This window comes from Rhodamnia argentea, chromosome 3, assembly GCF_020921035.1.
Source record: "Rhodamnia argentea isolate NSW1041297 chromosome 3, ASM2092103v1, whole genome shotgun sequence".
Classification (NCBI taxonomy): domain Eukaryota; kingdom Viridiplantae; phylum Streptophyta; class Magnoliopsida; order Myrtales; family Myrtaceae; genus Rhodamnia; species Rhodamnia argentea.
The window spans coordinates 25321104-25392003 of NC_063152.1; the positions used below are offsets into that span (position 1 = coordinate 25321104).

Here is a 70900-nt window from a genome sequence, read left to right on the forward strand (position 1 = left end):
GCAACAAACAGCCAAATGTCCGAATAATCCTTTGCCGGATCATTCCGGTAAAGTTAATGCTTTGTATTCGGGCTGGGAATCGACAGGTTGGTGCTAGTAAGGATGAAGGAGTCTTCGATATCGCCGGTTGTTTTGATGATGTAACCATTGCTTGCTATATCCGAAGACGGAGCGCATAAGGAGGAACCTTACCGGCGCCTAAACCTTCCAAATCATTCATTAATGCCATATGTGATGATCCACTGGAGGGTTTAGATTCGGTAGTAACATCTTTATGTTTATGCAATCCCCCTACGTGGGAAATTTTCTGTTTCCTTTAGGTTTTGGATCGCATTTGGATTTCTATTCTGTCTTGCACTCTTGGATTTTCTTTCCTAGAAGATGTAATTTCATATCAATAAAATTGCACCATTTTTCGAATCTTGTTGAAGTATCCCAAACCAACCCGATGACGATAACCAACGACCAACAAGTTTGTCATCATGGTAAGAACTGAGGGTTGGGCTTCTTCAAGAATTCATGTCCCACGGTTTTGAAAAAATAAAAATAAAAAAAAAGTTCTTAAAAAAAAATCGTACCGCAATTAAGCCCTGTTTGTCCTTTTGATTTTGTTACTTTATGTTTCAAGGGGAGGGGAACTTAGTGGATTCAGAAGTATACGACCTAGATGAGTCCAATCCAGATTATGAGGAAATTCGTCGGGATTTCGAACGACATGAGGAGATCAAGCCCTTGACCGGTGAACAAACTGTCTCGGTCGACCTAGGCGATGCGGAAAACCCTAAAGATGTTAAGATCGGGGCAAACCTTTCCAAAGAGATGACCGAGCGCTTGACTAAGCTCCTGAAGGATTACGAGGACATTTTCGCCTGGTCCTATGCGGATATGCCCGGTCTTGACCGTTCCATTGTCGAACATTGTTTGCCGACAGATCTTTCGGCTAAGCCGGTGGTGCAAAAGTCAAGGAGGGCCGGACTAGAATCGGTCCAGAAGATCAAAGAGGAAGTCATGAAGTTCAATGCCGATTGAAGCTCAGCCCAGATGGTTACAAAACCGGAGAGATAACATCACAAACATACAATCCGATCCAGATGAATCGATCTTTTCAAATTCAAAATTTACAAGGAATACGTACAAGGGTAAAGCGGTATCGTTTCAACTCGTTTAGAACATGAGAACGTACATTGATGCTTTCCCTTTTGATTTTTACAAGGTTTTGCCTTTCCGGATAGGGAAGTATCCCTTCTCCCTAAAATTAATGAAATGAGAAATTCCCCGGAGCCTTTGACAATCTCATGTCTCGAACCCGGATAATGAAGTTTTGCAACTTATTTGCATGAGCGAGGGCAACTCACGATCCACGCCCTAAGAAGTTTCTTATGTGCTTGCGAATTTCATCCACCAAGATAAAAAGTTGCTGCATTTTACATGCTCAAAAACACTTATACATTGCATAGTTTGCGCATGACTGTTCCTCATGTTTAATTTACCAACTCTGAATAAGGAACATGAACCGCATAAGATACATCGAATGTATGGAATGGGGCAAGGCAGGATGATGAAAGGCAATCTTTTCCCAAACACGTCCCATTTTTTCAGGCGAGATGAACGGTGGCCAAATTCCGCATTCCCCGAGGTAAAGAGTTTTCTCGCAAAAGGTACGATAACCGAAGTGACGGAGGCGTTCATTTCTCTATCCTAAACACTACAAGTTATCCATTGATTACCCCTTTTGAGCGGTGGTTTCATTTCTTTACCCCTGTCAAGAACCACCCTACATCGGGGTCCAGGCGAGTTAATTCTAACAAAGCAACACGAGGTAAATGGTTAGAAATTTTCTTGCTCGGACTAACATTAATCTGCGGGTGTTTCTTTGCATTTATACTCGAATTTTAATTCAAGTGCCTTAGGATGATGAAGAGCATTCACTTCTCTATCCTATACACTTCATTCTTTGCATAGCCCACTTGAGCCTGCAAATTCATTTCTTAAACCCATGTTGGTGATCATTTGCTCATTCCAAAGGCGAAGATAGCATTTTCCCAAGGATTAGAATTGGAGATGGTCGAGTCAACAGAGAATTCCCGAATGATCATTATGCTTGTTGTAATTCCCGGTTCAAAGTCATGGGATTGTAAAAAAAAGGAGAGGCAAACTCAGCTTAAAGGAGAAGGGCTCGCTCTCGAAAAAAAAAACAAAAAAAAGAAAAATAAAGAGATGCTGAAGAGCTCTCAAAGAAAAAGGAAAAGAAATCTCTTCTCGAAAAAAAAGAAGAAAAAAAAGAAGAAAAAAAAGAAAAATGAGAGTCGGGAGTAAGAAAAGCAAAGGCCGATCTCATATGAAAATTTCAAGCATAGGAAAAGCAAAGTGCCTACCAAAAGTAAGGCCAATGCACATTCATTTGTAAAGTACTTCTGAATTTTGAATGTACATTTTTGCATGTTAAGTTGTAAATTCCATGTACATGTTTGCATTGTGTCTCTTGCAAATCCTTGACAGACACTTGTTGTGAAGAAGACTCCCCAAGAAATCAGTTTGCAAAGTGCAATTTTCAGTAGAAATCTACCATCCCTCATTCAATGATGGTATTCTTTCTGAAGACATTTCCGGAAGACCAAGATCGGTGACTAGTCAACGATGATCACCAACGTCAAGCCCCTTCTCATTTAATTTCTGAGCCAAAACGAGCATTTTCGTTCCTCGGTCCCCAATCCTAGCCTACGTTATAACCCTCCAAAGTCTCTTCCGATTAGGACACTTGAGTTAACGTAGAGTTAAATGATTTTAAGCATCACTCGAAGAAGTTCGAGCAAGTATTATTTCTCTCTCATTTTTGCAGGATTCTTGAGTTGTAAATCCCGGAGCAGATGATGAAGAAATTCATTTCATGAACCTTGACTCAATTAGAGTCCCCTTTGTAAACCTTTGACCTAGCCCTCATTACGGTCCTAATCAAGACCTCCGGATCGGCTCGGTCGTATCAATTGCGAGATTACTTGGATCCTTATCGAATGCGATGATGGAAAGATTGAGTGATTTCTCTTGAATCCCTGCAGACAGGATAAATAGCTTTTCTCGAGAGTGAGAGAAAGCCCTTTCTGACCGAAGTCCCCCATTCAGCTCACATTCGAGGTATTCGTAATGTGAGAACCTCCCTGGACAAAATTGGTAATGCAAACTTGACAGAATGGTTATGCATGAACCATAGTATGAGTGATTGCATTATACTCATTGTTGAATATGTTTGTGTGTGTTACCTCCGACATTCTATGATAGGTAATACATTCCCGATGTTCGAGTTCCCTCCCAAGGTCTCGAAATTCATCCAAGGATTATTGAATGAGCAAGTTTTGCTGGCAAATGCCTACCAGTGTACGATACAAAGAATCCGCTTCGTTCCTTGATTAATCGTTTGGAGAACCCGGGTAAGTTTTTCGAACCCCTTTTCAAATTAACAACTCTTCTCATGATAGTTGTTATGATTCAATTCAGTGCAATATGCCCCTTTTGTACTTATCGATTCCATTCGATGGTGCTCCTATCAAATATTGTTCAATTCGGGCAATATGCCTCTTCCGTCAAGTCGTGTAGACATATGCACCGGCGATCTTGACATCTTATCAAATCATAACGACGTAGCTCTTATGGTTTCAATCTCGGGACGTGAAGACATATGCACCGGCGATCTTGACATCTTATCAAATCATAACGACGTAGCTCTTATGGTTTCAATCTCGAGACGTGAAGACATATGCACCGGCGATCTTGACATCTTATCAAATCATAACGACGTAGCTCTTATGGTTTCAATCTCGGGACGTGAAGACATATGCACTCGCGATCTTGACATCTCTTCAAATCATAACGACGTAGCTCTTGTGATTTCAGGTGATCGAATCACGAAGACGTATGCACCGGTGATCTTGACCTTTAGTCGGCTCATAATGACATAGCTCTTATGATTTTCGGCTCCTTTATCAAATCATGAAGACATAAGCACCCATATTTTTGATCCAAACCAAATCATAACGACGTAGCTCTTATGATTTTGGTTCCCCTTTATCGAATCGTGAAGACATATGCACCGGCGATTTCGACATTTAATCAACTCACAACGACGTAGCTCTTGTAAACTTGATCCCACTTCTTTCGACTCACAACGACGTAGCTCTTGTGATCTCAAACGACACACATATCTTGCTATTGTCTTGCATTAGGGAGAAGTCTCCGATAACGGATAGGCCAAATACCTTAAAATCCTTGCATCCGCAAAAAGAAGCTTGGAAATTAAGAGAACCATTAGCTTACGAGAAATTTGGTAAAACAGGTATTCTTGTATGCGATCCATGTGCAGGTTTCTCTAACATGAAAAAGGGAAATTATGACACGTGTTATTTACAGTCTTGCATATCATGCATCACTTCATTACATAAAAAATGGGATTAAAACTCCCGCCAAAAAGTTCATCCATAATTTGCACTGTCAAAATTTAGGATTCAATTTTGTCTTTGAGCGGAACCTCTACGAGCCTCCACTCAAAGAGGGGCAGTTGTTGACGCCTAAATTTTGATTAATCTATTTTTTGCATAAAAATTATAAAAAATCATCTCACATATTTATTTTTAGCGTACATTGCATTGGCATATAATCGGGCAAGCGTAACACTTAATTTAGCATGCGTCTAGACTAGGCACGGGATGGAAAAATACACCGAGAAGATTTGAAACTTCAAGGACTCGTATTGCAAATACTTAAAATTTCGGGGATCGTATTGCAAATACTTGGAACTTCGTGGACTCGTATTGCAAATACCAAAAGAAGATGAAGAAGGGAAGATGATGAAGGGAAGATAATGAAAAGAAGATGAAGAAGGGAAGATGATGAAGGGAAGATAATGAAGGGAAGATGAAAATGGAAGGTGAAGAAATGAAGATGAAGAAGGGAAGATGAAAATGGAAGGTGAAGAAATGAAGATGAAGAAGAGAAGATGAAGATGGAAGGTGAAGAAATGAAGGTGAAGAATGAAGGATGAAGAACTTTGCCTATAAAAGAGAGAGCTCTTGAGAAGAGTTGGGAGGAGGAGAATTTTTGTGATAGAGATTTTAGAGAGCTCTTGAGAGGAGTTTTAGAGAGTTTTTGGGAGTGGAAGAGAATTGAGAGAGTTTTGAGAGAGTTTTTGAGAGGAATTTTTAGAGAGGAAAAAGAGAGTTCTTGAGAAAAATCGAAGAGAAAATTCGAGAGTGAAGAAAGGAGTTTTAGTCGAGCATCATCTTCGACGAGTCACATATTTCGCCTCTCGCCACCCAACAACGCCATTGCTTGCCATTTTCAACGACAGCCGCGTTCTTCCGGGTCCGAGATCTTGAAGGGAACTATAACGTGTATGTGAGTAAGATTTTGTGTAATAGAAGGTAATCCTTTCCATCTCGATCTACAAAAATGTAATCGTTTGGTTTGAATATTTGTTTGTCTATTTTAGACATGTCACGTGTTCCAAAGTTTAACATTATTACATGTTAATTTATTTCTGTAAATACTCGTGCTTGGCTGCGTTTTTCTTTCTTTCTAAATCATCCATGGTGTATATCGCACAAAGTTCAATGTTTTACATTCTCATAAAAAGAAGATAAAAAACCAAAAAATTGCATCTTTGAATTTCAAGTAAAATCCATCAAAATTGCCAAATCAAATATTTTTCATGAAAATGGTACCGAAAGGGCGTTAGAGAAATCCGACGTAACCAAATCCCCGTATTCAAAATCTCCGGTTCGCGGAAATAAGATAGTTTTCTCCCGCTATTTTATTTAGGTTTCTAATCAACCTACCGAAAATGATTAGTGGCGACTCCAAATTCAAATCACATTGCATGTTAATTATTTGAACCTTAAGTTGCGATTTGGTATGGACTTGGGAGAGTCCGAGTTAGGTTGGTTAATTAATTAACCTGATAATCCATTAGCCTGGAATTTAACTCGTTTATTTTTTGAAGGTCGCGACACGTATATGTTGGAGCATATCATAACCGTGCAATCCCAGCAAACAAATTCGAAACCAACCTCGCAGAGACATAACATGTCAATTAGTGGTCTGAAGACGGAATTCATGTGAACCAAGAAAGAACAAAACAAATTATCAAGGAACCAAAGCCAAGGAGAAAAGAATTGATTGCAAAAGCTCAATTTAGAAAATATCTCGTGCGATCGTTTGATGAGAAAAGGGGAAGAAATAAACCCGGGAGTCAACGACTATCCATAGCCTCTACCCCGACACCAGAGAAGAGTTTAACCCGATGCTTTATTTTAGTTGATCCCGATTCGACATCAAAGTACATTGATACTTCTCCAATAACCGAATACTTTTGTTTGTAAATGCTGCATGTTCGACGGAATCAAGATAAGGGGAAACTCCCGGATGTCGCCGGTCTTTCTTTAATAGAATAAGTTGGGATGTAACTGATCTTTCATTTTGATTCGCAAACTTTTCATCCACCGCAGGAGGCGCGGACTGTCCCGATGACTTTCGAGGGCATGCGTGAAAAATGGGGAGACAAATGAAGAAACCCGTCTTTGTCGTTCCCTTGGGATCGAGATCACTGAATAGAAAGTCAAGACTTGCGCTCGTAAATCAAACCAGAACGATCCAATCTTGACGGGCACGATACACCTCCCCGCATGGAAAAGTTCGTCGTGAAAATAGTCAAATACGTTTCGTTGTCGATGTGTCCATTCTCGGTAACTTTAATTCCGCGAAACTAATCACCCTTTAATGTCCTTCGTAGGGGCGACCGTCAGGTTCACATCACGGGACAGATCGAAAGTCTTGGGACTCCAGTTATCCGTCTCGTTGAACTGTGATCGACCATTCTTCGTAATCTGGCTAAGCAGCTGCTACACCGATCACGAATTGTCGCGTAAAGGGCAGGAACTATACTTGCTCTATTAGAAGCTGAATGATGTCATCTTCCATGACGCGACCTGACGAAAGGATGTCCCCTTTGTCACTCAATAGGATGGGTAACGCAAAGAGAGCACAACAATATACTGATTTTCAACATCTGGGGACTCATATTAAGTCTTCCAATTCGGTGTCATAACGATTACATGTTGTCATTTAAAATATTTTGACTACGTTCGTCCAAACAGCTCTCTTTGAAGGTCCATACTTGCCAGCTATTTACCTAATAAGACTCTCTCGATCGAGAGCGGTTGTGTTTATTATCGAACAATCAAACCTTTCTCATCGCTATTAATTATCGTTATTACTAGTATAACTAGTAGTGGTATTGATATTATCTTCTTCTTCTTTTCGTAATTTCGAAGATAACTAGCAGCATAAATTTAGATGTGAATGGCGGGGTTTTGATCGGATCGGGAGGTCGATCTTCTAGCTATGAAACGCGACCCTAATCACCGCACAAAGTCGGTCAAAGAAATCATCCTCCGATGAGTTGTTGTTCTTAAATGCATTTTTAAGGTCATTTTCCGATGCTCTATTTCTGGAAGCCAACGTTTAGCACACGCCCGTGGACTGAAGAAATGCATAAATGAGTGGACTTTGGGGGGGGAACTTCTGAGAAGTGCAGAAGCCTCCCCGGTCAAAAACGTCGGCGGACACGCGAGAAACAAGTGTCCCACGTCTAGAATGACTTTGGAAAAATTGGTCGTTCGTAGATTTATGGAAGATTTAATATATGATAAATATTCGTGCTCGAGATTGAGGTCGTGCACTAATCTGAATTGATCACTTCGAGCATAGGTTTAAATGATTTTATTGATTGATGATCGATTATGGTCGATCTCGAACCTATCGGTAGTGCCGAGCAAGCTCGAACCTGGAAAAAGGCAAGTGAGATTTCACCTTGATCAAGTATCAATCCTTGCACAACAATCAGATATATATACGAAGACATTAGAGTTGAAGTTTCAAGCTCGAGGTCGAGATCATGCGCCGATTTGAATCGGTCGATTCGAGCTTAGGTTTGAAATTGAATTTACTCATTGATAACCGATTTGCTTCAAGCTCAAATTTATCGATAGTGCCGAGAAAGCTCGAACCTGGAAAAGAGTCGGCCGGGATTGAGCTCGATCAAGTATCGGTCCTTGTATGACCAAAAAAAAAAAAGTATCGGTCCTTGCACAATTCAGCCATAGTTAGGCCCGACCCGAGTAGTAAAGTAGAGGGCCTAGAGGCTATGACCCTTTGGGCCAAACTCGTACCATGACATTAGACTCTTGACCATAGAATTTGGAGCGTTCGGTATATGTTGGGCTCTCTTAAGAGTTGGCTTTATACTATTCTATGGACAAAGCCTCTGAGGGTAATGGGCCTAGTTCACACGCCTTTTCATTATCTTAACTTTTTTTTTCCCCCAAGGCTAATTCCTCAAATTAACTTTTTTATCGTAAAAAATCTCGAACCAGTACACTCATGCCATGTTTACCCTAAATCGGTATACTCGTGCCACAAAAATCCCAATCCGATACGCCCGTATCGTATTTATTCAACATTGCGGTACCCTAAAATGGTAAACTCATTCCGCATTAGTCCTAAATTGAGGTAAATCTGGTATTTTTTTTTTTTTGGGTAAATGTGGTACAAACAGCCTAGTTTGGGACCTTGATGTAAAAATTAATTTGGAGCAAATGTAGGACGGGTGTACTTGCTCGAGAGTTTTTGTGACACAAAAATTAATTTGGGTAAAATGCTGCACATGTGTACCGATATGAGATTTTTGGTTATATTAACCTTTTTTTTTAATTATAAAGCTTAATTATCTAGCTCTTCATTTTCTTCTCTTTTTTTTTCCTTTTTGTAGATGGGGACACCACCGTGTAACAAAATGCCACATCCCTTACTCTAATCAATTTACGGATTTCTCCACCTCTCTCGCTTTGCAAGAACATAAAAAGCTTAGTTAAGTAAATTGAATTTACTGGGCAAACATAATTTAATCTACCTAATAATCTCTTAAAAGACATACAAGTCGAATGAAACAATTAATGAATCCCGTGCATATAATGGAGCATCGCATCCCTACCGTGCGATTCAACGAACAAAATTTAAAGGTACGATGGCCGGGCGGATACGAGCAAGGTAGGTCGATAAAGTGAGGCCGACCATATTCATATCCACCATGTCCCGTATATGGGTATGAAAAGTTGCACCGGCCCCATTTTGAGTGTTCATTTTGATATACCTACTCCACCACTGCCAAAATATATAAATCTATATAATAAAAAGCAACTCGTTTAGTTTTTGAAAAAAAAATCATGTGTATTTGTTTCATGAAAAACGTAAATCTTAAAATATATTTTTTGAAAAAGAATTACTTATATCACTTACAAAAAATTTTATCTTAAGCCGTCTCGACCGGGAAGGATATTGAAAAGATGATTGAATTTATGTGTACTTTGGAATGGCAACATATAAATCATATCGATATTATTTTTACCAATAAAAATATGGCACGTATTTTCTGGTTGTCCGACTCGTCACTCGGACAGCCAAAACATTCCGAGGATAAAATCATACGGATGAGACTAATTTTAAAGAGTCCATCTGAAAAAAACTGATTATTTTGAACAATTTAAAGGAAAAATAGACAAATGATTTTCAATTTCAATCAAAATTATAAGATGCACGCGACATTAGTTTCGTTTTCTAAAGAGCGAAGATCACTTTGGCCAACAAAAAAAAAACGGACAGAGGGCTCTCCAGAAGAATCCCGTCCGGCGGAAGCCAAACGCCGTTCGTTTGCTCTCGCTTGACGACTCGCCGGTGAAGCCCAGTTCGTCCGAACGAGCAAACAGTCTCCTCCTCCTCCTCCTCCTCCTTCTAAGCAGTCGCCGCCGCCGCAGTCGAGATGGTGAACTTTTCTCGGGATAATTTCGTCGAACACTTGCCTTGCGTTCATTCCTTCCTCCACACTTATACCTATCTTTGTTTCCTCGCAGTCTGTCACTCTGCACACGAATCTCGGTGACATCAAGTGCGAGATCTTCTGCGACGAGGTCCCCAAAGCTTCCGAGGTCAGTGTCTTTCATTCCCTGTTGTCGTCTCCGTGTTTCTTTTCGTTATGCAAAGGAGTAGATGGTTCCCGGTGAAAACTCCGATGGAGGGCTAAATGGTGGTTTATGTGCTCTTTTTGGAGTTCATCAGGCGCTGTGTGTGTGGATGTTTCGAATTTTCGGTCACCCGTACCGGTCGAGCATGCAAGTTTTAGGCTTGCTGGGAAATATATGATGATGGTTTCGATATAAGCAAGTAGAGCTTGACTTTAAGATTAAAATTTGCTATGTTCTATTGGAGATATTGGGACGTGAGCTGAGGTTATTGTGTGCAAGGAAGCTTGGATGATGGTCTGGATGGGAGGAGTTTGATTTTGTTGTGGTGCTTTTTCGTGATTGCTGACATTTTTTCTTTCAATATTTTAAATTTCTCCTTTTTTTCTATTTTATTGCCTGAGAGTGAGTTAAAAAGTCTGAAATTTGTCATTCAAATCTTTGAGCAGTTTCTGTGTAACTATTCTTTTGAAGGCTTCTGCTCATTCTCATGATTTTCCAGCATTTTATAGAATAAATGGATTGGACTTCAGTCTGTTGTTGCATAGACAAAAGGTGGTCTCAGTTCTTCCGCTCTGTTGTTGCATTTACTGATATTGAGTTGTATAAGTGTGCAACAAACATGTATTGAAATCTATAGATACATAGCTCTCATGTCTTTTGGGATTTGCACATTCTGTTTCTAAGCAGGCTAAAAAGTGAGGTGGTGCGTAACTTGATGGTATGTATAATAAAAAAAGTTCAGCCACACTGAACCATGTTCCTCTGTCTTTTCATCATCTGCATATTTTATTTGGCTCCAGACTCTGATCTTACAAAGTAGTTATATTTGAAACATGGACTGTGGTTCTGCTAATTCAGTACTGGTTGTACATATGGGACATAACGAGGGTCACAACCTTATGATATCCACATTAATGATGTTTTTATAATGTCTACTTCTCAAATCTAAAAGCTTCAGCCTGAAGGTGCACATTTTTTTCCCCATCTATAAATCTGTTCCCACCAAATTTGGATACTGCAGTTGATTAGTGTTGCAATGTGAATTTCTTGTTAATGCCTATCATCTTAATTCTCCCTATCTGGCTAAAGCTGAGAGAATAATACTGATCTAAAGAGAAAAATGGCAAGAATGCTTAATAATTGTACTTTTGCCTCTTAACTCTTGGCTTTTGATTTATTGACTGAGATTGACACATGCTATAGCCATTATTATCTCGAAAAAAATAATTCAGCTAATTATATTCCAGAGTTGAGGAAACAAATAATCAAGGTGAAGTTTACATCTTTGAGATGATAGGTTGATTCAGGGTTTCTGAGGGAGGAAAAGTTATGTTCAAATCTACTGTATTGACTATTGAGCAGTATTACTACATGAATACTCAGTGCCTTCTAGTTTCTTTGTCTCAGTTTGCACTTTCAATATTCTGTTAAGAAAAAGGAAGTGCTTGCTTGCAGAACTTTTTGGCACTGTGTGCCAGCGGTTATTATGACGGCACCATATTTCACCGAAATATCAAGGGCTTTATGATTCAAGGTGGTGACCCAACTGGAACAGGCAAAGGTGGAACAAGTATCTGGGGCAAAAAATTTAATGATGAAATAAGAGAGTCTCTCAAGGTACATTTATGTCTGTAATCTTTTACTGGAAGCATTCATACAACGGCCTTTGCATTGCCTCTTTTCTTCTGTTACCGTTCATTTTGAGGAATTATGGTCTACCGATCTGGAGATTAAGTTGCCTCTCATTCATCTTGGAATAGGTTATTCCTCCAGTTAGAGAGTGAATGGACTGTTTTGTTCAATTTGAAAGTAGCAGTAGTGCCTTGGATCTTAATGACCAAACTTTTTTTTTTCTTTTGGATTGGTCCTTAGGCAACCACCTATTGTTTAGTGAAACTGTCCTCTGCAGTGAAATCATGCTCCCTCCCCTCTACATTGCTAGTCAAGAAACATCTTGATTATAAACAATCATCAAATAATGTGTAATGTGAAAGTAAAACCAATTTCCATATTTTCCTCATGAGTTTGACTCTATGAATGAAGAAACCCTGAACAAGGCCTTTTATCCCTGTATGATTAACTGACAATTATTATTTTTGTCTTAGGTTTATCTACTTATCCCTCATCGTTCTAATTCAATTAAAGTCTTCTTTTTTTCCAGCACAATGCAAGGGGAATACTCTCAATGGCTAATAGCGGGCCTAACACCAATGGAAGTCAATTTTTCATCACTTACGCAAAGCAGCCACATCTAAATGGACTATACACCATCTTTGGCAGAGTGATTCACGGGTTTGAGGTCCTAGATATCATGGAAAAGGTATATGGGCTGCTTGACAGTATTATTTATTGTTGAATCCCTGGAAGATGATTTAATGCAAGTACTAAGCACGGTTTTGCAAATAAGGTGTTTTTCTGGCGCCCCGGGTATGGTATGTCGGGCTAAAACGTTTTCATCTCCACTACTTATTAAAGAGAAACCGTCATGCCGTTTTCGTCCTAAAAGAATTTTTTTCCGGACTGTTTTTATCCATGCTTCCTCCGGCAGGGACGCTGAAGTGTGTTTCTTTTATTTTGGTTTGGCAGACTCAAACAGGGCCAGGGGACAGACCTCTTGCTGAGATCAGACTCAATCGCGTCACAATTCATGCAAATCCTCTTGCTGGATAGCCCTTGCTGACGGGTTCTTTAATCTTTGCTCCTATTTTTGTTTACTAGGATGAGTCTAGGACTATAACAGTTTCGCTTCAGCTTAGGGATATCTGTATGCTTGATTGATAAATGTTGAAGATGGTACTGGTAATACTCAGGTACATTTGATCTACTTCCAAACCATGTATTGGAGAATTCCAAATACAAAAGATCTAAAGATGCTTGCTGATATGCACCGACGGCTCATCTGTATATGAACTCTCGTTTGTCTCGGTGTTCGGTCATTGCTGAGTAATTTGGAATCTTATCCGCCCTAATCAAAAATTGGATATCACAAGGCTTTTGGAGTTTTCTCAAATGGGATAATCCTTGGCACATTTGAAATTCACTTTAATGTAACGATGAATGTGAGCTGGGCTAACATATGCGAGACATGCTCGTGTTCGCGATGCGTGTGGATTTCTCATTTGTGAACCAGGATTGATAGAAGTCATGTCACGCGGGACTTGAAATTTTAAAAACAAAGACCCTGAGAAAAGAGCCTATGTAGAGTCGAAAAAATTATCTCTTTTTACAATAAACATCAAATATGAGAAGATATTACTCGATCATATTCAAAATGAGTGCTTGTGAATACCAAAACACCTAATTTGTAAGTACCTTCACTTTATTTGACCAAAAACAAAGTGCCTTGACTTTTTTTCATATCGATTCAGAAAGTGATGTGTATGACAGCCTCTTATTGAACTTAGAATATTTTGGGTATGTTCAAATGTTCATTTATGTTTTTATGTATTAGTTTGTTTGTTTCGTGAAAAATAAAAAATTTTAATTTTTGTAAATGATCGCTTATATCATTTGACATAATTAATTAATAAGAATCGTATTTATTGTCGATGATAATTTATGTTTGAATTTGGTAAAAATATTTTAATTTTTAAGTGATACAAAAAATAATTTTTTAAATGTTTTCGAAATTCAATTTCTTTTTCGCCGATAACCAAGCATTTGCTCTTTCGCCAAAATTTCTCGGCACCCCGTTAGTTCTGTTGGTGCGTCACCCGCGCTCTTTCCACTTCCTTCGCTTCCTCAGTCGAACTCCCTGTCTGGCGGGGCGAATCAATTAGGGTTTCTCCGCGCCACCTCGATTCCAATGGCGATCGAAGAAGAGAAGCAACCGGAGGCGTCGCCATTGGCTGTGAAGACGACGGCGAGCCCTGGGGAGAATGTGTCGCAGAGCAACTCCTGCGATCCTCCTCCTCCGAAGCGCGGCGAGGAGGAGCCGAGCAAGCCGCAGAGCCCGTCGGAGTTCATGGTGGAAGTCGCCGCCAAATTGGCCTCGCAGCCTCTGAACAACAACGACCCTCAAGTCTGGGGCGTGCTTACTGCCATTTCAAATAACGCGCGCAAAAGAAACCAGGTATGTTGTTTCATTGTCCCGTTCTGGATAATTGTGAGGTCGATCGACTGAATTCTGTCTGTGGGTGGTTAAAAGGTAGTACATTGCTTTCAGATATGGGGAATCATTACGGCTTTTGCTCGTAATTCGAGTTTGCAGTGGAAGTGAGTCCTTGTTTCTGTTCAAGTTTTGAATTTGATCAACCCAATGCTTGAGTTTCCAGGAAGTGAATTGCTTTGTGCGTTCCTTAGTAGTGGAAAATGAAAATAACTGAAACTGAGTAAGAAATATCTTAGAAATAACTTGGCTGACTGTTCATCGTCCAGGTTTCTGGTTTTTCAGGAGTGAAGTTTGTCAATTAATTAGTGTGACTGTAGTGAGATTTTTTGTCTAGATGTGCCCACATTTCGCTTCCTGGAGCCTTTGAGATTTCTTGTTGCAGTTATTTGTGTTGGCACGTCCCATGATTGAATGTTCTGAAGCAAGACGATGGTTTTGAGTTGTTTTATTGCTTGGCTATGATGTTATTTGACATAGAGAAGCAGATGGAGTTTATGAGAAACATATTAGTTGAAGTTGTTCCTTTGGAAATGTCCAAATATCTTCATGATCACTGAGTAGCTGATGTGCAAGGCAACATTTTTCGTTCTTTTGATACATTGGCATCCATTAATATTTTTATCCCCTGTACAAAGAAAGAATTTGAGCTTGTAGTGATATTTTTTATAAATATCATATTACCTTGTTCCTTTCATTAATAAAGTTAACCTAGGTTGTACTCTTTGAAGTTTTGTTCCAAAAAATGGTAGTTCCCTAGCTGCAAATTTGTTGTCCAGTGTCAACTTTGAGATGATGATGAACAAACACAGCTCTTAAGGTAAAGTGATTCAAACAATTATAATAGGAAGACCGTATGAGGAAAAAGTTCTGGAAGAGAACTGTTTGAATTTGCTGCTCTAAACTGTACCCTGTAGTATAGATCAAGAGCCATTCCTTTCAACTGTTGAAGCGAAAACTATTTATCTGACTTGTCTGCCAATATAATAACATCATTTATTCTTAAGCAATATGGAAAAATTTCTGTGTATTTGAAATGGCCTTAATTGTGCATGTGATATATGTTTAAACATTTGAGGTTTTCCCTGTGTGCATTAAATAAAAGTCAAATCTCGAATGCTAAAAACAATATTATAAAAGTAAAAGTCATTGCATACAGACCTTTAATGCTTGTTTAAAGGCGAATTTTGATAGTTATTTGACAGGGAGAGTGTGAACAGGTCCTTTTAACTTCGGTTTTTGCAGTTTTAGGAGTTAAATTGAGTTACCTCAAGAATGGTGCAATTCAACTTTGGGCTTGGGAAGGTGCCATTGATTTGCGTGTTGGGAGCATGCAAGTGTATAAGGTTTTCTTGTATGTCTTGGTTAAGAGCATGTAAGGGGATAAGGTTTTCTGATGCAAAGACAAGAAATATGAAAAAGCCTTTTTGGCTGCTAAACTAAACAGGGCCGTAATGTCATATCACTGATCAACTTGGGGCTGGAAGTAAGAGTTGTGTGTTTATTAGAGCTCCTCCCGGAGATGTGAAGATAATCAAAATAAGATGACATGAGGAACTTTCTGACTTAAAGTTAGACAGTCAGACCAAAAATAAAAATTTGGATTGTACGACGAATACCATTTTAAGCTGCCTGAACTTCTCATTATACATTTTGTCCTGTATTCAAACTTGGGGATGAGAATCAGTTGAAGCAGTCATTTGAACTCCTACCATATCCACATGCTCCATTTACATGGTATTGCTTTGTCATTTGCTTTTGTTGTGTATTGTATCTGGTAGTCTGTGTCTTTTTATTATTAAAATTTCAATGTTGTTGCCTCGTGGTCTAAATATTTCAGTTAGACATTCGTCCAACCGATGAACGTCAGCACAGCACTTTTTTTTAGTGGTGTTTCTTGATGCTAGTGAGCCTAACATGGTAGAGATTTGAATTTAGGGCTCAAATATGCTTCTTACGGCAGATGCGCACAAAATCGGTAGAATGGTGGTGGATTCACAATTTCGGATTGACTCCTTAGCAGTTAGTGGGAACCATTGCATTATGTACAAGAAGACAATCGCTACTGACGCTTTGGAAACTTATAAGGGCCAGACATCAGTTTTCTTGAAAGATACTAGGTATTGCCTCTCACCACTTTTGTATTTCTTGTCTTGCACTTTTTTCTCCTTTTGTATTTCACCTTCCTTCCTTACTGATGGATGCATTGAGCCTTGTTCAGCACTAATGGGACATACGTTAACTGGACAAAGTTGAAGAAAAGTGGTCCGGAAGTCAACATCAGTCATGGAGACATCATATCATTTGCTGCTCCTCCTCATCTAGGTATTACATGTGATGCATGCTCAAGTGTTGTTTCCACCCTTTTAATTGCCTGCCTAGTGAGCAATTGTTGTTTTTAGTTGGGAGATTTGATTTTAATGGTAAAACTTAGAAGGGTGCCCGACCTGAACATCTTGCTTCAAAATGGGGCTTGCATAAATGTGGTTTTAGTTGGAACATATACTATTTTGAAGGGAGAGGATTGTGAGGGCTTTTAACAGTTATGAGTCCAATCTCTTCAATGTATAGAATAAATGGTTACAGGTTTTTGAGATACCCAAAAATCACTTTTCGGTATGGATAGGTCGTTAGACTTTGAAGACTCTTTGTAATTTTGTGAATGGGAGCCTAGGGGCAATACCCCCATGGCACTTTTAAAAAAGAATGTGGGTTGCTAACCCTAAAGAATTGGCTTCTTTTTTGTCCTTTTTCCATTAATTCTTTGAAAATAAGAACCCAAGCGAAGAGTTTTTCAATGAATGAACTGCCATCCAAGTTACTGAGTGTTTTTGCTGCCAAGTGAGATCATGGTTGGATATCTTATTAATCCATCTTTATTGCAGAAGCTGCGTATGCATTTGTATTTCGAGAAGTCACCAAGTGCACTTCAACCATGGCTGGGGAATCTGCTAAAAGGAAAGGAGGTATATCATGACATTGGGTACACTACATACGTTATATGGGCCCTTCTTCTCTTCTTATGGGCAAGTGTAACTAGATTTATTTAACCGGGAATGCCCTAATACAATGAACAAATTATAAGGATATCCTTGTTTTCATGGTTGTGTCTTCTAATGGTTGATTTATCTGTGGATTTTCTTCATCAATGCCAGTCATTTAGGGCCTGCATGACAACAATTTTAATTCTACGATTCTGTTTCCCGGAACAAAAAAGGATGAGAAACATGTTTTATAACATAAATGATTCTGATTCTGATTCTGATTCTATTTCCGGGAACAGTTTTGCAGCAAAAACAAGAATTAAAAAAAAAGTTGATTCTGAAAAAAAAGAATTGCTTTTCAGAAAGACAAAACAATACGAAGTCCCACATCTCTCACTTTTCCCTTTTAGTTCTCTCATCACTTTCTCTCTACCTAAAATAGAAATTTTGTGCTGTTACCAAACACGTTTTGATTCTCTAAAACTCATCCAAGAAACAGAATCAGAAAAAATTAATTCTAATTAGAATCAATTTTTTTTTATTAGAATTGCTGCCATGCATGCCCTTATTCCCCCCTTTGTTGCATGAAACTTTACTCAGATCATGATCATGGAAATTATTATCTGCTGGATGATGCCAATGGAGCTTGCTAAGCATAAAATCCGAAGAGTGGTAGCAAGGACAGGGTTCAAAAATTGGCTAATAGTAGGCAATAGAAAAGTACTGTGGTTCTAGATCAGAGACCTTTGCGTGTGATTATGCCTCTTGTTCTTCCATAACAAAAAATTGTGCTGTCTTGCATGTTGAGCATGATTTTTTTTTTGTCGAAATGTTGAGCATGATTTAAGCAGCAAAAGAACTGTCAATATTGATAGCATTTCAATCTTGAAACGTTGTGGCATGATAAATTTTGTTGGAAATTTCTGTGCTCATGGCTCTGAACTTTGCAGAGGAAATTGGTCCTGAAATCAAGAGACTTAAAGGCATTGGCATTGGTTCTTTAGAAGGTCCAATATCCCTTGATGATTTTCGAAGCCTGCAGCGGTCGAATGCAGTATGTTCATTTGCTTGCATAATTGTAATGTCTGAAATGGCTAATATTTGATATATGTCTCTTAAAACTCCTGAAGATAATTGATCTACCTTGGAACTGGCTATCCATAGGAATTGAGGAGGCAACTGGAAGATCAGGTCCGTCGAATTGATGCATTGCAGGATGAGAATCGTGCATCCGTGGAGCGTCATGAAAATGTATGCTCGTCCTTTAAGTTGACCTCTTTTCGGCTTTTTTACCGCAGTTGAGTTTTCATTGGCTCGTAGGTTGTGACATGAAAATTTTCAAATTCTTGATCTAGATTTGACAAGTTCCTTAAGTACAGGTAGCTTTTTTGTCTACTTGTTGCTATATTTTACTTCTCTGCTTTAATTGGCATGATAACTAAAATTTGATGATGTAGGAAATGAAGGATGTGAAAGTATCAATTTCAAGGTCCTACCTCGAACAGGTTAAAGAGTTGCAAGATATGGTTGAGACAAAGCAGAAGGAGCTTCTGGACATGCACAAGTCATCGGCTGAACAAAAACATGTGATTGAAGATCTTAATGAAAGGCTGAGTGCTTCTATGCAATCATGTGCTGAAGCAAATGAGATTATGGATAGGTAAGTCACTAATGCGCAAATTTCTTGTCCTTCACTAACTTGCCAGAATTATTACCCCTTGCTATCCTGAATCAGCCTTCCATAGATTCTTTTCACTGGAATAGATGTGGTAAGAGGATTACGTGTATACTTTGGATTTATAGCTGTCCAGTCAGTGGGAATTGCATTTGATTTATGTCTTCCTTTTTTTGTATGCAAGTGTTTGGGTAGTGTTTCATGGTGTAGTTTCTAATTTCTTTCTTGCTTTCTCCTCCTCTTATAATCCTTTTTAAAGAGGTTCCATTACTCCCTTGGTATGGGTGGCTTTGGTGGCTTTTCTTATCGCCTAACTTCTGCAGATCGATGACAAATGTGTAACCATGCACAATAATTCTTTGTGTGGTGTGGCATGGAATTGTTTTTGTTGTTTGATCTGCATAAGTAGACCTAGAGAAGGTGATAGTGGCTTGCATACTTGCTTTCAGTCAAAAGGCATCCATATCTAAACTTAAAGAACAGTTGGTGGAAGAGCGCGATCAAAGAAGAGAAGAACGTGAAAAGGCTGCAGCAGATCTGAAAGCTGCTGTGCAAAGAGCTCATGCAGAGGCTCTGGAGGAGCTAAGGCGGTTTTCAGATGCTGCCTCAAAACGAGAGCAAGAGCAGCGAGAATTAATAAATAAGCTTCAGGTTTGAAAGACTAAGTTATGCACTTTAAGTTTGTGATTTTTATCTGGGAAAAATATGAGAGAGACCATAAGCATCTGATTGAAAATCTGGTATTGGATCCTCAGGAATCAGAGAGAGAAAGGTGCTCATTACTGGATACTTTGAGGATCAAATTGGTACTTCTGCATTAGCTTTTTCCTAGGTTCATTTGATTCATTATTTTTTCGGTGTTGGATGGGAATTTAGATGATTGATCAGAAGAAGTGCTAATGAAGATTTGCCACAGGAGGATACGAGGCAAAACTTGGTCATCTCTGACAATAAAGTACGGCAGTTAGAAGCTCAACTTTGTGAAGAACAGGAAGCCTGTGCAGATAAAAGAAAAGTAAAATTTTTTAGTGTATACCACAGATGATCTTCTACTTCTAATTTGTTGGTGCGCCCTTATGCAAGTTTCAACACATCTAATTTTTCTTGCCTTACTGCCACATGTTGGGACAGAGAGTAGAAGAACTCGAACTTGAGCTCAGAACATTGAGAAAAGAGCTTGAAAGTGAGAAGGTATGAAGTTTGACTCTTTAATGTTCCCTCGTTACTATCTTGCCAATGAGTGGGAATGGCCAATTTCTCTTGTAACATAGTCCATTATCTCTTGGGCTTGTGCCTTTATGAACACCCTTGTACAACAGTTTGCAAGGCTTTAATTGAGGGCCAGGTAGAACATAAGAAAACAATAACCAAACGAGTTTTCTTGCAAGCATAGTTATGCATATTTTCTCATTTTATCAACATCTGAAGACAACTAGTAGTTTGGCAAACTCTTCTTCGACAATGACTGTATTTATTGTAAGCCCTCTCCTTTCATTGGGGAGTTGGACTGCTCTTTCAGTGTGGGTTGTAACTGCTGTCTCCCCTGAAAAGGCACTAAAAGAGTTGCACCTAAGTTTGTGCTTCTAATATCTGATCTAGGGGAGATTATTAGGGAACAAGCTTTTTCCTTAAAGTGTTAGAATTAGTCAACCGGCAGCAAAAGGATTCACTCATGTTTGTTTTTGTAGCTGCCAGCATGCTTGCCTTCAAGTGATCTTTGGCTGAGAATAGATGGCACCTACAATATCTTGCCAGATTTTTTAATCTGAAAAGAAGCCAATATGTCTAAATGTGGACTGATGTCTTTTGTTTATTTGAGTTTTCTCGTTAAGTTGTTTGGAAATTGACTACATCATCCTCATGTTAGATGGTTTGAGGGAATACTGGTAGTCACGTAATTTTCTACTCCATCTTGTTTATTTGCTTTCTTGTTCTTATCAAAATGTTCATGTTGAATTGGTAATTTGTGAATTAATCACCTTTAAGTGCATCTGAGCTGAGGCATTCCTTGGTCTTGGTAGCAGGCTGCTCGAGAAGAAGCATGGGCAAAGGTTTCAAAACTTGAGCTTGAGATTAGTGCTGCAATCCGTGATCTTGATTTTGAGAGAAGACGGCTGAAAGGCGCCCGGGAAAGAGTGATGCTGCGGTGAGATGTTCAAATTCATTGACATTCTGCAGTAATTGACAATTGCCACTGTAATCTGTGCGTATTGCTTTTAAGCTTATCCTGCTGCTTCATGATTTTTTGGGAGTTCATTGGTCATGCAGGGAGACTCAGTTACGGGCATTTTATTCCAAGACTGAAGAAGTTATGGTATTATTCTCGAAGCAGCAGGAAGAATTGAAATCGATGCAGAGGACCCTGGAGGATGAGGAGAATTACGAAAACACTTCACTTGATGCTGACCTCAATGTAGCTTATGGGAACATTGATTGTATCATGGACAGAAGGAAAGAGGAGAATAGCAATCGCAGTAATAACAATGCCAAGGAAAATTCAGCTACCTCAGAGCAGAGATGCAACAGAATTCATGTTGTGGCATCTACAGACGAAGCCAGTGTCACTGAGAAACATGAATGTGATATCAGAAGCCAAGAAGACGCTCAAAATACACAAGAGGCTGATTTCACCAGTGCTGGTCAGAGCATTAAAGGTGGATTTGGTTCTGAGATCGATGGTGTTGGAACGGAACCAGTTATGGAGGGAGATCCTGTTGACACTGAGCGAGTTCTCGAGACTGAGAGCCCTGGAATTGATGGTGGGCAAAATATTGATCTGAATAGAGTTAGTACTTTCGCTGGGGACACAATGCAACTTGATGATGGATCCAATGTGCAAGAGACTGCTGATCAAGCTCAAGCCCTTTCTCAGGAAGAGGAAACTCTACAGCAGTTCAAATCGAACAATGCTCCACAAACCTTAAAAGCTACGCAAGATACTGAAGCAGAAACTCTGGGCACGATCAAGACGGCAGACCTCTTAGCTTCCGAAGTTGCTGGGAGTTGGGCTTGCAGCACTGCTCCTTCTGTCATTGGAGAGAATGAATCTCCTAGAAGTAGAGGTGAGAATGAGGTTGGTGCAACACCTTTACCCGATTCCAATGGCTTTGTTGCCGAGAGTCAAAGTACTCCATCATCCGATGCAGCTGTGGCTAGACTTAATCAAGAACGACGTGCTTTGACAGAGATGATTGGGATTGTTGCCCCTGATCTGAAGGAGAAGTTTGCTGGTGCAATGAGTAACGATCACTGTGAAGGGAGAGAAGACCGGGGATCTGTTTCAGACTCTGATACCGAGGATTACACTGAGAGTGATCATGCTAATGGCAGTGCCCGACTCCAGTCGAGTTCAGATACGGAGACTGAAAAGAGCAATCGAGTTGACCAGGGCCGAAATTTGGGTGATCCGATGGATGAAGATACCCAAGAAGACTCGGTTGGCTAGAAATTATGTATGTGGTAGCTGAACCAGCTCTTTTGGATATTTCACACTGGAAGGATCGACATTCTTCCCTCTCTTCTCCTTTTCCTCCGGAATCACATTCTCATCCTTTTGTAAATAACTAAATTGTATATATAGTTTGTAATTTGCTCGTCATTTCCTGTGGGATCCTTCTATTCATAGTGTTTGTGCTACAAAGTTGGAAGATCATATATGAAAAAGAAGGGTGTGATCCTTTCGAACAAAGGGTTTGCAGTTCATTGCAGGAGCTTCGCATTTCGATTGAGATGGTCGGTACTTCAGACTATCTTCTGATTTCCTCGCGAATCAAGAAAACCTAAGCTTGTGGATTCTTCAGGTTCTCCTGGTGACATTAGGCTTAAGCGGGTGTCTATGTTTTCTTAGCTATGTTTCTTTATCCAAGTGAAACTCGCATTCATGTGATTCAAAATGCTTCTGTCGATTGGCATGAGAACAACTTGAAGTAGCCTCTCTAGTTGTACTTGGTTTTTTGTTGGATTGCCTATTTAGTCGCCAGTACGTTCGAGCAATCTCTCATGGTTCTCATTAGTAACGCATCTCAGTACTTAGGCAATTTTCTGTGTCCCCTTTTCTCCTCCTAGTTCATGTTGTATTCCGCAAAACATTTCGCAGACGGCCTAGATAGTATCTATAGAATGTTCTTCGCCGGAGAAGAGAGAGAACGCACGTCATGTAAATATCTATGCTTATAATGCTTCTTAGTTTCAAAGTGATGCACCTTGATTCTTGTTCCAGCTAATTTCGTTAGTGAACATGGTAAATCTGAGGAAGCAAAATGAAACATGATGTCTTTTTGGATGAAGATGACCAATGTCAATACCTTCCCACCAAGATGAAGTCATTGTCGTCAAGCACCTGAACTTCTCTTTCTCCCACGAAATGCTCTCTTCCAATGTCCTCCACCACCCTCACAAATTCTTGCCGCTTCGATAGAGGAAGCGGCACATAAGGAAGCCTGAAAACCGGCCAGACCACCCCAAGTTGAGCCAGAGCAGTGTTCAATCCAGTCAGGGCCGGCTCATGGAGGAGCCATTCGATCAAAGGCATGAGCTTCTTGTTCAGCGAAGGACTCTTCTTCCCCGCGACCAATTCCCGAATCAAGCCAGGAATCAAATTGCTAGTGACCGACATCGCTCCCGTAGCCCCCAAATCCCACCTAGCATCATGGCATTCATGATCCATCCCGCACCAAACCGTCTTCCCGTCCTCTGCATACTGCCTAACACGATCATTTCCAGCACATTCCTTTATCCCGACAAAGTTCGGACTTGCAGACAAGGTTTGGATGACACAGGGCAGAATGTCCTGACCCGTCCTGGACGGCATGTTGTATATTATCATCGGACCCATAGGCAAAACACTATTGAAGTGAGCAAGCACGCCAGGTATGGATGTTTTGCCGCAGTAAGGATTTATCTGAAGGGAAGCATGCATTCCCACAGCAAAGCCCTGCTCGGTGGCCTGCATTGCTTCACCGGTGGAGTTACTTCCGGTGTTGCCGATCACCTTGAGCGAAGCACCAAAGCGAGCGACGGTGTGTCCAATGAGCGAGATGTGCTCGTCCCAGCTCATTAAATGGCCTTCCCCAGCTGGGCCCCCGACGATGACTCCTTCCACACCTTGCGTGATCTGCATATTGATCAAGCCGTCGTAGGCTTTGAGGTCCAGTCTGCCATCCAGTAGGTACGGGGTTTTGATGCCTGTGATCAGCCGGAGCGATCTGATATCCTCGACCAGAGTCCTGGATAAGCAAAGTGACGAATCATTGCAAGGCCAACTGCTTAATGAGTGCATTTTCACCACGTGCAGCAGCGGAGCAATGCATAGAAACAAAATCAAAAACCATCTCGGCCTTGTCATGATAGAATTTGAATGATTGAATAGAACTCGATGTCAACAAGTGCATTCGCTACGGTAACAGGCATCCATAAGGAGTTGAGTCTGTAACATCTATTAGGTAGGATTTTGCAATCTGGGTCTGGCCGTGCACAGATTTTAACTATGGATCACCTGCTTTGGATTTCGTGGCTTCTCATGGTGAGGCAGAGATTATGGACCATAGTGGCCTTTCGAGGCCTCCAATTCGCATTCCTTCTGTTCCAGAATCATAGTGAGCAAACAAAGGAAATGGAGAAACAAAAAAGTCTTACATGTTCATGTAAGAAGTTGAAACAGATAGAACAGAAAGTAGCAAGAACATTCGACAAACTCTAGCTTTCTTAACAAGCTACACAGACCAGATCTTGCTTCCGATGCAGGCAAAGGTCAAAAAAAAAAAAAAAAATCATCCCGAACTCGCCGGATCCAAAAGAGGATTGCTGAGCCAACAATCATTATAGACAATTCACTCTTTTCATGAGCACTCGAGGCGAGTACTTCACTCAAGACCAAAAGAGTGTCTGCATTTCTTTGTGATTTGCCAATGAATCGTTCATCTGACTTACTACTACACTTCATCCCTAGCGCCGGAGACAATTCACGTCCTTACGTGCGCTCACACGCGCGCTTCCATAACACATACAAACAATACGGACGTACTAGTCGAAACTCGATAGTAATTATACATCGAACAAGATAATTGATTGAAATCGGTCAAGGGAAAGCACAGGGTGAAGAACCTCTCGCGACCATTGCTCGGTATTCGGAGCTCCGACGATCCTCCTTTCACGCACATGCCTTGACACTTCAACTGAGCCATCTTTAGAAGCAAAAGGCAGGAGAAAATGTTGCAATCTGTACGTGATGTGTGTCTTTATGTCTGTAGAAATCCATTACCAACCAGCTGCAGCTGCATTTTATGGCTTTGACGAATAGCTATGGAGTTGAGGTCAAAAGTGAAGCCACTGAATTGATGACATATGGAAGTGAAAGAGTCATATGGTAAAGACAATTTCGGGGAAACTTTAGCCTAAAGGTCCTAAGTTTTATTTATGAAATATGATAGGGCTCCAAATATTTCAATTGATGTAATTAAGTCGTAAATCTTGATCAAAAGAGCAATGAAATTGTGAAGTTTTCGAACTTAAGCAAATCAATTGCTTAACTTCACTTAAACATAAAATCAAGTGCTATAAAGGTGTATTGAAAACTGCATTTAAAGTTGTCATGTATGCGAAATTCAAAATGCTGCCACATCGATAATTTTATAGATATTTATTTGTCTAAATGACTTGATTACATCTTTTTTTTTTAAAAAAAGTGTTTAAGACCTGATTGTACTACTATTTAGACTGTTTATATTAAATTGGACTCCGTGTACAAAATCAGGACTTTCAGTCAACATTGGACCGAAATCGAAACAGCTTTCGGGTCTATGCAATCCTACAAATATTAAGACATTTGATTTACTAAATTGATTCAAGAAAGGATGTCGAAGTTATTACTAAGAACAGATCCGATTAAATATTAACTTCTTACTTAATGTAAATCGTGATATTTTAATTTTAAATACTTGAAACTTTCACAATATATCAATGACGACGAGAAAATTTGCATATAATTCTTTGTGAATTTTGGATAAAATTTTGAATTTTACCCAGAGTGCGAAAAACAAAAAAAAAACTTTAAACATGCAGTTTCGCGGGAGGGGGGCCCACACCTTCTCTCTTTTTTTGTTGAACTTTCTTATGCTTTAAGTGAGGTTAGGCAAATGTCACATCGAATTTTACATGATTGATTGCTTTAGACTTACCACAATTATCAAATAATTTCATGTATTAACTTCGCTTTCTAGTTCTCTCATACATGGATTTCTTTTGAAGGCTTAGGATGTGTCTAATAACCCACATTAAGAACTTCAACCCAAAAAAAAACCACATTAAGAACAGAAAATTAAACTTTGAGCATTTAAGATCATTAAGTGCATTTGATAACCTCTAATTCTTCATAGCTTTATTGATTGTTTTAACTGCACATGACTAATTTAATTAGTTAGATGATCAAGTACCTAGAAGAAATTAAAATGTTTAACAAGTACATAGTGTCAAAACCTTTCGATGCTTCTCCTTATTCCATGTTTGCTAGAAAGATAATAATATTCTTATTTAAGCGCTATGAATCATCAAACAACTTTTCGTTTCCATTTTCAATAATTGAAGCGGCCGGCGCTTCGATATCTACTACTTAAGTTTTCAGTATCTTAGTTTTCACTTTTATCAGACGACTTTCATACCAAAGGCCTCATCTATCTGTTTATTTTAGAGAAACTTTTCCAATAAGTCATAAATATATTGCACTTTTGTCAACTCAATCATAAATTTTTTCACATTGTGTCACCGTCCGACCAACTTTGGCCGAAAATTGTTAACTTAGATGATGACCATCCTACGTGACATGATTGACGCTGAAATTGACAATTTCTAATAATAATTCTATATTTTTTTGTATTATTTATTAATTTTTTCTTTCTTTCTCTTTCTTTTTTCCCCTTCTTCCTCTAGCCAGTCTCTGGCCTTGAGGACTAGCTAGAGGAGAGGGTCGGGCAAGCCACACTAGCTCTCACCTTTAGCAGGTTGTTGGCCATTGTCGAGGCCCGACGACTAGGGGTGATCGGTTCCCGATCAAGTCCGCTACCACTCAAGAACCGAAATGAATGGTCCTAAGATCGGACCGACCAATCCATCCAATTCTCGGGTGGTCAAATGGAACTAGTGGATTATTAGAAGAGGTGGGCAACACAAACTTTAATTTTAATGTATTAACTAAAATTAGGTTTACATTTAAGAAATAAAAAAAAAACTGCAGATTATTAGTTTTACATTTAAGGAATAAAAAAACAATCAATCTGGTTCCCGGTTTGGTTGGTCTATCTTGCTTGAATGGATGTAGTCCTTCCGGCCAATCTATCCAAATAATAGGTTTAGAATCGAAGTGACAAATTTTCAAAAGATTTATGACTAAATTGGCTCAATTAGAAGGTTTATGATAAAATTAAAAAATAGTCAAAATATTTAAGACTAAATTGGTACAATTGAAAGGTTAAGACTGAATTGACCGCCGTATAATAAATTTTAGGACTTTTTGGACTGTCATCCCAGGATTCTACTAAAGACAACAGCCAATAAGACAAAAACATCTCTATCGCTTCATATTCTATCACTTATATTTCCGGAAAAGTAGAAAATTATTACAAAAAAGAGGTGAGGAATTACATGAGCTAAACTATCATACACATCGAACAGGATGTTCGTTTTTTTTTTTTTTTTATTGCAGGAACTTCGCTTTGCAAATGAGATGGTTTGTCCTTCATGCCGTCTTCTGATTTCCTAAGCGAATCAGGATAACCGAAGCTTGTGGTTCTCCAGGTGACATTGCGTTTAGATCGGTGGCCATGTTTTTCTGCGGTCTTCATCCGAGCGCGACTCGCATCCATGAGCTTAAAATGCTTCTGTCAATCGTCATCGGAACAACTCGATGAAGCATGATGCCTTTCTAGTTTGAGAATCGCATGTTCATCGACATGAAGATGAAGTCGTTTAGGCACTTCGTGCATGATTAGAATTTCATTTCCCCAGTTCGAATTTGCTGATAAAAGAAGTCGGTCGCAGAGCGATCGCTCCTCCGAGACGTTACTTGTTAGACAAGTAGCATTAAGTAAGTATGGCGGACAAGAAAAAGAACAGAAACCATGTTAACAGTTGTCTGTCTAATGCTTCTTAATTTCGAAGTCATGCACCTTAATTCTTGTTCCAGCTAATTTCATCACCGAACAACATAGTAGAATCTGTGGAAGCAAAATGAAACATTATGGATGTCTGTTCGGAATGAAGATGACCGGTATCAATACCTTCCCACCGAGATGAAATCGTCATCATCGAGCGCCTGAACTTCTCTATCTCCCACAAAATGCTCCCTCCCAATGTCCTTCACCAAGCCCACGAACTCTAGCCTCTTCGATAGAGGAAGGGGCACGTAAGGGAGCCTGAAAACCGGCCGGACCACCCCGAGTTGAGCCAGAGCAGTGTTCAATCAGATCGGGTTTGGCTCGTGGAAGAGCCATTTGATCAAAGGCGCAACCCTTTCGTTCAATGCAGGATTCTTCTTCCCTGCAACCAATTCCCGCATCAAGCTGGGAATCAAATTGCTGGCGACCGACATCACTCCTGTAGCCCCGAAATCCCACCTGCCATCATGGCATTGATCGTCCATCCCACACCAAACCGTGATCCCATCCTCCGCATACTGCCTAACCCGACTGTATCCAACACATTCCTTGATGCCGACAAAGTTCGGGCTTGTAGCCAAGGTTTGGATGACACTAGGAGGTATGTCCTGACCCGTCCTCGCGGGCACGTTGTATACTATCATGGGGCCCATAGGCAGAACACTATTGAAGTGAGCAAGCAAGCCGAGTATCGATGTTTTGCCATAGTAAGGATTGATGTGAAGGGAAGCATGCATTCCCACAGCAAAGCCCCGCTCAGTGGCCTGCATTGCTTCCGCAGTGGAGTTAGTTCCTGTGTTGCCGATCACCTTGAGCGAAGCGCCAAAGCGATTGACGGTGTGTCCAATGAGAGTGATGTGCTCGTCCCAGCTCATCAAATGTCCTTCCCCGGCTGTGCCACCAATGATGACTCCTTCCACACCCTGCGCGATCTGCATATCAATCAGGCTGTCATAGGCTTCGAGGTCCAATCTGCCATCGGGTAGGTATGGGGTCTTGATAGCTGTGATCAGCCGGAGCGATCTGATATCCTCGACCAGTGTCCTGGATTTGCAAAGGAACGAATCATTGTAAGGCCAACTGCTTAATGAGTGCATTTTCACCGCTGCAGCAGCGGGCGAAGCATAGAGGCAAAATCGAAAGCCGCCCGACTTTGTCATGATAAAATTTGTAGGATAGAACAGAACTTTATTGGAACACCACTGCTCCAACCGTAACAGGCATTCACAAAGAATTATGTGACACTAAGTAGGATTTCCCAAGATGTCTGGTCGTGCACACTCATTATATAGATCACCTGTTTCGGATTTCATTGCTTCGCCCTCGGAGGCAGAGATTAAGGACATAGTCGCCTTTCGAGGCCACCAATTCACGTTCCTTCTTTTCCAGAATCGGTAGCAAGCACACAAAAAACGAAAATGGAAAACAAAGAAACATATAAAGAAGTTGAAACAGACAGAAGAGCAGTTGCAAGAACAGTTGTCAACTCTTAGCTTTCTTGACAGGCTACATAATAAACCAGATCTTATTTCCAATGCGAGTAAAGGTCGAAAAAATTCATCCTGAGCTCGCGGGTTCTCGGAAGATGCATTTCCTTAGAACTGCTGAGGGAACAATCATTATGGACAATTCAACCATTTCATGAGAACTCAATCGCGAGTACTTAACTCGAGGCCAAAAGGGTGTTTCGTGTTTCTTTGTGATTTGCCCATGAACCGTTCATCGGACCGACTGACTACTTCACTTCATCCCTAGAACCGGAAACAATTCGCGTTCTTATGTGCGCTCGCATGCAGCTTGAGAACACTTGGAAACGCACATATATATATATATATATATATACACACACACATATCCTTGTTTAGCAAAAGCATAGAATGAAGAACCTCTTGAGATCGTTGCTCGGTAACTGGAGCTCCGGTGATGAACCTCTCATGCACATGCCCTGGCACTTGAGCTGAGCCATCTTTAGAAGGCAAAAGGAAGGAGAGATTATAGTAATTTGTAGGAATGTGTGTACTTGTGTCTGTAGTTTCTCAGGAATCTATCACCAACTGCAGCTGCTCTTATGGCTTGATGGAATAGCTATGGAGTTGTAGTCAAAGTGAAGCACCTCAGATGATGCCATGGGAGAGAAATAGACGTGTGGTAAAGACAATTTTTGGGGAAACATACCCGAACGGTCCTAAGCTTTATTGGTGAAATATGATCCGGCCTAAATATTTGAATTGGCCCTATTAAGTCGTAATCCTCCGTCAAAAGAGCCATGATAAGTCGTGAAATTCTCAACTTGAGCAATTAGGCCAGTAACTTCACTTGAAAGTATAATTCAAGTCCTATATATTGAAGCTTGGTTCATACTCATCATCGATAGAGAAACACGAAATCCCGCTCTTATAGTTTGAGCCCATATTTTTCATTGATAATTTGCGCTTGGGTCCATGAATAGCTACTGCTATATATACTATTTTTCTCTTGTAATAGAAGGATGTAACGGAAATGTGCGATGTATTAATTATAATTGAATCCTCTGCTAGACGTAGCCCTAATTTAAGGGTGAATCGGGATAAAACTTTGTGTCTTGATTTCCTTTTCTCATTTTACGCTTTACTTTGTTGTGATTGTGCGCCAAATCCTAAAATTAAATATGTGTATTGAAAAAGGCAAATCGAAGTTGTTGTGTACACAAAATTCCAAATAATACCGCATAGAGAATTGTATGGGCATTATTTATCCAAAAGACTTGATTGTACTCTTTTTTTAAAAAGCTTGGGACTTGATTGTATAAATTAAAAATATTTCAATTTTATTACAATAAGTGTATAAACTTTAAAATTTTCAATGAACATATTCTTCTAAGGAAAATTGAAATAACTCCATATATTAGACTTATGGATCCGCCGAAAGGAGTCATCATGCGTCAATATCTTTAACCCACTCCATATGAGTCATTAGATCCTACCAAATTATTTGTTTGATGTATAGCTAGATCGGACCAGGTTCCTCATTTTTTGGAATCTGAAACCTGGAACCTACCATGTCACAGCTTCTATAGTCGGTTCCAGAGTACCCGAAAACCCGCCAATTTCTTTTCTTTTCTTTTCTTTTTTCTTTTTTAGTCAAGCAAAATGAGAGTGAATGTTATAACCGCTAAGGGAAAGTAGACATAAACGATTTTAGGTTCCATGTATGTTACATTTAGAACCTAAAATCAACCCATTGGAACAGGTTCATCATTTTTTGGAATCTAAAACCTAAAAATTTATTTGGCTCTAGATTATACACCCATCATCGGATGCTATAGAATATCGTAGGATCATGCGAAGACATATATCAAGAAAAATACAAAAATTATTTTAAGATATAGGATCCATGTTTCAAGTTCTAGGTAATGGAACCTAAAACCTACCCATTAGAATAAGTTCCTCGATTTTTAGAACTTAGAATATACTCTACATACCTTGGAACCTAGAACCAAATCGATTCCCATAGATTTCGATTCCAAGTTTTCGGTTCTACCTTGAAACCATGCTCACTCCTAGGAATTGTGTCCGAGTCAATATAGTGCTAGATATATTACGATGTTGAATCTACTAAATGGGCTTAAAAATGATGCCTAAATTATCACCTTCCATTTTTAACTAAGAGTGTGTCTGATTAAATTTTTACTTTCTACTTAATGTAAATCTTGCGGCGTGTGTACTTTCACTTTTTTTTTTAATCATGAATAGTTGAAATCTTCGAGATATACAAATTTTGAAATACACATTTCTTCATTTTTATAATTTTGAAAATTTGGATGCTATTTTAAATTTCGACAAGAAAGCAAAAGCGTACCTTTTTTTTTTTTTTTGGTCGAAAGCAAAAGCGTACTTTTGATATCACGAAAGTATCAATATTAATATAGGTAGAATTGATCCCAATGTTAAAAAAAATGATTATCAACGTCCAAAACTCTTGAAACATATTACAGTAGTTTTACCCCATCATGACATGGCGTCTGTGCAGGTCAAGGCGGCTGTGCTGTACAGGTCAAGGGGGCTAAAGGTCAAAGTTTTAGTGCGGACTAATTACCTTTTTTTTTTAATTTATCTTATGTCTACGTTGGTTTCGGTAGAGCGTGACACCGGAGTTTACATGATCGATTGCTTTAATCTATTAAAAATTATATTCCTCATCGTAACAATAATTTGAAGGCTTACAATGTGTTTAATAATCCCATCAAGTACAGAAAATTAAATAACCTTTAACAGAAGTTAAAATCTTTACAATTATGTATAGTCAAAACCTTTCTATAATACTCTCTAGATCACTATTCCATGTTTTTTACAAAGTTAATAAAACAAGCAAAGCATCATCAATGGCCGAATGGTAAAATAATGGCAACCATTCCCCCCTCGAGATTACAGAAGAAAAAAAATTTTGTTTTCCTCTCCACTTATGACCCACTTCTCTCTTCCCTCTTAGAAACTAGCAAGTTTCATGACTCCAAATAATTTCCTTTCTAAATTACAAATAGACTAGACACTCGATTATCGTTCATCACATCCTCTCAATCTTATCGAGAGAACGAACATGGCGGTGCACGCGCGTTATATGTAGTACCACATGTAAAATGTTCAAACTTTGGTGTCCACCCCTACTCTCTTATACCGTGATGTAGAATTTAATCCAATCTAGTACCATAATACAACCTCGTGTTCGCAAAAGGATTCGGGAGAGCAAACGTCGTTAGGACTGTCCTTGGACCTTAGTAAGCAAAGCATAATTAATCAATCAGATTAACGCGACTCATAGAATAAATTATTTTATCTCTTAAAAGGCAGCGAACTCTTAAAAGTAAGATTAGTACAAAATGCTTCATGATAATTTCTGTCCGTTCTTTAAAAATGCTTAAACCCTGTGAAAATTGAGTCAATTTCAGGAATGAAAGAGGAGAGATGGACTGTGCCATTTGTCATTTCCCTATGAAATCCACTCATCATGCATAATAAGATTTGCAGGACCTTCAGGCTGAGAAACCAACAAAATTGCTTCTCAAAACCAAATCCAAGCATTCATACAGTGTACTTTCTGATCATTCTGGAAGAATAGATGAATACAGGGAGGGGAAGATCTTGGCAACTTGTGTCAATACTGGGAGGATTCTACTGAAGAAAACTTAAAAAGCACTGCTAAAGGCAAAAACATCTCTATCTCTTCATATTCTATCACTTCTAATTCCGAAAGAATAACTATTACAGAAAGCGAGGTGAGAAATTACATGAGCAAAACTATCATACATATCAAACAAGTTCATTTTACCAGAGATCAGCAGGATCTAAGCAAGATGGGGCCTACTGATGAGCTCAGCGCTTCACTCAGAGCTACCTGGACTTCGTTCGAGCCATGTTCACAGCATATCAAGCTTGAAAATAATGGGAAAAAACGAGCCAAGTTCTTCTCGAACGAAGTTTCCCCCAAAATGCATATGGCCTGTAATGTCGCCACGATAAGAGGAGCACGAGCAGCTAATTCTCTTCGCTTCCCAGAGCCTAAAGGGATTTGCCAACGTGGCTGCTCTCCTGAAGACGACTTGGTTACGAGTCCAGAGGAGGAAGCCAAGATATAAAACTGTAAAACCTCTTGACAAAGGTCAACCAAGTGCTTCTCCACCTCAACCTCATCGTAATCTGCAGGCTTGTCCAGCATCAGATTCTGTAAGAACGTCAGGCAAATTTGGTAGGACTCATTCTCGAGACGTAACAATGGAGGGTCCTGCATTTGGGTCATTGAGGCAAATTCTTGCAACTTTGAACGCAGAGCAGCATCACTGTTGGTCTTGTGTGCATGTGATGCCACATCACGCAGGGCATCAAAGAGGACCAATATATTCTTAGCAGAAAGGTGAGGGCGGTACATGCTGTAGATCTCCATCACCGCCTGTCAGTCAATGAAGAAAACTCAGTGTTTCTCCCAAAACCAAAAACTTTGTGGAGAAGTGAATGAAAACTTTAAACCCCTAGGAAGAAAACGAAAAGGAGCGAATACCAAATGCAAGGAAAATTAGAGAACTTCCATTTGTACCATAATTATTGGGTGTAAACCATACTAAAAGTTGAATGAAAACGGAACTAAGGCGATCACGTACTTCTCCTACAGGATGACTCCCTTTTTTCGAAAGACGCAGTGCATATGCTATTGAATCCAACCTAAGGGGACTGAGAGTCGGACATTTTATTCTCATTTTGTTGAAAAATTAATGTCTCAGTTCTAGACATTCCTGGTTTCCAACAGAGACATGGCCCTAAAATCTGAAGAAGGATAAACTTCGTGTTCCTGGTCAATTCTAATAGCATGGAAAACAGAAATGCAGACGCAAATTTGGGTTCACTATCTACCCCACAAACAGACCTCACATCTTTTTGATAAGTTTATTATCATCCTTGGTTGAGAACCATGAAATGAAGAAACTACCTGGATAAGTAGAAGTTGGACAGCAGCTCTGCACTTTGCATCAGAAACAGAAGCAAAAAGATATCGAGCCCTTGCATTCTCTGGATCATCATCAGGAGTTCCAGACTCGGCCAACTCATCACTACTTTGTCTATTGATTGTGTGTTCATAGCTCCCAACTGTGGTTTCCCCGTTGAGAATATGAGAGAAATCGGGGAGTGTGGCATTAGCCGCATCTTTGAATGACAAAACCACTTCCCGCCACTTCTCATCGGAGAAGAGATCCCCGCAGTTGCTCATCAAACGGACAAAGGCAGCAATACCAATGCCAGCAAGGCTTTGGTGAGGCCGCTTAATGAAACTTACGAGAAGTGTCAGAACTTTTCTTAGTAGGGGATTCACTGTACCATAAAACTTAACAAAAAGATCCACAACTAGTTGGAGAGCCAGAGTGCATGTCTCATAGAGCCATGAATCTTGATCAAGCTCACCCATCTCACTGTCTGGCTCTTGCCCAGGTGAGTTTCCTCCAGAAGGATCAATAGCATGTCGCACATAGTCAAAAATGGGGAAGAGAACTGATTCAAATACTCTCTCCCATAGAGACAGCGAAAAATGGTGTCCATGGTTGCGTAAAGTCTCAAACAGTACTTGCAAAGCGCTCTTCCTGATTTCAGGCCTAGGATCGAAGCTGAGTTCTGATAAACCTGTTGAAGTCATATGCAAATAGCTAAAAGTCCAAACCAATTGCCCTATAAAGGGATGAATAGAAATCTCTCATGAATAAGCCAGGCATACTGTTTCATGTGGAAGGGAATGAAAAACTCTCTCAATATTTTCCTTTCCTTCTTTCTTATTTGATATAGAATTGAGGCTCAGATGCTAGAGTACCAAGGGCATGCGACCAATTACAAGGAGAAATATCCAATATCTATAGAGAAGAAAGTATGTCAAATGACTTGCCACTGTAAGACTAACAAAATAGTGGAGAGGCCCTTGGTTCTATAAAGGACCTATAGGCATGCAAACTGATCAACTTTTCCTAGTTTTTATCCCTCATATTTTTCAGTTAGTTTGGAAGGAGAAAACTTTGAAGGCCCGATTTTAGCCGTCAAACTGTGGAGACCTTTGGAAACAAAGAAAATCCTATAAAAATGACAAGCCCATAGCTCTCTTATTTTCATTAAGCATTAGGCAACAAATTTATTGAGAAGCCTTCCAAGGGTTTACGCAGCTATTCTATCCTAATTAGTTTTAAAGAGATAGCAATCCCATGGTGCCCTTAGTAAATCATTCCTGGTCAATTGGAAAATAAGTACAGCATAAGGAAGTTGTGATGCATCCTTACCAGCCAACAGTGGGAACCAGAAGTACAGGTGATCATCCTTCTCCAGGATATCTCCGTTCTCCACCTTTCCATCTTTACCCCTTCGAGGGGATGGAGCAATCGTTGCCGAGGCTTCCTTTTCTTTATTCCGTGATGAAGACCCAAGATCCCCTTCAGCAAGTTTTGTCGCACAGAATCGGAGAAAAGCAATAGCATTCAAGCTAATTTCCTTGTTGAATCTACTATTGGTGAATGCAATGAGGCAGTTGACACAGTCTGTAAAAGTGGTGGTTTCAGTCTCCGTGATGTATGGGAAATAGTCTCGTATAATTTTCTCAATTATTTCGAAAGCCAAGAGTACAATGTTTTTGTGATCATCATAAGCTGCTGTTGTGAAAACCTGGAAAAGGTTCAAGAACAGTGATAATAATCAGCATCACTTCGAGCAAAACTAACTGAGCTTCTTTTGTAATTTACAAACAGACACAGAAGTAGTATGTGTACCATGAACATGCTCTTCCATCCTGATTTAACATTAGTCACTCGAGACAAAACCATTTGTGAGACACATCTGATAATTAGCTCTCTGATTTCAACAGCACTGCTCTTACGCATGACAATGACAAAAGGTTTCATGAATTCATTCTGGAAGTTATAATTTGCCAGCTCCTCTCGATCTAAAAATTTCATTGACAATTGCCGTAAAGAATCCATGGCGAAAATTGCAATTGATAGATTTTCAGAGCAACCAATGGTTACGAAGAACTCAGACAGCACATGCCAGATGCTTGACCACACGAGTCTGATGCGGTTCATGTTATAGTGCCTGTCACAAGAGATAAACATTACATATACAGTCAAGCATTCCACATTAAGAACAAGTTTCCAATATCAAATGGGAAAGGCAAAAGGTCTGAGGAAAGTGCATACGCAATCTCTACAATCTTTGTTAGGCTGAATACACGGGGATCAGAAGCAGATCTCAATTCATCCATAGAGACCTTGCAGAGAGCCTTCACAAAGTCTATGATAGCCTCACTGTTCAATTTTTGGCTCCGTGTGAAAATCCGATTCATTTCTGAGCTTCCAACTTGCTCCAACATGTTCAAGTTGGAGACTAAACTGTTCATCTGCTCAGATGTGACTGCCCCGGAAGCATTGCCACCATCATATGAACCCCTTAACATAGAAGCAGCTGCATGTTGAATTCTTCCGGGTCCTTTCTTTTTAAGAACAGGAAGGATATTTGATTTAGCTTGTTTTGATTTGTCAGATTCATTTTGAGGAAAGGAAAAGAACGTGGCGTCTGGAGGAGCACCCTCTCCCAAAAGGTGTAGATGCTCAAACCGAGAAACACATGTCAGGACATGCTCCCAAGCTTCCTGAAGGTAATTTCCATCCTCGTCCGCAATGGTTACAATTGCCTACCATCATCCAGTACATGAAACATCAGATCCACAGTAAGGTCTTATCAAATTGGATTTTAAATTGTGAAATGTACTTTTACAGCAGTTGCATGTATCAATTGAGCATCTATGCAGAGCACACCTAGAGAGATCAGAAAACCAGAACTACGGTGCCGATTTATGGTGCTAGAGATATAAAGATTTCACTTGAGAAAAATTAACTGAAAACATGAATTAACATATTAAAATTAACGGTGACAGAATTTAGGGCCAGATAGCAACCTTAATTGCCTCAATGTTCTTCTGTTTAATATCAGCAGGTGAATGGAGGGAGGTAAACTTGGCTAATGAAGTCACAAAAGCATCTCTATGAGTCTTCATGGACATAACTGCAGTGACATGGATGGCACAGCGGAAGCCTTCAAGGCAAAGAGCTAAAACTACATCATCATCACTTTGGTCAAGTGGGACGCTGAAGGCTGCCAACATCGGAGCCCAGCATGCCTCAATCATGAATCTAAGAATCACCACATCTGTAGCTGCGTAGTAGACTGACCTACAATTTCCAACAAAAATAAATCAAAAAGAATGCCTCCATTTTCTTTCTAACATGCCACTAAAGCGGAAACATCGCATGACCAGATTTGAAATCCACAAAGCACTGTCAAATTCTATAGCTTTAGCTGGGGCATGAAGATGGTCAAATTCATTGAACTTCCTTTGCAATCGAAACAGGCATAGAAGAAATATTACGTAGAAATTGTAGAAATTCCAAGCCACTCAAATGTCGATTGCCAAGTTAGTTTAATTAATTTCTCCAAGATAATGTGATGGAAAATTTATTGGGCATATCTATGCACCATTAATGCAACATCCATTTGGGAAAAATTAACTGTTTGACAAGAGAACATGGCTGGAGTGCTAAATGGGAAAAAATAGAAAAAGTATGATTACACCATGAATTCAGACTTGCAAATTATTTGAAACAAAGGAAAAACAGTTAATCTTACTCAGACTTGCGAGCCTTTTCTTTGAATTGTTCTTGCATGCGTCTAATAAGATCATCACTGGTCTCCATGCCATTTTCTTCTCCTCGCTTGCGAATCACGATGTTTAAGATACCATCCAAACCCAGAATCCTGTTAGTGTTCGAAGACTGCTTCTGCTGAGGGGCCAGATCATCGTCTTTCATTTTGATTTCATTTCTTGATATCCGTTCAAATAGTGATCTCAGATACTCCTCAGGTAGATCCTTCCCGTCATCAATCCCACGATTATTCCTTATGAAGTCATCAGCTGACATCTGCACAGTTTAAAAGGAGACAGGAAGAGAGAAATATGAAGACCTTTCAATGATATAACACCCAATCAACTATATGAAGTGATTGTACCTTGCTTTTCACCATAGGGTTATGAGCATCAGTGTTCAGCAGTATGACAGAGTAAGCAAGAACATAGGCTGTGTCGGCACTGGTAAATGCTTTCGGGTTACACTTGCAATAACATTCTGCAAACTTCTCCATGATCCTGTCAATCTTTTGTGCTTCTCCGGGCAATCTAAATCCTCGTAGGAACACCCTTATAGCTTCATCAAATTCCATTCCTTGGAATTCAAAAGAATCAACATATGCATGCATCACTTTCAGCGATAATTCTTCCCTTTCACCTAAATAATCACCAATTAAAGTCTTGTTCAAGCCTGATGCATTCTTAAGAAACTCTGCTATCTCCTCCGGTGAATTCCCCACCTTATTCGCATTCATGAGAAATTCAATTCCTTTCTTAGGTTTCCTGTTGAAAAGAGATATACCTTCCTGGCAGAAATTTTTCACAGGGGATTCCACCAAAAATGAATTAGCAAATAACAGAGACAAATTATTTCTGCCTGCATTAAGGAAATTGGACGATCACACACCTGAAGTTCAAGTTTGTAAGCCCGACGTTGCTCAATTGTCAAAACTTCAGAGGCTTCGCTTGAAGCTTCTGAATTAGCATCAGATCCTTCAACAGGCTCATCTCCATTCCCATTTGCCATAGGAGGAGTTGCCACTCCAGAACTGTTCTCTACTGGTTCAAGCTTATTAGAATGGCGATCTGGAATACGCAACTGCTTGTTCATCCAGTCTCCCATTGATTTTAGAATACCCACTAAGCACTTCATAGCTTCAAGTTTCATGGTTGCCTCTTGCGGTGGCAACAGTGAAGTAGCAGTACCAGGAGGGACACCTTGAGCAGTTTTAAGAAGTCCATTGACCATTCTGGAAAAATGAGTAGAATGGATTGGAACACATTGAATTCAATGATAAATGTGCTACATCATTTGCTGCACTACAGTATCAAAAGGGGTCAATTTCACAGAACAAAAAAGACATACCTCTCAAATATGTTAGATGAATTGACATCACAATCATAATTGATAAAGATGTCTACCAAGATCTGTGAATCATAACAGAGCTTATCTAAAAACCGAAGCACTATCATCTTCTGTTGAAAATTAGGTTGAGCAACATTCTCCAAAACTCTCAGTACAATCATAGGAAAGAATACTCCAATCTCAGCTTTCAATCCAGCTCTGAATCTGGCCACCAGACTGATGAAGATGGAGCAAGAAAGCTGGAAAACAATCATAAGCGTGGAAGCACTGTTCTTCAACAATGACAGACATAGATATTGCTTAATAGCACCTAGAAACCTGTTACAACAAAAGCAGTAAAACAGAAAATTAATTTGAGAGCTTAATTCATAGAAGGTTTTGTCACATCAATGAAAGAGCATGACTTCGTACAAGGCAACAAAGAGAAACCTGAATGATAAGAGCTTTTATGTTTCAAGTACATTGTTACAACATCAAAGCAAGGATATGCCACAAAGTTAAGAGCCTGAATGGCAAAGAAAGTGCAGCACGCAGATTCCACAGAAGAATAGAAATCAACAAAAAGGGGAAAGATTTTGATCACCAATTAAAATATCACAGGCCAAAGCAGTGTCTAGAAAAGAATAATTAAAAAAAAAAACACAGTTCAAATAAGGGAAGAAGAAATGCTTGAACAAAGACATGAAACTTCAACTTAATAGAGTTAAACAAGCAAAAAGCATAGAGGAAGTACAAATGCCTAACAAAGGCAAAGGAAGGAGTGCGCTTGAGAAAGCTAGGACGTTATAATGTTCAAGACTATTTTGCCAAGCATCATCAATAAACTTTGGTACAATCATCAATCAACTGAGAATCTAAGACATCAATCATCCTTCAATTGTAATGGCAATGGAGCCTCCAAACCAAAAGTTAACAACTAAAGAAAGTTTCTACTAGCATGGGGGGGTCTTCCAATGAATAAATGCTTTAGACACCAAAGAGCAAGCAGATATCCTTATCCATAATTCAGTAGTTAAACTGCTCATGCATCCCAAAGTGAGGACAGGTATCTCCAACAAAATACAGAGAAACGTGTTATACCCCCTGTGTGAGCTCATCTAGATGCTATTCTCATCATCCACATCAGTAAAATCTCATTATGACTCTTTCTCAACTCTTGTTGTCACACTTCAGGTTTGAAGCAACCCTTGTATCAAATATGTACTTAGTAGTAAAACACGCTCTCATTCCAATTTTGATATTTTCTATCGTCATGATGTTCTAGCATGCTGTTTATACACAGATATATCACAGAACAAGTTCCTCTATCAAAGCTATCATGCAGTCAAGGCATAACCAGTAAATTAAGAAATCCAACTTAAATGAACTACCACACAGTAAGTTGATAGTCATCATAAAACTCCTCCAGTAACAGGTGAGTACAGATTGAAGCACTCAGATTCTTATTCGTTCTAGTTTTGGATTAGTTACCTGTCACTTGTCCTAAAAACAGCTCCTGCGTTCTCCAACAAAATCTTCAACAACTCCAAAGCCACAATCTTTCCCTTCATCAACTGCGGGTCTGCCACAGCCTCCTTTGGAGGTGTTTTCATAGATAACTTGCAAAGTGCTCTGAACACCAAAAATGCATCTCTCCTCAACTTATTTCCAATCTGAACCTCTAAATCATCATCTCTCTCCAATTCTCCATCTGCTAATTCCCCTTTCCTACCCTCTAATGCCGTCTTGTACATACTAATCTCCCAGTATTTTGCATCCAACATATCCTTATCGGTTGAATCCAATAAGTCTGCCGGATTAGTGGTCTCAACAGTGGTAGTCTCAAACGCCCCATCATGTCCGCCGAGTGGATTCTTACCAGGCGTCACTGGATTCAACACCACATCAATGTCCTGCATAATTTTGGTTATGAACCCTTGAACAAACTGGGTCATCGACCCATCCACATCCGATTTCTCGACTGGCTCCATCAACTCTGCAACCACAATCGGCTGTACCGGGACAGTCGAGCTATCTGCCTCCATTCTCCTAAACACGATCACGAGCATCTGCACTAATGAGGCCTTGGCGGTGGTCTGATTAACCACATTTTTACTGTCAAGGTATATATCATAACAAGTCCTCACAATCAGCAGCAAGCAATCCCCGTGAATCCTCAAAGACATGGAAGTAACCGCAGACAGCAGGGTCTTCAAAACCAACAATTCGACGGCATCGTCACCCAACTCGTGGCACCTGCACACGGATTCGATCACCCTCGCCAGCAGCTTCGCCTCGGCTCCGCCCCCGCCGGGATCAGCCTCCCCGCGGAGGTAGCCGTGCGCGATCAGCTTCTGCAGGCAGTCGACGGCGGGATCGGCAATCTTGACATTGCCGGACAGGCAGGCGTTGATCAGGGGGCCGAGGACGGAATCGGAGTCGGCGAGGGAGAACTGGGTGGGCCCGTCGAAGAGCGGCCCCGGGAGGGACGACTCGGGCTCGGAGGAGTCGGGCTCGGGGGAGGGGAGCGATGGCTGCGGTGGGGAGAGCTTCTCGAGGAGGGACTTGCACTCGTGGGCGAGCTTCGAGTGCTTGCGCCAGGAGGCGTTCTTTACAATCCTATCGAGAGCCGGGGCGACCACCAGAGTCAAGCGGGAGAGGGAATCGGCTTCCGGAGAAGCCATTCCCCGAGTTGACCCGGCGAGTTCACAGATCCGGAGTCGGCTCGGACGGCGGAGAAGGCGGTAGGGTCGCCGGGAGATGCGAGGTTGTGATCCGTCTAAGAGAGAGAGAGAGAGAGTCGTGGAAATGTCGTCCGACGACGAAGAAGAAGACGAAGAGGAGAGTGAGCTGGGGGTCACGCGCAGAGGGGAGCGTTCGAGATTTAGATCGGGCACTTTTTCACAGCGAAGGGCCAAAGATCAGAGGCGATTTGACGAACGCGCCCCTCCGTCCGTCGCTTCGATCCTGGCGGCTGGAGGGGGTAGCTGGAGGTGGCAAAGGCCGTGATTACGTGTCGGAAAGGAGGGCATTCCGGGGAAAGAGCGGCCGATGAGCCGATAAAAGGAATGGGTGCTCTGTCGCTTGAAGGCAGGAAGAGTCAAAGAGACCCCGTGGACTTCAGCGAGCCAGCGAAGGATTCGGCTTCCGCAGTTCCCTCCGCCGTTACTTCTGGACGGGCTGCTCAATCGGCCCGGTTCGGGATCGAACCAAATCTGGCCCCTCCTCAATCCGATTTCGGACCGATTTCTCACGAGAATCTCAACAAATTAGAAAACTCGTCAATGCCTTAACTATTATGTCACGAATTGATCCCATGTGTTTTGCTAAAATAATACTTATATTAAGTATAGTTTGTTTAAAATCGAAAGAAGAAGAAGAAGAAAGTCCCAATTTGTGAGTTGATCTTGGAATCAGCCGGTTCCGTTTCAAGCAACTCCTAATAGAATCCGTTTGATTCCACGTCCCAAAAATTGGTGACCAATTCTAACAGAAGTAATTGATTATCCTCGATTTTTTGGTTTCACAAGAAAGAAAGAAATTTGAATTTTAGTCGGTGTTACAAAATTTAATTTAGTGTTGCCGTTATAATTTTAACCTATGTTCAATCAAACAAATATGTGAACCTACTAATGGGACGTTTCGTGAAATTTATTGCTCGAAAAAGGTCGCACTTTTTTCAATCCTCGTTTGACTAAAACATTCCCCAACAAAGTAACATGACCATTTTACCCATTATAAGTCCCGCCTCTTAGCATCTTTGCATTCACACTTTTTTTGGTTTCTTCTTTTGTGGGTCCCACTTTCCTCCATCTTCATCTTTCTCTCTTTCTCTCTCCTTTTGCAATCTTTTCTTCAATGTTTAAGATGGTTTTTGCATCGTTTTTCATGATGGGTGCTGGATAAATTAATTAAATTTGAAGTATTGGTTATTATTGAGTAATGTGGTAATTTTTCTTGTTGGTGCGGGTCAATGAAGTTTGGAGGTGTTTTTTCTTCTTTTATCTCATTTTTTATGTCCGAGAAAAGTAGGTATTTATTCATTACTTATTTACTGTTGAATATGATTAAAGTTGATACTTTTGAGCATCTTGAGTGGGGCTTTTTGGCATTGCTGGGTTTCTCTCCTTGTGGGGATTTTATTAATTGAAGTTTTTAAACTTACGTGAGGAAGAATGGAAAGAAGAAATGTCGGTCTTGTCCGACCCTAAAGAGTTTTGCTTTCATCGAGTGGAAAAAGTTTTATCATCCCATTAAATTCTAACTATTGAACTTGCTACTTTTGTTGCCCTATTAAGATGGAGCATGCATTTGTTTTTTTGAGTGAATTTTGTGTACTCTTTTCATTAAAAATTTCCCCTGGTTTTCGCCGACTTCTATCTTTTACGCAATATGTTTGTAGAATGATTTTAAGACGCACATTCCGATATCTTCCCATAATATTTGTCTAACTATAGGGCTTAGTAAAGGATGAAGGTTTTTTTTCAAGAAATCTCAGTTTTCTTCTCATTTCAATAAATTAATTGAATATTTTTACCATTTTGTTTTTTGTTTTTGAGAAAGTTGAAAATCAATGCGCACGCTAAATGCATTTTCTCTTATTAGATCGTAAAGTCTATTGGTGGCGATACAAAGTATGGTTGGATCCCTTCGGTGTATTATATTGGATGGTTTTGAATAGAGAACAGCTTCCGTATGTTGCCAGCCACCAATTAGATAAAGAAAACAATATTCGACCTAGTTTTGTGCTTTTTACCGAGGTGATTATGGTGCATTTTCTTCACAAGATAGAGAAATATGATGAAAGTAAGATGAAGAGAAAGGAAAGTGAGGCTTGTAAAAGAAAGAAAAAACACACAAAGGGAAAGCTTAAGATGTTGAAACGTGGGACTTACAATGGGTGAAATGGTCAAAACACTTTTGTTGGGAGTGTTTTAGCCGGATTTGGAGTGGAAAAAGCACGAACCCCCGAAAATCAAGATTGCATTCATCTTTTGGATTTGTTTTACCATATGTAGAGATTAATCGCCATGCTTATTATTGTGTAAATTGATATATCAAGTAATGAGGTAGAGAGTAAATAAAACATATTCGATATCCAATCAAATTAACGTACCGAGTTCCGTGAGCCAATCTCCATGCACATCAAATTATCCTTTGCATGTTACAATGGGGAGAATTACCAAAAAAATTCTTTAAAAATATTGCAATTGTATCACTTACGTCATACATTTGATTTTATTTTTGCCATGAGTCCTAAACTTTTTCACATTTTGTCAATTGAGTCTATTCAACCAATTTTAGTCAATGTTGCAAATTTTAATTTAGCATTGTCATTATAATTTTAACCTGATCAAACTAACATGTGCACCTAGTAATGGGGCATTTCATGAAATTTTTTGCTTGAAAAGGGTCGCACATTTTTCAATCATTATTTGGCTAAAGCATGTCCCAACAAAGTGGTGTGACCATTTTACCTATTACAAATCTTGCCTTTTAGTATCTTGGCATTCATAGTTTTTTTTCGGTTTCTTCTTTTGTGGGTCCCACTTTCCTTCATCTTCATCTTCATCTTCACCTTCATCCTTCTCTCTTTCTCTCCCCTTTTGCTTTCTTTTCTTCGATGTTTGAGATGGTTTTTTCTTCGTTTTTCATGATGGGTGCTCGATAAATTGATTAAATTCGAAGTATTGTTTATTGTTGAGAAATGTGGTAATTTTTCTTCTTTGGTACAGGTCAACAAAGTCTGGAGGTTTTTTTTTCTTCTTTTATCTCGTTTTTTATGTCCGGAAAAAGTAGGTATTTATTCATTACTTATTTACTGTTGAATCCGGTTAAAGTTTATGCTTTTGAGAATCTTGAATGAGGCTTTTTGGCATTGCTGGGTTCTCTCCTTGTGGGGATTCTATTAATTGAAGTTTTCAAACTTTTGTGAGGAAAAGTGGAAAGAAGAAATGTGGGTCTTGTCCAACCCCAAAGAGTTTTACTTTCATCAAATGAAAATCGTTCACTTGAGTGCTATGTTGGAGCAAAATCGTTCACTTGAGTGCTACAAGAACTTTTCCGGCGTGCAACGTTATCTTTCCGACGTCTATAGTAACTTTTCCGACTGCCATGTCGGTTTTTCCGGCTGCCACGTCAACATGGCACTCAAGTGAACGATTTTTAAAAATTATGGCACTTAAGTGAACGTTTTAAAAGTTATGGCACTCAAGTGCACGGCGTACAAAAGTTATAGCACTTCTAGTGTACTTTTCCCGAAAAAATTTTTATCATCCCATTAACTTCTAACTATTGAACTTACTAATTTCTTTGTCCTATTGGGATAGAGCATGCATTTAATTTTTTGAGTGGATTTTGTGTATTCTTTTTATTAAAAATTTCCCGAACTGGTTTCATTGATTTCTCTTTTTTGCAATATGTTTGGCGGAATGATTTCATGACACACATTTTGATATCTCCCCATAATATTTGTCTAATTATAATTCGGGCTTAGTAAAGGATGGAGTTTTTTTTTTCAAAGAAATCTCAGTTTTCTTCTCATTTTGGTAGATTAATTGAAAATTTTTACCATTTTGTTTCTTCTTCATGAGAAAGTTGAAAACCAGTGGGCACGCTAAATGCATTTTCTATTATTAGCTTGTAAAGTCTATTGATGGGGAAAAGTATCAAAAAAGTCATAAACCTATTGCATTAATACCAATTTAGTCTTAAACCATTCAATTGAACCAATTTAGTCTTGAACATTTTTGCATTGGTACAAATTTAGTCCATCCGGTCAATTTTGGCTTGAAATTGCTGATGTGAATGTCGGTAGTGCCACATAGGACGATAAACGCTGATGTGGATATTTTTTTTAAACAGAATTTATTTAAAAATTTATTTTTTAATTATTTTTTCCTTTTTTCTAAACTTTTTCCCTTTCAATCCACCTCAGATTTCCATCTCCTTCCACGTTTCCTCCTCTATCTCCGGTCACCTTGATCCGAACTTCCCCATCTCGCTCCACCATCACCAATGGCAGAGTTGCCGGCGGTGCATCCAAGGTAACACCGTCAAGCGTCCAACCCTCTCTATTGACCACCATCGTTCGCAGCAATGGATAAGCGGACGTCGCCGGAGCCATGGTCACAGATCTGGCACCCGTCGTGAGGAACGACTCATGGACCGCCAAGCTTCCACTCCGTCATGCTTTTCGTTGGCTCCGTCTTCCTCTATTGTCCCCCGCACTCAACTCGTGGTTGGTCCCATCCATAGCTAGCCACCCCTCCATGTCACGGTGGCTCGTGGTTGTTGCCCATCCAAATCTGGACTAGAGTTGTGTCTTTAGATCTAGTCTTGTCCACTGTCGCAAGCCATGGACGGCGAGCTCAAACAACGAAGAAAAAAACATAGGTACAAGGTAGACGGCAAGAGCTTGAACTCGGTCCATGGCCGACAACTCTGCTAATGGGGGTCGGCCTAATCAAGGCACCGGTGGCGACGGCAAGGGAGGAGCGGGCGGGCAACCATGGACTCCGGCTAAATCCGAACCCTAGGAAAGTTGCGGGAAGGGAGAGGGGAAGCAACGAAGCAAAGGGGAAGAAAAGAGAGAAAATGTTATTTTTTGCATTTTTTTTTAATTCTAGGCCATATTCAAAAATAATTTTTTAAATAAATACTATCTAAAAAATATCCACGTCAGCATCTACCGTCCTATGTGGCACCACCGGAGTCCAAGTCAGCAATTTCAAGCCAAAATTGGCCAGATGAACTAAATTGGTACCAATGCAAAAAGGTTTAGGACTAAATTTGTTCAATTAAAATATTTAGGACTAAATTGATACAAATGCAATAGGTTTAGGACTTTTTTGGTACTTTTCCCTCTATTGGTGGTGATGCAAAGTATGGTTGGAACCCTTCGTTGTATTATATTGAGTGGTTTTGAATAAAGAAGAGCTTCCGTATGTTGCCAGCCACCAATTTGACGAAGAAAATATCATTCAATCAAGTTTTGTGATTTTTACCAAGGTGATTATGGTAGCATTTTCTTTACAAGATAGAGAAAAATGATGAAAGAGGGATAAAGAGGAAGGAAAGTGGGACCCATAAAAGAAGGAAAAAAGCACACCGAGGGAAAGCTTAAGATGCTGAAATGTGAAACCTACAATGGGTGCAATGGTCATAACACTTTTGTTGGGAGTGTTTTAGCCAAATTTGGAGTGGAAAAAGCACGAACCACCGAAAATTGAGATTGCATTCATCTTTTGGATTTGTTTTATCATATGTAGAGATTAATCGCCGTGCTTATTATATTGTAAATTGATATATCAAGTAATGAGGTAGAGAGCAAATAAAACATATTCAATATCCGATCAAATTAACGTATTGAGTTCCGTGAGTCAACCTCCGTACACATCATATTATCCTTTGCATGTTAACACGGAGAGAATTACCAAAAAAGTCTTAAATATATTGCAATTGTGTCAATTACGTCATACATTTTATTTTATTTTTGCCATGAGTCCTAAACCTTTTTCACATTGTGGCAATTGAATATATCCAGCCAATTTTAGTCAATGTTGCAAAATTTAATTTAGTGTTGCTATTATAATTTTAACTTGATCAAACTAACGTGTGTGCTTAGTAATGGGGCATTTCGTGAAATTCATTGCGGCTCGCACTTTTTTCAATCATTGTTTGGCTAAAACACTCCCCAACAAAGTGGTGTGACCATTTTATCCATTATAAGTTGCGCCTTTTAGCATCTTTGCATTCATAATTTTTTTTTACTTTTTCTTTTGTGGGTCCCACTCTCCTTCATCTTCATCTTTCTCTCTTTCTCTCTCCTTTTCTTTCTTTTCTTCCATGTTTGAGATGGTTTTTGCATCGTTTTTCAAGATGGGTGCTAGATAAATTGATTAAATTTGAAGTATTGTTATTGTTGAGTAATGTGGTAATTTTTCTTGTTGGTGCGGGTCAATGAAGTCTAGAGATGTTTTTTCTTCTTTTTCTTCTTTTATCTGGTTTTTTATGTCCGAAAAAAGTGGGTATTTATTCATTTCTTATTTACTATTGAATCTGATTAAAGTTGATGCTTTGGAAGATCTTGAGTGAAGCTTTTTGGTATTGATGAGTTTCTCTTCTTGTGGGGATTCTATTAATTGAAGTTTTCAAACTTTTGTGAGGACAAGTGGAAAGAAGAAATGTGGGTCTTGTCCAACCCTAAAGAGTTTTGCTTTCATCAAATGAAAAAAAAATTTATCATCTCATTAACTTCCAACTATTGAACTTACTAATTTGTTTGCCCTATTGGGATAGAGAATGCATTTGATTTTTTGAGTGGATTTTATGTATTCTTCTCGTTAAAATTTTTCCCGAACTGGTTTCCTTTGACTTCTTTCTTTTCTGCAATATGTTTGGCAAAATGATTTCAAGACACATATTTTGATATCTCCCCATAATATTTGTCTAATTATAATTCGAGCTTAGTAAAGGATTTATTTTTTTTTTCAAGAAATTTAAGTTTTCTTCTCATTTCAGTAGATTAATTGAATATTTTTACAATTTTGTTTCTTGTTCTTGAGAAAGTTGAAAACCAGTGGGCACACTAAATGCATTTTCTCCTATTAGCTTGTAAAGTCTATTGGTGGCGATGCAAAGTATGGTTGGATCCCTTGGCTATATTATATTGGGTGGTTTTGAATAGAGAAGAACTTTCGTATGTTGCAAGCCACCAATTAGACAGAGACAAATCATTCAATCAAGTTTTGTGCTTTTCACCGAGGTGATTATGGTGGCATTTTCTTCACAAGATAGAGAAAGATGATGAAAGTGGGATGAAGATGAAGGAAAGTGGGGCCCGTAAAAGAAGAAAAAAAAAACACACGAAGGAAAAGCTTAAGATGCTGAAACGTAGGACCTACAATGGGTGAAATGGTCATAACACTTTTGCTAGGAGTGTTTTAGTCAAATTTAGAGTGAAAAGAGTACGAACCCCCGAAAATTGAGATTGCATTCATCTTTTGGATTTGTTTTACCATATTAGAGATTAATCGCCATGGTTATTATAGTATAAATTGATATATCAAGTAATGAGGTAGAGAGTAAATAAAACATATTCGATAGCCGATCAAATTTAAGGTGCTGAGTTCCGTGAGCCAACCTCCATCGCATCAGGTTATCCGCATGTTACCATAGGGAGAATTACTAAAAAAGTCTTAAACATATTACAATTGTGTGAATTACATCCTACATTTTATTTTATTTTATTTTTGTCAATTGAGTGGTAAACCTTTTCACATTTTATCAATCGAGTCTATCCAGCCAATTTTGATCGAAAATTGATGATATGGACACCAAACATTCTATGTGGCACTATCCGAGCTAACGTGATTTTTTATTTACTTTGAATTTTTCTTAATTTTTTGTGTTTTTTAATTGTTAAGGCCTATAGGAGGCCGCCGATTGCCAACCATTGTCCGAGGCCCGGGAGGGCTCACCGCCCTTGCACTCAATAGGCAAGGGCCGCAAGCCTTTGCAAGACACTAGGCAAGGGCACATAGCGCTCGCTCGCAACCGGGTGAGGGTGATGACCTTGGCCGCGCTATCAAGGATTCGAAGCCCTCCCTCAATGGCTAATGGAGGTCGCTAGGCCTCTGTCGGCCTTAACAATAAAACGCCGGCAGTGCCATGTAAGGTAACCAACATCCATATCATCAATTTTCTGCAAAAATTAATCGGATTGACTCAACTACCAAAATATTTTAAAAAAATAGTTTATGATTCAGTTGGCAAAATATAAATAGGTTTATGATTCGATTGGTAAAAAAAAGGTGTAGGACTCAATTGGCACAATTATAATAGGTTTAGAACCACATGGACTCAATTAACACAATTATAATAGGTTTAGAACCAAATTAGCTTCTCAACCCCAATTGCCGATGCCCACTCCTCCGAGGCAAGACTCAAGCTTAGGATGACATTGATCCTTAGCAATCCTTGTTTAAATAATATATAATTCATTAGGGCTCTATTTATTTCGTGCATAATAAATTATTTGAAAAATATTTTTTCTAAAAAAGATCGTTTGTATTGCTTGAAAATATTAGTCAATGGAAAATGTTTCCATTATTGATAAAAAAAAATTATGTTTAAGTGTTTTCATGGATGATAAAAATATATTGTCAATGAAAATGTTTCCACTATCGACAAAAAGTTGTGTCTAAAAATTCTCATGAATGATAAAAATATATTTGGTATTTCTTTTGGGAGAAGAACAATATCAATGTCAAAAGTTGTGTATAGCGCTCACTTAAATGCTAAAATTTTTCGCTGGATCATTTAAGTGCCAAATCAAAGACAAAACAATCAATTTAGTGCCTACGATGAGAAAATTCTGCCAAAATTAATACATGACATTTTGAATTAAAATTTTCTCACTAAGTGGTATTATTTTAAAAAAATTATTTCCACCCGGACTTCTAAACTTAAAAAATAAAAAATAAAATTAGATTTAAAAAAAGTAAATTGAAAATTAGCTTTAAAATTTAACCAAAAAAAAGCAACAAAAAAGAACAAGGTGGCTAAAATTAAAAAATAAAATAAAATTAGATGTATAAAAATAAAAATTAACAAAAAAATTTAAGTTACAAATTTTATTTAAAATAAACATAAAAATTAAATTTAAAATTTAACAATAAATATAACAATAAAAAAAAAGCTAAACTTAAAAAAATTTAAAAAATAAATAAATTGGATTTAGAAAAATAAAAAGTAACAAAAAAATAAGATACAAATTTTATTTAAAATAAATTGAAAAATTAGCTTAAAATTTTAACAAAAAAAGCTAAAAAAAAAAAAGAGAGAGAGGATGTAGTGGCCTTGTTATCCATCCCATGTTGTTGTTTTTTTCTTTATTTTTACCTTTTTTAAACTTTTGAACTTATTTTTCAATTTATTTTTATTTTTTTCAATTTTTAGAATTTTTTTAGAATTTTTTATCTTTTTTGTTAAATTTTTGAGCTTATTTTTCAATTTATTTTAAATAAAAAAATTGTACTCTTTATTTTTAATTTTTTTAAAAAAATTTAGTTTTCTAAAATTTTTAAAATAATTAAGTTTTTTTATTTTTAATATTTTTACAATTTTTAGCTTTTGTCTCCGACAAGCCACTTCAACTTGAAATATTAATAAAAAAAATGCCAGGTCGGATTTCTGACAATGCATATTAGAGTTAACACTCAAACGATCGTTTTTAAAAAAAAAAATGACAGGTCGGATGAAACTGTTGGCATTAAAGTGAGCGCCATTCACAATTTTTGGTACTTATACTATTCTTCTCCTTTCTTTTTTGTAAGTGGTACACACGATCAATTTTAGGAAAATATTTTTCAAATCATTTTTTTTTTTTTGTAAAACTAACATAACCTTAGGTAGGTAAAATTATACAAACAGTTGCACAATGCTACCTGAACTTTTACTTTATTGCCGTTGTTGACCTTCCTCTATTTATCCATTAGCATGTGTAATCACATAACTTTTCAGGGGTTAAATTATATTTTCATCTTATTTTTAGAAAGAAATCTCTTTTTTTACCCTTAATAGTTGTAAATAATACAAAATGCAAGGAAAATCAATCTATAGGATATTAACTGATTAAAGATCCCGACCAAAACAAATCAATTAAATATTTAAATTTGATAAATATAACCACTTTCATCAAACTACATTGATGTAGATGATTGATTACCAAAAATATTTGGGATAATTATAAAAGGTGATGGTGTCCTTTAACAAATGATTAATCCAAATATAATGCTTAATGTACATAAATAACCAATAATAGTTTGCATAATTAGGCATTTAAAGATGCATAATTAGTATCCAAATTATGTTACTTGACATCCTTGATATCGAGGCCTTTTAGTTTACTTAATTGTGTTTCTTTGTTCTTAAATATCTTATTAGTTCTATTAATATTTTCACCAATGTGTGAAAATACAAATTTATCTCCTCTATTTCTTTATATAAAGGAGGGGTAGGGTCCCATTTTTTTGAAAGTTTATTGCAAATGTGAAATCAAGATCTAAGAAGGAAATTTGTGTAATTTTTTCATGGTAACAAAAGACATAAGTGATGAAAAATATCACATTTCATGCACCATGTAAAAATTAGTTGAAAATATAATAGAGCTTGGTTATTAACATAATGAGAAGTTAGTGATTGCTAATGGAATGAAAGTTCATGCAATAATGTATGACACTTGAAAGTTTATGTGCAAATGTGAACGACCCTCAAGATCATAAATGCAAAATTTCGTGTAATTTAGCCATTACATGATGGTAACAAAAAAGAGGGAAGTCAAAAAGAAGATGAAAAATAAGACTAAAAAGAGAGTCTTGAGACACGTCACATGCACCATGGATAAAAATTCAGTTGATATTTTTTATTCAATTTTTTTTTTTAATTGTATAGATTTTTATAAATAATTATTACATAATGAGAAGTTAGGTGATTGCTAACGGCCCATTTATTGGTAGACGACTTCTACCTCTAGAAATCAATTTATGGTCGGTGGGAAGTTCGGTTTTTTAACCCTAGTAACACTTCTACTCTAGTCTTTTGATCAAAAGTTGATTTTAAATTTTTCTACTTCTGGAGAAAAGTAAACTTTTTTATACTTCTTCAAGTGGCTCCAAAATTACTTATAGAGCAAAAAAATGCTCTATATCTAGAAAAATGAAGTTACATAATCAAATGAATTTCTACTCCAGAAGTTGCATTATCAAATGGATTTCTACTCCAGAAGTGTTGTCATGCATGCTCTAACACTCCGTTTGTTTAGGAAAAAAAATGAGTAATTTGAAAAGTATTTTGCAATATATAGTCATTTGTATTGCTTGAAATAATTAGTCAATAAAAATATTTTTATCAATGACAATAATTTATGTTTAATCATTTCCACGAAACATGCAAATATTTTTTTTTGTAAGCGATCATTTTTAGAAAAATATTTTTCAAATTATACATTTTTTTCCAAACAAACGAAGCCTTAAGGACTAACCGACTATTCCTTCCCAAGAAAACGGGTAATTTTGTATGTTGGTAGATTTAATTAGTAAGTGTTAAAAAAAAAAACTATTGGTACATAAAGTTACCGATTCCAGACCCAAAAAAAAAAGTTACCGATCATGTGACTTTCCAGTAACCTAGTAGGTGAGTCTCAACCACACATTCACGGAATTGTTATTCTTTTGGACTATTTACAAATGATCAAATCTTAGATTTTTTCCTTCTTTTTGTTACTAACGCCTTAGATTTACCAAACCTCCCGTACATATTTACCCATGACTAGTTGGAGATTTAATCCGGCAGTTGGTGAATCACACCTACTTGGGTCGGTAATATTTCATATAAGAGTAAGTAAGCTCGATCCATAATTAAGTTGTGCAAATAAAAATCGGTAAGATAGTGAGTTCCTTGCTTATGCATCAAGGCTTTAGTTCTTGTCTTATTTAGTCACTAGGAAAGTGGAGCATCTCAAGCTTGAAATTTACCTACATAAGTAAGGTTTCACCACCGTTAAAGAAGGAAAATATTCTACCAGTAAGGCTTTCGAAAACATTCTCTTAAAATAACTGTTTATATCGTTTATAGAAATGAATTAACAAAACAAAATTTTCATTGTCCATAAAAATATTTAGACATATATTATTGCCAATAATCAAAAAAATTTTTTACTCACTAATTATTTTCAATGATACCAGTCATTAATTTTAAAAATTATTTTTAAAATCATTTATTTTTCGTGAAAAAATAAACATAGCATACGTGCCACGATGGTGTCGTTTTCTATGCACGTTGACTTTTTGTTGGGCCAAATCATGTAACAACATGCTAAGAAAAGAAAACCAAGCTATGCAAAAGGCGGACTACTTTGGGCCCAAAGATTGAATCTGGGCCTAGCTCTCACACACCCGAAAGAGATGCCCAGTTTGTCGAACCCAGTCAAATCAAGACTCCCATCTTCAATCCCTTTTGGGCTACAGAGCCGAATCTCCCCTAATCAGAATTCACAATCGCCCGCTAATTCTCGGAGCGAACGTAAACCGTCCGTTCACCGGCATCGAGTAACATAGATTGGAGGCCGAGGCCATCTGGGCTACTTCCGTCTCCGATTTATGGTAGAATACGTGTTTTTTCTTTTAGTTTGTCATATCTCTAACTCTATTTTCTTTAACTTTTGGTCTGCCTCTTTACAGAGCACACGAGTCGAACCTCATTTTAAACCCCGACCCCGTGAATTTACGCACAATTTTCTCCATAGCTGTTCATAATTTTTTAAAAAAATTAAGTCCTCAAATTGCCCATTAATGATGACAAATAAACCTATATTGATTTGGCTAGCGAGTGTCCCAAGAGTTGTTGGTTGAGCAACTAAATGGAGAAAGTTTGCAGTATCTTACTCGTGTCACATGTAATCAATTGAGAAAGGATTAAGTGGCGGTTTTTATTATATTGTGAGAATAACAGTCTATTTTGGACCGTAAAAATATATAAAAAAATTATAAATTATTGTGGGATCCGCTACTTCAAGAATTTATAGCTCGCAACATACCGTTACTCTCACATTGACTCAAAAACTGTTATGTTAGCAAAACCCAACCCAATTAATATTTCGATTTTTCTGATTTAATGCAATCTGATACAAGGAACATAAGCCCTCTTAATTTGCAGTAGGGTTTGTTCTCAATTATTAAGTGTAATGCTATGGGTTTCTCTATATAATCAATTTTACTGTAAGGTCTCTCTCATGGGGTTACTATTAACCGCAATCTCCAAATAGGTGAGCTACTAACTAAACAAAGGCGCGCCTATAGTGAGAAATCAACACTACACTTTGATTTAACATTTTTCTTAAATTTCAATCACGATTTTGCTCGAAAACTAGCGCATTCATGCGCCTCGAATAATTTCTTCTTGGGTTCGAGTAATATGTTTTTGCTATTATGACCTAGTACTTCTCTTTTTGGTCGGAAGACTTAGTACTTCATCTACATAGATTTAAATATATCCTTTATTTACTTTAGGGTAAATTTTGTAAACCTTGAAACTTTGCATAGCCAAAAAATAAGGTGCAAAGTTTATGCATTTACATACGAGTACATGTCGTCTTTCCCCACTACTTTTCTTTTTTTTTACTAGGTATACAATTGGGAAAATGACCCTACAATGCCGCAACTTTCGTACGATGTTTATTTTGTCAATTGAAAAGTTATGACGCTTAAAAGAGTGTCATACAAAAGTTGTACCACTTATGGTGTACTTATCCTATATCCAATTTATGATTCTCTTTAGATGTACTTATATTGTGTGCCAGTCATATATTTACATATGTTAAAGCCAAAAATAGAGTCAAAGCAGGTAGATCTCTACACATTGGTTGCTTGACTGGCTAGTTTGGCTTTATAAGTGATTAGATGGGTCTAAATCCTTTCTTTTTGACTACTCTTTAGCAAATGTCACAAAAGTTCAGTACATTTCCTAAAGCCATTCTTGTCAATGTTTCTTGAGCTGGATTAATCAGCCTCCGACAACCTCATTTTTGCCCCCATCTTAGGGTGACATCCTCCATTATAAAACCCATATTTTTTAAATTACGATAAATTGACAGCTAAAACAAATTATATGTTGCAAGAGAGAAATAATCATTGAATAATCTCTAGGTGTTGACCGCACGGGTGTGGGAAAAAAACTAGTGGATCCAATGCAGACACTTGAGTAACTTAGGTACGAAAAGATGAGCCCATGTTTCAGTTTGGAAAAGTTAGGGCAAGAAGCCGTAAGCACATTAAAAAACGAAGAATCAAATAAAAAATTTAAGTAAAAAATGATTTAATCGATGAAAAGAATGGTAAGAAGAATTTAGCTTGCGCTTCTACAAGGGCCCCCGGAGCCTGTCCGATAACTCGACCGGTGCTCTGGATGCGTTCCTTATTTTAACGCATCGGTGCTAGCACGCTGCACCCCCAATCGCCAATCATATGTTTTTCTTTCTTGATGGTAGAGAATATCCTCCTTTTATTTTACATTCAAGGGATCCCGAGGTCCGGATGAGGTTTCAGACAAACCAGTTTAAAGACTTATTTATGTTCAAGAAGCTATAAGTACATTTAAAAAATAAAAGATGAAATAAAAAAATTAAGTATAAAAATGATGTAATCGATGAAAAGAATGGTCATAAGAATTTTTAGGACGAAATTAAAAAAAAAAAATTGCGCATGCGTTGGCGTACAACAAGTGGGGGCCTCCAGAATGTTTTAGGGGAGCTTTGTCACTTGAACTTCCAACATCATAAACGAATTATATAATTAATTGGCGATTTTTATATACCATGATTTTTTTTTTTTGGCAGAAAAATAAGGTAGGAATTTCTTTTTTATTTTTCTTTTTTTGTTCAATGACGTCTCTAGTTCTATCCGAGGCGAATACTGACAAGAGACCATTCAAACGAAGGAGTGAGAGTGACGCTTCTGAATTGGACTTTTTGTGTGCAATCACACTATGAAAAACCACAAATCCAATAAAGAAGATAAACTGTGATTTGACTTAGACTTATTTTAGGAAAATTAATTTCAATTACCGAGGACGAAATTGATTCGATTTTTAAATCTAGAATTTATTGATTGCCGAGACATTTATGTAATTGCTATGCCGGCTCTCTTAAATAATCGTTACGTTCGTTGTTCAAGAATATTTAGCTAATATCATATAATACCGGTCGTTGATATTATTCAAACTTTTCAGATTAAAATTTAAGACTGAAAAATGATGTTGGAGCTGCTTTTATAACACGGAGAGACTCACATTTCAATAAGTGACTTTGAATTGTAAAATCAATTCATATCTTAATTAAAAAGGTCGATAAGCAGACTTAGTTTGACATTTTTTTCGACCATTTAATGACTTCCTGATTTCTTTTGCAGATTTAGTAATCTCGCAATATAGGTATTTTGCTAACATGGGATCGGCATGCTCGAGTTAAATCAATAATTCAACAGATTTCAAGAGATCAAACCAAAAGTTAGTCACCAATTCCTATCCCTCACAATTCTACCTTAAAACAAGGCCAGACATGAGCTATTGTTCTAAACTTTTTGAGGGCATATATTGAGCCGCAACCACAAGGTCTTACGTTGTTGAATTGAAATGCTAGATGAGGCTAGGACGTCAATGGCGAGTTTTTTCAAATACAATTTTAGGCTCTATTTATTTCGTAAAAAAATGAATAATTTGAAAAATGTTTCCCTAAAAATGATTGCTCTTATAAAATTTTAATAGTTAATTAATTGCAACAACAAATTATGTCTAAACATTTTCGTTGATAACAAAATAATGGTTCATTTATTCATTTTTGTAAGTAGTGAATTGCTGATTTTTAAGAAAATATTTCCAAATCATTCATTTTCCTCCAAACAAATAGAGACTTGAGCTCCATTTATGTTGAGAAAAATGAGTGATTTGAAAAATTATTAAAAAAGTATCGCTTATTTTGCTTAGAAAAATGAATTACCTAATAATATTTTTATCTTCTATGCAAATATAGGAAAATATTTTTCATTGATCATTTAAAAGAATATTTTTTAAATTATTTATTTTTTTTTGAAACTGCATTCGAGACTTAGAAAACCCCAAAAAAAAAAAGTGTAGTCTTTTGATAAAAATTATGGGAACAACAATTGAAATTGGAGCTGTGACGGACGTAAGCGCCTAGCCCTAGAAGTCGCTGCCTGTCGCTTTTATCGAAGTACACGTGTCGGGTGAGTAGAGGGGTTGAAGCTACTGTCGTTGCTTCCTCCGGACAGGAATCGGACGGCGCGGAAAAGCGCCGTCATCCCACTGTTACCGATTTCTATTCATTTTCTGGTACGTATAATGTACATCTCCATGTATATTAAAAAAAAAAATCCAAAATTCATAAATAGATGACAACCATTTTCCCAAATGAAGAGAGAGCTGCTAATAACACATCACAAATGTGTTATAGTTAATAAAAAGGAAGAGAAAAGTACATGATATCTCGACCGATGGAATCGATTGAGCAATTTCTTAAGCGAGCCTAAGGGTGTTGGGATTAATTCAGTTCGGACAATTGATCCACGTGCACGATGTTTTGCATCTTATTAAGCACCGAAGGTGTCACGGGCCACGCCGATTAACTTTTACATAACTTTCTTTCGTAGCTACTCGGTTTGTATATTTTTGGAATCTGAAATATGGGACATAATATATATATCCCTGGACACGTGAATTTGCACTCTCCATCGATGATGTCGGTTCTTGTCTTGGTTTTTACATCTTTTTTCTTTTGTATCTATCGATCACAAGCTTTGTTTATATCACCTACAAATATTAAGCAATTTTATACTCCAACAATCTAGTTGAATTTTAACTAGTGAGAACCATAATACTAAGTTTGGTAGTCCGGAATTGAGACCGGATATGATAACAAATTATCCTGTCGGTGTTTGGCTATGATAACAAATTGCCCCATCGGTGTGCCTAATAGCTTCTACGTCGATATTTGCTTTTTGCACAAACCGATTCATTTCTCATGTGCCTAATAGCTTCCATGTCAATGCTTGCTTTTTGCTGTATCCTATCTCAAGTTGCACCAAACATATGATTGAATTTTCCGGAATCCGTTGGATATTAAGAGGATTTATAATCCCACCTTATTCTATTGCATCCTGATTCGAATTCGAACGACCAAACGGGACCTAAGAGTTTGTGCGGTTGGTTACGTTATTCAAGCGTTTCCAACAGTAAATATAAGAGTAATTTGTTTATTGAATTCGTAGCGAGTATTTTTTTTTATGAGTTTATAAGTAGTCGGGTCTCCATGTCTGTGTCCGTTGATTATATATATTTTTTGACCGGTGTATTATTCGGCTCACTAAATTTCTCGTGGTGTTTTCATGTATATATATGAATAAAAAGGAAATACAACAAAAAAAGATGTTGATAGAAAAATGGAAATGGGGAAACCGAGGGAAGCGGGACGTTACGTTCTCTTGCGGCGAACGGCGTGCAGTCCCCGATTTTGTGTGGGGGTGGGGTCCACTTTAACCGAGCCGTTACCGTTCGTACTCACCGACTCCGACGTGGCGGGATTTGATTGGAGGAGGCGGTCACTGTTGCTTTGGAGTTTGAACGACGAACCTCGGCCTTTTTGACCTCTTGGTTGCTTCGGGGATTTTATTAGCAAGTTGGGGGCACTTTTGGCACGGAAACTGATGACTCCACACTCTTTTTTCAATGGAAGTATTTTTTTTTCTTTTTTAGATTTTGATTTTGATGCTTGTTTAATTAGGCCTAATTGCCTAAAATATTCACAACTTTAGATCAAGTTCCAAATCTACCTATGAACTTCTTTTTGTCTCGAAAAAAAACCCCCAACTTTAGGTTCAGTCCCAAATTTGCATCAATTTTTTTTTTATCTAGGAAGAAACCTCAAACTTTAGGCACAATTTCAAATATGCTCAAAATTTTATTTTGTCTAAAAAAATCACAAATTTTCAATTATTCTCAAATCTAACCCGTGGTCCAGTCCCAATTGACATGGCACTTCCACATCTAAAGAAAAACTCACATTAGCAAAGTAATAGGACGATAGATACGGACCGACATAGCATTTTCATGTGGCTTTTAATTCCACCTCCACAAAGAAATTCTCCAAAATGAACGGTTCAAGGATATGAAAATTAAGAATGAATAACAGTGATTTTTTGGACATAGGATTAATGGGGCATATTTGAGGTTACATTAAACATTGGTGATTTTTCATAGATAAAAAAAGTGCGGGGTAGATTTGGGATTGGACTTAAATTTTATTGTTTTTTCTGATACAAAAAAAAATTTGGACAGATTGGGATTGAACCAAAGGTTGAGGATTTTTTTAGACAAAAAAAAAGTTTGGGTAGATTTGAGACTTGACCTAAAATTGAGAGTCTTTTACGAAATTAAGTGTGTTTAATTATGACTCTGACGACTTTTTATTTCGGTCATAGATATATTTCGAAACTTGATTTTAGCCCTTATTTAACTAAAAAATTTTTAGATACAGACCAAGAAAATCATATGTAATCTATCCGTAACTTTCCGAAATTTCAAATTTATCCCATGCTTTCGAGTTCTAGCAGGATGCAGGCAAATGGGTTTTCATTTTGGAACTATGGCATTCTCATTTGGATTTTAAGAAAGGTGTCCGGGGTTAGGACACGACACTTATTGAATAACCACAAATAAAGAAATATCATAATTCCTAAATGAATTGGCTTTCTTCGTGATGTCTCATATAAATGATGTTCTGAAAATGAAACAAAATACAAGAAAATATTCTTAACAGACTTCTAAAGTTATTAACAATTCTAAAAGTTTAGCTAGATTTATAATCCCCGAGGTTGGCCCAATATTCGAGAAATGAACTCCGTCCATGAATTGCGAGGGTTTCGTTTCTTTTTTTCGAAAAGGTTAGTCATTCTAATCTTCCACTTTACCTAATCTACTAATTGTGAAAAATGTTGATTTCTTCGCAACGTAAGACATAAGCTCGATTTTCCACGCTACGTAACATGAACAAACTCATACTCAAAGAACTCGTTTGGGTTTTGACAAGATTATTATCCAAAAAGTCCTATACCTATTGTACGGTGGCCAATTGAGTTTTAAATCTTTCAGTTATGCTAATTTTTGCCCTAAAACTTTTGAATATTTGTCAATTTATTCCTAAACATTTCCATTGTGTCAATTTAGTCTTGAACCTTTTAACGACTTGTCGGTTTAGTTCCAAACCTTTTTAAGATCTTTCAATGTGGTCCTTCAACGATTTTCGACCAAAATTACTCGGAATGACTATATTGGCAACTCATTAAAAGGCTTAGAACTAAATCGTTAAGAGGATTATGGCTACATTAGTAAAATTGAAATATTTGGGACTAAACTGGCATCTTGTCAAAAAATTTAGACCTAAATTGGCATAATTTTTTTTGTCAAACTAAATTGCATAATTGAATGGTTTAATACTGAATTGGCTGTTGTATAATAAATTTGGAGACTTCTTGGTCATTTTTCCTAGGTTTCGACTCATGTTTTCTCGGCCTCTATGGTTAGCAAGTACGTATTCTGTGGATCGGGGTTCGCGCAATTAAGACGAAATCCCTTAATATGAGAAAAAGAAAAAAAGAGATTTACATCTACAAGCAACACTTATTAAGAAAGTGACATGCATTAATGACATGACAAATCTTCTTCTTAAATATAGAGTTTATTTTCCCTAAAGAAGTACAGGCGGATCAATTCGGTTCCAAGCAAAATTATGCAGAGGAAAAGCACTAGAAACTATTGCCCGACCATATTCAACTTTATTTCTATACATAGAACTAAGTACGTATATATAAATATACACAAAAATCAACACATCTTCTCAAAAGTCGGAATATATCCAATCAATCATAAACATATTGTGCGAATGCCAATTCAGTTTTAAACTTTTCAATTTTGCCAATTTCATTCTAAACCTTTGTACGAAATTCCAATATAATCCTTCCAGCAAATTTTCGTTAGAAATCACTAGCACGATGGTGTGCCGCGTAGAATGGTTGGCGATGACTAGACCACCATGGCTGGAAGGACAACATTGAAATTTGGTGCAAAAGTTTCGGACCAAATTGACAAAATTAAAAGTTTAAAATTGAATTGTCATCTGCACAATAAGTTTATGACCGATATGGTAATTTTCTCTCCAAAATGATTTTCCGGAAGGTGTAGTGCTCATTGTTATGACCACAAGTCAAGTTATTTCGACTTTCGAGTAAGATAATGAGTAAAGTTTAATTGCTTTTCACTAAGTTGTACATCTAAACCGTGTAAGTCAATTATATTGTTGAGTTTGGTCTTCTTATGAGAATAAGTTTTTGTTTGACTCTTGCCTCGCGAGTCCCATCGATGATAGATATGAGAACGACTATCTCAGCATACTTGAAAATGACCTTCCGATTCCCTCGTGGGAATTGCACAAATATCATGGTCTTTTGGGGACCAAAAGCTGTGATTTATATTAAAGAGAATTGATTATGTAGCATTCTTTGGGTGGCTGTAAGATTAATAATCTATTTTGGATTACAAAAATACAAATAACAATTAATTAAAAGTTATTATGGGGTCTACTCTTATACGAATTTGTAGTTCACAACATACTGTTATTCTCACAATCATCAAAGACTGTTATGCTAGCAAAATAATAAGCAAAAAAGGCTAATTAAAGTAGGTTGGATTCTACTACCAATGTCTCGGTTTAACTAGGAAAGAAGACGGAGTCACGAGTAAAAGTCACTCCAAACACGTTGTTTACGCGATGGTTATCTTTGTGAAGTTATCTTATACTAACTTTTGTTGTTGCGACACAATTAAATTTCTCGAATGAACTCGACTTCCCGACCCTATCCATTGCCCGAAAATGTATTCTATATACCTATCTTTTTCCGTTTGCCAATCTATTCATTCAACACCCCTCTCCTCCATGGAAAATGATGGGCAACCATATAACGTCGGGTTGGGTTTAACTTCGATTTAGCTGGCGTACGAAACTATCGCCATTAAATGATAATAAACCACTAATTTGATAAAACGAACAACCTTGCGTTTCACAAAGGTTTGTGTCTAGCTCCATAGCTTCTACTATAAATTCCCAGATAATTGTCTAAAAAGTCCTGAACTTATTGTACGGAGACCAATTCAATTCTTCAATCGTGTTGATTTAGTCTTATATTTTTTGACGATTAGTCAAGTTAGTCCTAAACCTTTGTTTTGTGTCAATTTAGTACTAAACATTTTCACCATTTATCAATTTAATCCTAAACATGTTATTTGGATATTTGGCTAAAAAGGACCTCATGGGAAATTCGTCAAACGATTCGGGGCTAAATCGATAAATCATCAAAAGATTTAGAATTAAATTGACACAATTGAAAGGTTTATAACTAAATTGATAAATCGCCAAACGGTTTAGGACTAAATTAGTACAATCGAAAGGTTTAGGACTAAATTGGCCTCCGCACAATATGTTTATGACTTTTCGGACAATTTTCCCGTATATTCCCCAAACCAAACTTTATGAAATGCATCGAACATTATCCTCTCTCTCCACCTCGAGAGGCACTAACGATTACGTACGTATACGCAACAGCATACACACAAAGCTACGAACCTACCACACATTGGGATCACGAACATCTAACTACGACGTGTGCAGATTTTGCTTGTTTATATATAGATTGTATAATTCGAAGTGAACACTTATTCTCTCAGACTAGGAAATGGAAATCCAACGAGGGCTACGTAAGGACCGGACGGATATGGCAAATTACTAAGGGGGATGCCAACTTTAGTCGACTTTGATTTGGGTTCTTTTTTTTTTTGCCATTTGTGGGTTAACCTAAGGAAGGTTGACAAAGACATTATAGTTTCTGTATCGTCACAAGACAGACCAATCTCTTCATACCCTTTTTAGGAAACCAAATAATGCGTCTCGTTTTCATTTATATTCCTTAACAAGGGCCGCCTTTTTAGTCTCCGGATGCCATGAATCTATACCATAAGACTCTCGGATTTTGAGAGTTTTTCCGATCCACAAGATGCATGGAGCGGCAAGTGGAGAGCGTACACGTCTGTGGAATCTCCACGTTGGCTTCTTCTTCTTCTTCTTTCTTTTTTTTCGATTTTTGTTTTGTTGGTTGGGTTTTGGAGGAAAATAATAGTGCGATGAGTTGGGCAATTCGAGTCTTTTTCAGCACCCAATATTGGCGTCGTGTTTTGTGGAAAGCCGAGTCATTTTCAACGTCGCAAAGAAGAGAGAGAGAGAGAGAGAGAGATGGCGTCTTTTTCCCTGTATGCAGCTTAAACCACGCAGTGGCAAAAACAATGGAGACACTCTTCGACACGTTTCGGATCGCTAGTGAAACCCCATCCGGACCTTTTGATTTCCTCGTCTTCTCTTGCTTGGAAAAACCATAATTTTTGCAAGAAACAATGAGCTAGAGAGTATTAATTAGATTCAGATGACAATCCAACCAAAAAGGAAGAAAGGAAAAAAAAAAAAATTGAGCAATACAACGCACAAACACACATCAAGAAAGAGAGAGAGAGATAGAGAGAGAGAGATGGTTTTGGCTAAGGTACAATGAGCTTCTATTTTGGCTGATAAATATAGAGTTAATATCACGAAAAATGTCAAATCGATATATCTATGATAAATTTACACAAAACTAATTTTTTGACCATTAAAAACTCCAAACTGGTAAATCTATGATAAATTTACTCTCTGTTAATTTTCGACAAATTTTTCTGTCAAATTGCTGAGTTAGATGACAAGTGACAATCGACGGGGTGTATTAGTTTAGGGTTTTTACCCTCCATTTGTCTCAAGTCTATTATTTTGAGATTTTTCGTGGTATTAACCCAAATTAATGGAGGGTGTCTTTGTCATAATATACCGGTTTGAGGTTTTTACCTTCCTTTTGTCTCAAGTGTATTATTTTGGGATTTTTTGTGATATTAATCCAAATTAACGAAGAGTAAATTTGTTATAAATATCCCGGTTTATGGTTTTTACCCTCGGATTATATTTGGATTTTTTCGTGGTATTAACCCAAATTTAAAGGGGGTAGATTTTATCATAAATTTACTAATTTGAGAATTTTGATGGTCAAAAAATTAGTTTGAGATAGATGTGTCAGAAATGTACCAATTAGAGATTTTTTATGGTCAAAAGAATTAGTTTTGAATAAATTTATCACGGATGTACATGTTTTTTTTTTGGTGATATTAACACATAAGTCTACGATGAAGAGAGATAGAGAGGGGGAAGAGAGAGAGAATTTTCTTTTTTTTAATAGAAGAGAGAGAATTGATTCACGAGAAGATGAATCAACACACACCAAAAAAAAAAAAAAAAAGGCAGTTGAGGATAGCTAAGACTTATCGCATGTTTGCTTCACGCAAGCAGCTTAAAACATTGAGAGAGAGAGAGAGAGAGAGAGAGGTTGTGTTTTTTTTGCTCGTCTCGCGTGGCTTTAAAGGCTTACCCCCCCTTTTAAATAACCACACCACAAGACACTTCTCTCTCCTTCACCCTCTCCTCCTCCTCCTCCTCCTCCTCTTCCTTCGAGAGAGAAACCCCCCCAAAAAAACATCCTCTCAAAAAATCCCTCACAAATCCAAACCCTAACAGTCGAAAAACCATCCTCATGCCCCCTCAAACGCTAGCCATGGAAACTTAGCTTGGACCATGAGTTCGAACCCTAGCTCTAGCGGCGGAGGCGGCGGCGCGGGGAGCAGCACCGGCGGGACCGGGAGCGGGGCCGTTGGGCCATGCGGCGCGTGCAAGTTCCTCCGGAGGAAGTGCGTGCCCGGGTGCATATTCGCGCCCTACTTCGACTCGGACCAAGGGGCCGCCCATTTCGCGGCGGTGCACAAGGTGTTCGGCGCGAGCAACGTGTCCAAGCTCCTCCACCACGTCCCCGTCCACAAGCGGCTCGACGCGGTGGTCACGGTTTGCTACGAGGCGCAGGCCCGCCTCCGAGACCCCGTCTACGGCTGCGTCGCCCACATCTTCGCCCTCCAGCAGCAGGTACGCGCCCTCTCGTCCGTCGTCGCGATCGTCGGGAAGTTTCGCGAGATCAATCACCCCCGATCCCGTCGAAAATTCTCGCGATTTTTTGCTTAGTCTTTGCTATTTTACTCTCCATTTCTTTCCCCAGTTAATTCTGGTTTCCATTCTTGGTAAAAAAAAATTTCTTTTTGCACCCTAAGCGAAGATTCCCTTCTTGTTTTGTGTTCTCTACAAGCTTCGACCGTATCTGATGACTCATGATCTTCCTGCTCGAAAGTGACGAAAAATTTACAGAACGAAGAGATAAAAATGTCCGATCGACTTCATACTTGCCAACGTTTTCCATTGTCTTTTTTCTGGTCAAAATGTTTTTTATAGTTCAATCCAATATTAATGTGAATAATTATTCTTTCTTCATCTTCTGTTCTGTTTGTGGTAGGTGGATGCACCCCTAAAAATACACAAGGGGTCTCTTTCCTTCTTTATTTTTTTTTTGTCCGAAAAGTTTATAATCTTCACCGTCTACTTGCTCTTGATGAAAAACCAAAAAAAAAAAAAAAGAACTTTATTTTTCCATAAAAGGAAAAAAATTGGTGAAAAATATAGGCCTTAAAGGCAGTGGATATGCATTGCAGGGTATGACGTGAGTGTTCTTTAGGGCTTTTTATTTTTTTATTTTGCGAGCTTTACTGATTTCCAGAAAAAAAAAAAAAACTTTTCTTCGGCATCGTATGACGATGATGGGGTGGGCGTAAATCGTGTTTTTAGCTGTTATTAAGGAAATGGTCGGTTTGCTTCGCCACTTCTCAAAGAGTACCCAGAAAAAAAAATTAAGAACAAATAAAATCTGGCTTTTTCTTTAATTAAAGGCAAGGCCAGATAAAAGGAAAAATATTTTGTTTTTCCTCTTCAAATCGCGAGTGACTCAGCAAGGGGAAGTGGGGGGCAGTTCTGTCATTTTATTTAGAGATAGAATTTTGTAGGGTGTGTCTTAGGGACTTTGCACTTAAGCTCCTCTTAATCTTTGATTAAAATTTAAATTATGTCGACCTTTAGATGCTAGCGTTCCGTGTATGTTGCGAGGGAGTACGTGACACAAGTGATCCAACATCTAACATTCGGATTAGCCTTATAATATGACTTGCTTGTGCACTCAATTATTTGGTCACAAAGCTATTATTATATAGTTTTCTTAGGACATTTTAAAGAATCAAGAAATTGGGCCCACCATAGGATTCAACCACCAGCTTCAATGTACGCTCATCCCAAGGGCAATTATGCAAGTGAAATTTACTTAATTCTAATTAATTAGTCCTCTGCCCCCTAGGCTTATTCCTAAGTCTCTCAAGAAACCTTACATTGTTGGCAACTCCCCCACGTTCCCATGCACGTTGTTCAAGCCAACGCAAAATGTTTCACGCTCGAGATCCTCGTAAGTTAATCATTTCCTCGAGCTGCTCGATCGAGGCGAGAGACTAATATAGTATCGTTTCCTAGGGTTTTTGTCTTCTCGTCCCAATTCGACTTCTTCTCTAGAAAAACTAATCGACCTTGCGTCCTGGGTTGGCAATGCATTGATTGCTGCGAAGAATGAGGGTGTGTGGAGAAAGGGTTTTGTTGGTTTTCTTCTGCAATGTCTAATGCGTCCGATCTTTACCAAACTGAGGAGGATACTTGGGGTTTGAGGGCAAGCAAGCTTCTTGTGTCGTGAAGTTTCCTTCTTGTCTACTTAAATGGTGTGTACGACATGGGATACGTACGTTGCGATGCGGTCGTTGATCAGGATTTCCGGGGAAGGGGACATTTCGATCCCCGGTTTTGACGCCGGTCGTGACAAGCGAGCTGACACGAATCGCTTTATGCAATGGGTCGATGATACTTTCTTTATGATCATCTTTTTTCTTATTTGTTGAAACGGGATTTTGTTTCCTTAATAGCTACGTTAAAATATATTGTTTTCTCGAAGTTTTGAAACGATCATCCCGGTTTTGATGCCGGTCTTGACGGACGAGTCGACACGAAGCACTTCATGCAATGGGTCGATGATACTTTCTTTTTGACCATCTTTTTTCTTGTTTGTTGAAACGGGATTTTGTTTCCTTAATAATTATGTTAAAATAAATTGTCTTTTCGTAATGGGTGAGCTAACACGAAGCGCTTCATGCAATGGGTCGACGATACTTTCTTTCTGGCCATCTTTTCTTGTTTGTCGAAACGGCAATTTGTTTCCTCAATAATTACATTAAAATAGATTGTTTTTTCGAAGTTTTGAATCGATCCCGGTTTTGGTGCCGATCGCGATGAACGAGCCTGACACGAAGCTCTTCATGCAAGATGAAACTTCTTTGGACCATCTTTTCTTGTCCGTCAAAACTGGATTTTGTTTCCTTAATAATTATGTTGAGTAGATTGTCTATTTTTTTATTTTTATTTTTTAAGTTTTAGAACGAGACATTAGGGTTACTTGTACTGCAGTGGGTTGGAATTTTTGTCGTTCGATCTTTCCTCATCGTAGACGAGGTTTGTTTCGACTATTACTGATGTATCTAGACGCTTATCTAGCCTTGTTTAAACGTGCTTTTGAGAACCCTGACTTTAAACCAAATGTGGGAAAATGAGTAGGACGACTCAGCTATTAGGGCATTCTTTTGGCAAATTATGAAGTGTCTTGGGCTAACTGAGTTGCTGGGTTCATTGGGGAATCGATGGTGCAGGTGCTTAGCCTGCAAGCCGAGCTCTCTTACTTACATACCCACCTGACGACATTGGAGCTCCCGACGCCTCTACCACCTCTGCCAGCGCCACCCCCCGTCATGGTGCCGCCGCCTCTCTCGATAACTGATCTCCCGTCGGCCTCGTCAATCCCTGCGACTTATGATCTGTCCTCGCTTTTCGATCCGATGGTGCAAGCGGCGTGGATGGTGCCGCAACGGCAGATCGATCCCAGTCAATTTGAAGGCGGTGGCAGTAGCGGCAGCTCCTCATCGGCTGCCGGCGGTGGCGATCTTAATGCCCTGGCCCGGGAATTGCTGCGACGGCAAGGATCTCCGCATCCTGGCTGCGTAGATGTGAAGCCATCGCCATCGTCCCTCTCGAAACGAGACTGACAACCCTGATCTATGCTAGTACTTGCCCCGGGATACAGTTCGACAATACATTTTCTTGTTATACTTAGAGGCAAGTAACAGTAACTAATTAATCTTCGTAGCCTGGTTCTATTTTGCTTATCCTCTTCTAAAGTGAAAAAACTAGCGCAATTGAACGCTAGATTATACCTGTATTGAGCTTCAATTTGAAAATGTCTAGCAATTAAACTTGTAATTTTCAAAATATTTTGATCATGAGCTCATTGACATGATGTCGTGAATAGTCCTATTACAGAAATGCTTGGACTTATTATATCTCATCCTCTTTTAATTTCTGTAAATCAAATTTGAAAATATGAAATTGGCGTACATGAAAATCAACTATTTATTCACGAAAAGTTCCCGTCCCGTGATTTTTTTTTGGGCAATTCAATGAATTTTATTACACGTCAATTAATTATATCTTTTTCCCAAGAATTAATTGGACATAGATGATGGTCAAATTGCAATTTTTTTAAGACTTATAAGGAAAAAAAAAATAGAAGTTAGTCGAGATTGTATTGCAAATTGCTTTGAGAGACATTATATTTAACTGCGGACAACGTCATTGTAATGTGGTACTCTATAGTTTTGTATGGGAAAATACAAATCCCTTTTTTTAGTGCCAAGAAGTTTCAATAATTGGTAATAAAATTATTGGTAAAACAAGCACACTTGTGGCTTTCTTTCTATGTAACTTATCTGTAACTTACCAATACTTTTATGAAATTGTCAATTTTTTTTTTATAGTTTTCGAGTTAGTAATTTTTGTTTTGACTTACTGACTTTTACTTGTGTGACTGATCATCGCTTCGAATTTATTAATCTGCATAGGAAACTACCAACTTAAATTAGAGTGATTTATCAAGTTTTGTTATATTAGTTATCAACTAATTTTTGGTTACCAATTCTCATTTGAGTTACATTTAATCGTTCTTTCTAATTCCAACATTTTTTTTGCAGTTCTCACTTTTTGATTGCATCAATCATCAACCCTTAGATCTTCTCGCTCTTTCGAGAGATTATCAATTTAAATTAGCATGACATACCACCCTTTCTCCCCTTTAATTGTAACCTAGTATTGAGCCACCAACTCGCAATTTGAGTCATTTGCTGACATTTATTTGGTTTTTGCTAATTTGCCAAGGTCTTGATTTTTTAAATTTTATATACATCTCTTAGTAGCACCTTAAATTTGCCATTTTTAAAGAAATCGCCAGCCTTAATTAGAGTGACTTACCGATTTTTCTCTATCATTTGATTTGATTATCAAGTTTATCTTTCTTTAAAGTATCATTTCGCCTTGTGATACGTTATTATGAATGATGAGATACCAGTAATTCTTGCCAAAACAAAGTAATGGTTACCAAAAGCAAAATGGAGTATTTTCAACAAAAGGAAAGTGAAGTATATGGAAAAGCTCTAATTCTCTGTAAATGGAGAGGAGCAAACATGGAGAAGAGAAGAGAAATCATTTCATTTTACTCTCAAGAACACAGATAGCTTTGCTCACCATTTTCATCCCACATCGTGGTCACAAAAGTGAAGATTCTGAGAATAGAGCAAAGCTTAATCGACAGTGAGGAATTCATACTCTTACTTTAGGGTTCCATGTTATAATGGGTTC

The 70900-nt window shown here is 38.2% G+C and overlaps 5 protein-coding genes and 1 pseudogene across 10 annotated transcripts; 3 read left to right on the forward strand and 3 right to left on the reverse strand.

Moving 5' to 3' along the window:
• Positions 1-9668: 9668 nt before the first annotated feature.
• LOC115732462 (peptidyl-prolyl cis-trans isomerase CYP18-1) lies at positions 9669-12945 on the forward strand. The gene is made up of 5 exons (XM_048276074.1): positions 9669-9865; positions 9954-10028; positions 11520-11681; positions 12226-12384; positions 12651-12945. Exons 1-5 carry the CDS (start codon positions 9863-9865, stop codon positions 12732-12734), a joined length of 483 nt encoding a protein of 160 aa, XP_048132031.1. The 5' UTR covers positions 9669-9862; the 3' UTR covers positions 12735-12945.
• Positions 12946-13754: 809 nt separating this feature from the next.
• LOC115733032 (myosin-9-like) lies at positions 13755-22429 on the forward strand. 5 transcript variants are annotated; one of them, XM_048276068.1, is made up of 13 exons: positions 13755-14136; positions 16111-16292; positions 16394-16497; positions 17058-17138; positions 18107-18234; positions 18321-18407; positions 18614-18816; positions 19281-19482; positions 19587-19637; positions 19748-19846; positions 19963-20022; positions 20853-20977; positions 21100-22429. In XM_048276068.1, exons 1-13 carry the CDS (start codon positions 13870-13872, stop codon positions 22274-22276), a joined length of 2766 nt encoding a protein of 921 aa, XP_048132025.1. In that variant the 5' UTR covers positions 13755-13869; the 3' UTR covers positions 22277-22429. The 5 variants fall into 5 exon arrangements, with proteins under 5 accessions (XP_048132025.1, XP_048132026.1, XP_048132027.1 ...); XM_048276069.1 differs by having other exon boundaries at positions 20856-20977; XM_048276070.1 differs by having other exon boundaries at positions 18107-18210.
• Positions 22430-23110: 681 nt separating this feature from the next.
• On the reverse strand, positions 23111-25158 carry LOC115756398 (4-hydroxy-tetrahydrodipicolinate synthase, chloroplastic-like). Of its 2 annotated transcripts, none has more exons than XM_030696152.2 (3): positions 24934-25158; positions 24326-24409; positions 23111-24056 (listed from the first exon to the last, which is right to left on the reverse strand). In XM_030696152.2, exons 1-3 carry the CDS (start codon positions 25011-25013, stop codon positions 23129-23131), a joined length of 1092 nt encoding a protein of 363 aa, XP_030552012.2. In that variant the 5' UTR covers positions 25014-25158; the 3' UTR covers positions 23111-23128. The 2 variants fall into 2 exon arrangements, with proteins under 2 accessions (XP_030552012.2, XP_048132005.1); XM_048276048.1 differs by lacking the exon at positions 24934-25158 and adding an exon at positions 24553-24893.
• A 2935-nt stretch (positions 25159-28093) lies between these two features.
• Positions 28094-29943, reverse strand: LOC125312506 (annotated as a pseudogene).
• Positions 29944-32991: 3048 nt separating this feature from the next.
• On the reverse strand, positions 32992-42374 carry LOC115756365 (brefeldin A-inhibited guanine nucleotide-exchange protein 2). The gene is made up of 11 exons (XM_030696092.2): positions 40990-42374; positions 39520-39837; positions 39061-39403; positions 38537-38959; positions 38156-38448; positions 37428-37701; positions 36670-37163; positions 36244-36565; positions 35761-36139; positions 34434-35119; positions 32992-33899 (listed from the first exon to the last, which is right to left on the reverse strand). The coding sequence occupies exons 1-11, from the start codon at positions 42180-42182 to the stop codon at positions 33288-33290; spliced, it is 5337 nt and encodes a 1778-aa protein (XP_030551952.2). The 5' UTR covers positions 42183-42374; the 3' UTR covers positions 32992-33287.
• A 23440-nt stretch (positions 42375-65814) lies between these two features.
• Positions 65815-69545, forward strand: LOC115756376 (LOB domain-containing protein 18-like). The gene is made up of 2 exons (XM_030696116.2): positions 65815-66166; positions 68863-69545. Exons 1-2 carry the CDS (start codon positions 65825-65827, stop codon positions 69253-69255), a joined length of 735 nt encoding a protein of 244 aa, XP_030551976.2. The 5' UTR covers positions 65815-65824; the 3' UTR covers positions 69256-69545.
• The last annotated feature ends 1355 nt before the right edge of the window (positions 69546-70900 follow it).

Bases quoted from the DNA above. Each gene is read 5' to 3' on its own strand.
- LOC115732462 (XM_048276074.1), top strand. The intron at 10,029-11,519 runs GTCAGTGTCTTT...GCTTGCTTGCAG, and splicing joins AGGTCCCCAAAGCTTCCGAG to AACTTTTTGGCACTGTGTGC. The intron at 11,682-12,225 runs GTACATTTATGT...CTTTTTTTCCAG, and splicing joins AAATAAGAGAGTCTCTCAAG to CACAATGCAAGGGGAATACT.
- LOC115733032 (XM_048276068.1), top strand. From the start codon at position 13,870: ATGGCGATCGAAGAAGAGAAGCAACCGGAGGCGTCGCCATTGGCTGTG. The intron at 17,139-18,106 runs GTATATCATGAC...TGAACTTTGCAG, and splicing joins ATCTGCTAAAAGGAAAGGAG to AGGAAATTGGTCCTGAAATC. The intron at 19,483-19,586 runs GTTTGAAAGACT...TTGGATCCTCAG, and splicing joins AATTAATAAATAAGCTTCAG to GAATCAGAGAGAGAAAGGTG.
- LOC115756398 (XM_030696152.2), bottom strand. From the start codon at position 25,013: ATGGCTCAGTTGAAGTGTCAAGGCATGTGCGTGAAAGGAGGATCGTCG. The intron at 24,410-24,933 runs GTTCTTCACCCT...ATTCTGGAACAG, and splicing joins CCGAGCAATGGTCGCGAGAG to AAGGAATGCGAATTGGAGGC. The intron at 24,057-24,325 runs GTGATCCATAGT...TTGCTTATCCAG, and splicing joins AGCCACGAAATCCAAAGCAG to GACTCTGGTCGAGGATATCA.
- LOC115756365 (XM_030696092.2), bottom strand. From the start codon at position 42,182: ATGGCTTCTCCGGAAGCCGATTCCCTCTCCCGCTTGACTCTGGTGGTC. The intron at 37,702-38,155 runs GTAAGATTAACT...TGGAAATTGTAG, and splicing joins GAAAAGGCTCGCAAGTCTGA to GTCAGTCTACTACGCAGCTA. The intron at 37,164-37,427 runs GTTGCTATCTGG...GGATGATGGTAG, and splicing joins AGAACATTGAGGCAATTAAG to GCAATTGTAACCATTGCGGA.
- LOC115756376 (XM_030696116.2), top strand. From the start codon at position 65,825: ATGAGTTCGAACCCTAGCTCTAGCGGCGGAGGCGGCGGCGCGGGGAGC. The intron at 66,167-68,862 runs GTACGCGCCCTC...TCGATGGTGCAG, and splicing joins TCTTCGCCCTCCAGCAGCAG to GTGCTTAGCCTGCAAGCCGA.